Raw genomic sequence first — 72,089 nt, 5'->3', positions numbered from 1 at the left:
CTGTTGTGGGTGCTGTGTTCGGTGGTGTCTGCCTTGTTGCGCCTGAGGGTGGAGGCTGGGGTAGCATTGCATGGGGCCCTTGCCTTGCTGTCGCGGGGGTGCTTGAAGCGGAGCTGTGTGTGGAGCTTGTGCTGTGTGGGTGTGGTTTCGTCGGCTTTTCAGGGATCGAGCTCACCTGTGGGGGTGTGCTCCTGTGTTGTGGGGAGGGGATCCGTGTCTGGGTTCTGGGGCATGTGTTCTATATCTGTGTCAGGATTGGGGGTGGCCCTGAGGGGAAATTCATGTTGAGGTTCATTGGGAATGGGGGGCTCATGGGGGGAAGGGGACCACCTCCTGGGCCCGGGGCTAATTGCCCCTATGGATTATTGGTACCTGGGTCTGGGAGTTTAGAGTATGTATGGGGAGTGTGAGTGTACGACATCCATTGTTGTTTGTCTTCACGTTGGGTGTGTGAGTGTTTTTATGTGTACGCATGAGGGTGGGAAAGTGTGATTGTGACTGTGTGTACCTCTTTTTTGTGTCAGGTTGGGTCTTGGCCTCCCTCTCCTTGATCAGTTTAGGCCCCCCATTAAATGTAGGGGCTATTTCCTCCCTGCCACTCTACCTGCCGGTTGTTGGTGTCTCTGCCTGCTGGTGTACTTGTGGTTTTTGGTGTCCGGGGCTGGGTGTTTTGGTTTGTGCCGGCTCACTCCCGGTGGCAGCTTGCTGGGGACTGGACTCCTGGGCTCTTTTGGGCCTCTGCTTGGGGAGTGATATGTCCTGGGGTCTCGGATCTCTGGGTCCATGGCTGGATCTGCCATACGGGCGTAGACGGCTGCCGGCAGGGTTCATCGCTGCAGTTCCCTGGGGCTTCTGCACTGTGGCTGCTGGGTGTTTCCCCTGGGACACTCCCCTGCTCTTCTCTGGGGGTTTGCGGTTGTCCCGGTGATGGTTCTCCTGGGGTTCCTGTGCTCTTGCGAAGCCTTTGGATGTCTATGGCTTGAATTTCCTCCGTATCTGTCCTAGGTCCAGGGGGGCAGTTCTGTGGCTCCTCACACTCGACATTGCATATTTTTATGGAGAAACCTTATATACACAAGCGCACACAGGGTAGGAAAATTTCAAAGATCTTCTCAGCTCCCCTTGCAATCTTCTGCAGGGCTCTCTTGTCTGTCTAACTGCAGCTGAAGTACCCTAAACAACCACTTTTGCTATGATTCGTAGGTGCTTGGGGTTTCTTTTTTGTCTGTTTTCTTCATTGCCGTTATTTGTGTTCTCTAGATGTTGTCATTTACGTAAATTACTTTCTCTTAGTTTCTTAATTTTTTCTTATGTACCTCAGCTCCCACACCTTCATTTTTCCTCAGCTGCTCCACATCATCCTCTGATTACTCACCAGCTTCCATATCATTTTCTACATGTCCCTGAGTATATAAGCTCTTTGACTCACATTGTCCTCCGCTGGATCCTTCCACATGAATTTTATCAACACAAATCACTGTATTTGTCTCATTATCCATTCAATCTAATAGTGACTTAATATCACAAGCCTAACTTATAAATACCATTTAAGTTATTTTTGAACTCTGATTAGTTTTTATAAGCAGCACACAAACAGGACCTACACTCACTGTTGCAAGCAGGATATTAGCAGAGACTAACAATATTGAACATTAGGAGATTTTATGGAAATTTTGTGCAAGCTTTTCACGCCATTTTGGCTGACTGGAATAAAAATGCCTCCCGTTTGCAGATTTCAGTTCTGCTTTAAAATTGTCAACTCAATTCTTTAAATTAGGTTTATAAAAAAAAGGTTTAAAATCCCCAAAATATAATTTATATTTAATCTCGTACTCGTACTTGTTGTCTTCCGCTTTATCCGGGACCGGGTCGCGGGGGCAGCAGACTCAGCAGCGATGCCCAGACGTCCCTCTCCCCAGACACCTCCTCCAGCTCCTCCGGGGGGAGCCCAAGGCGTTCCCAGGCCAGCCAAGAGACATAGTCCCTCCAGCGTGTCCTGGGCCTCCTCCCGGTGGGACGTGCCTGGAACACCTCCCGAGGAAGGCGTCCAGGAGGCATCCGGTATAGATGCCCGAGCCACCTCAACTGGCTCCTCTCGATGCGGAGGAGCAGCGGCTCTACTCCGAGCCCCTCCCGGATGGCCGAGCTCCTCACCCTATCTCTAAGGGAATGCCTGGCCACCCTATGGAGGAAGCTCATTTCAGCCGCTTGTATCCGGGATCTCGTTCTTTCAGTCATGACCCAAAGTTCATGGCCATAGGTGAGGGTAGGAACGTAGACCGACCGGTAAATCGAGAGCTTCGCTTTTCGGCTCAGCTCTCTCTTCACCACAACGGACCGGCACAGCGCCCTCATTACTGCGGCAGCCGCGATCTCCCGCTCCATTCTTCCCTTACTCGTGAACAAGACCCCGAGATACTTAAAGTCCTCCACTTGAAGCAGGAACTCCCCTCCAACATGAAGAGGACAAGCCACCCTTTTCTGGTCGAGAACCATGGCCTCGGACTTGGAGGAGCTGATCCTCATCCCAGCTGCTTCACACTTGGCTGTGAACCGCCCCAGCACATGCTGTAGGTCTTGGCTAGAGGGGCCAGCAGGACCACGTCATCCGCAAAAAGAAGAGACGAAACCCTCTGGTCCCCAAACCAGACCCCCTCCGGCCCTTGGCTGCGCCTAGAAATCCTGTCCATAAAAGTTATGAACAGTTATGAATATTTAACCTAATGTTTTTTTAAATACGGATCTGTTTGAAGTGGAAAAATGTCATATAATATTTTTACAGCAGTTTTTGAAAAGTGGAGGCTGTTGTCAGAATGTTCTATGATTTTAAAGGACCTCAAGGGTCAAAACGGTATTCACGATTGGGCTTGAAAATAGCATCATTATATTACACTGATTAAACCTATTTGTTTATTATTTATATGCAGGTAAGAAAGTTTTAAATTTGGCATTAGGTCCAAAATTGTTAAGATTTTGAATCATTAAACTATCTGTTTAGGCTTAACATAAAAATACTTGGCAAGGATAAGAAAAACTTTGAAGATATGAAGACATGATTTCTTCTTTTTCTCAAGATGGGTGTTGTGGTCCCTATGCATATTTTGAGTCTAGATTTGCCTCCATTAAACCTCAGTACTGCATTGGACACTTTAAGGTGGCGTTAAGATTGAGTATGACAGTATATTTGGCAATAAATTTCCCATATAAAGTGTGGAGGTGCAAAAGTACACACATACACAGTCACAAACAGACACTGAAGGGAATAAATCACATCATATTTTTATTTGGTGTGATTTTTTGCCCAGTCTTTTTCCATCCAACTCTCACTGAATAACTTAAACAGCCATAGTTTGAGTTTAGGTAATTCATCACTACGCCCGCTAACCACCCACGTGGCATGATTTCACCAGAAAAAAGGCAACGCCTAATTTTGGCTAAGCTGAAATTACATGGTAGATTCTGGTTCAGAGAAACAAACTTGCATGAACTTTTGTGTATTTATAAAAATCTGATAGATGGTTTGGAGTTTAAAATTTGTTGCAGTTCAGCCTCTGCCTTTCTCCCGCTATCTGTAAAATATTACTGATTTAGTTTTGAGTTTTGCTTTATGTTATGTTCTGGAGGTTTTAGAATACCTGTTTTGAAAGTTCTTATTGTACTGTATGTTGTGGCAACAGGAACAACATTTTTACCCACCTACCTTCTTGGCAGCATGGCAGAAACAGACAGCTGCATCCGGTGAAAAATGGGGAAGGAAATGGAGATTAAATATTAAGAGGTTATGCATCAGAAATTTGAGCAAGCTTAAAATGCAGTTTGTAATGTTCCTGGATAGAGTTCAGTTAACTTCAGTTAAAGGGCAAACAAGGTCTTGCTCTCAAGATCCTTAGTACATAAAGCACCGCATGCACAATACAAATTTCCATTATCTTACTAATATCTTTATGCACTCTCTATATTCTGTCGTTTTCTTTAGACTGATAAGTACTGACAAGACCTTCAATGAAAAAGGGAGGGTTTGGGCAGAGTCACAGTTGTTTAGGCTAAGCCATCATTTGGTACACATGTAATGAGAGTCTGAAAAAATCTGTTTATGTCATGACTACTAATTTACCACAGGGTGACACAGGCCGCATATACTCCTCTGCATAGCTGTGTGGTCAGGCTGACAGAGAAGCCCACACCCCAGCTCACACACAGATAGAAGGATACCATAGATACAGTTTAGTGGAATATTGTGTTTAATTGTGCGTGTATTTGGCAGTTGAGAGCTCTGTGGAAATGTCCAGCGGGTGAAATGCTTTTCCAGTCTGACCCAAAGGCAGCCAGTGCCCCACATACAGAGTCCCCTGAGGAAGGAAACAAGCAGACTCACTCACTGACCTTCTGTGGATATTTAATACGCTGCCGACCATGTTGTCCCATTGGTCACGCTTTTAGGTTGTTCGATACATTTCCAGCCCTTTCCGGTGAAAAGCAAAATAAGTTGATGGTCTATCACCTTTGTTGAATAAGCATTTCAGAAAGTACTCCTGTGGAAATGGCACTCAACTAAGTGAATTAAGCAAGAGGATTCAGTCATGAGAACATTAATACAATTGTACATACTTTGTAAGAATGTGTCACTTTCAGTTTTTTGCAAATCCAACAAAAACATCCGTCTAATTAGCTCTATATTGTAAGTTCTGTGAATGTGCATATTTGCATTCCACCAAGGTCAAACATTTAAAAATGATGAGATATTCACGAGGGAAATGCTTTGTCCTTTTCAATTAAAAACTTAAACATTTTCTAGGTCAAAAAGATCCCAATTATTATTATCGGTTATTTTGCTAACCAGGTCTTGGGTCAAACCTACACCTATTCAGCCTTGGGTTGATTTAGCACAACAGGGTTAGCTTGAGGCTAATCCCACTTGCTGAGTTGCGTTTTTCATCCACAAATCAGGTTAAAGTGACCTGTCTAATGATAAGGCTACCAAAGAGTGAGGTGAAAAGAGTAACACATAACCTGGATACTAAAGAAATATTCTAGTTATTTTGTGAATGTTTTTATTTATTATTTTGAGTTTAATTCCCCATTAAAACTCATTTGATTAAATTACATTAAATGAAACATGTTTCTGCATAATCATTCTCTGTTGATGTTGACTTTATGACCAACTGTTTGGTCAAAGTGTGAATGCTTAAGCTTGCTAGCACTAGCTTGAGCTAACCACTTAGCAAGGAAAAGGCTAATGTTATTTTAAGAGAACTCAGTTTTCTTCATTACTGTGAACTAAAGTCATTGCACATTCATTGAACACGAGCATTTGTAAATGGCATAAGTGCATAAAATTAGAATTTATTTGCCATAGAGGACGTTCAGTGAAGTGTGGTCAGCTTGTTGTATAGCTCAAAATGAAAGACTGTGAAGAATAACGAGGATCCTTCATTTCTTCTCTCTAACTCAATAAAATGGGTGTAATTTGTTTTTCAATGTTTGGTTGAAACTGCCCAACTTCTGTCCCAACAACTAATAAAGTAGGGACCTATACTTTATGTAATGTCACAAATATGATGCGGTAAATACCTGAGAGATTTGGACTAAACCAGGCTTTCTGAGGGTTCTGGTTTCATTTTTGTGGTTAATGAGTAAAAAAAAACGCTTTCATTTCCTCTGTCTCATATTTGAATCAATAAAATCCAGGCTTTACTGTCAGTCTCTTTCCTTGGTTTGTTTTGTTTCAAAAGAGGCTGACTTTTTTTTATTGGCCCTCATGGCATTTATGCCCTTCGAAGCAACCATTGTAACCCCATCTGACATTAAATCAATGAACTGTATTATTGTGCACACATGTGACTTGTTGGTGAAACTGTTTTTTTTTATAGATTTATATCAGATTTTAAAGGTTGATAACATAAACAGTTTTAGCTCATACTCGAACCACCTACTTGCTTGATTTGGCTAGAAATTTTACCCTGATTACTTATCAGTCTGCAGTTTTATTGCATATTTTTGTAAGAAAGCTGTCAAATTTTTGTTCATACACTCAACAATGACTCATTTTCCTATGTATCAAATGTGAGAGAAATACCTGCATTCTGTATATCAGCCATGAGAAGTTGCTAAAAGAAAGCCTAAAGAAATTGTCATATGTTAAAGCCTTAATTTAGATCATTTTGAGAAAAAAATCCAATGTATGCATACTACTAATATGCAAGAGAAATCTATCATACTCTTATGATATATGGGTTAGATATTATTTGTTTATTTCTGACCATTTAAAGTATTTTAGATCAATGCTGCCCAGATCGATACTACGGTACTTCTACTTGTGGGATTGAAACTAATTGCAAGAATTTTTTGTGGTTGGTTGTGACTGGTAGAGAGAGCGAATTAACTGATTTCTTGCGCCGCCCAACTTTTTTAGCTGCTCTCGTGTAAACAGTAAAGATTAAGACACACAGATTATTGTGTGACAAACAGCTTTGTCTCAGCTGTGAGACCTCAGAAGTGTGAATGAAGTCACAGCACTTTTTCTGAAAAGACATTAAGCATTACCGGATCATGGTCAGGTTTTGTGGGTTGACCATTGTTTCAGTCTTTTGGATTACTCGGTGACATCTGTCGAGAGTTTGGACGCATGGCCTACACCTGCAAAGGAAGTTCAGTAGATCTGTTGTCATATTTAAACTTAATGCACTGCCATGTTTTAATCAGCACACTTCACAGCTTGAAATATGACTTTATTTTTGTTACACTGAGGTGGTCCAAACTCTTGTCAGATGCCCCTGACTAATCTAAAAGTTTATCAAACCGTGCAGACAGATTGCAGAAACCGATTGAGCAGTTTGCAGAACTGAGCGCACAGTTTAGTAATCAGTGTGCACAGATTGCAAAACTGAACGCAGTTTAGTAATCAGTGTGCACAGATTGCAAAACTGAACGCAGTTTAGTACAGCGTGAGCACGGATTTACCCGCTGATGCTTGACGGGCTGTGTACATTCCAGCACATGGACAAAGTTATTTTTTAAAACTTCCAAGCGGATAATTTTCTTTGACCTTCAATTGTTTGACAAATGTGAAATGTGCTGTTCCAATACCAGGAAGCACTCATGTTCACATCTGTTAGAAAGACCAGCTTCAGCCCTGCCTGGCTTCCTCAAGGAAAGGCGGCATTCGGGCTGGAAACAAAGGGAGTAACGACTGATTGACAGGCTTTGCAGCCACAGAGTGTACTGAAGAAATACTCCACCTTTACTGAAAATCTCTAAATTTAGCCTTTGATTCTTTGATTTTAGGCCTGAGAAATCCAATTGAATCAGTGGCAGACCTTCTGCTGTGCAGATATTTTAATCCAGCACACCTGGGAGTATACGGATCAGAATCCCTGGATTTAATGGGATGGAGCGCATATATATGTGTGTGTGTTTGAAGGCGTTAAAAGGACTTACAAGAACTGAGCCTTGACTCTGACAAATGCATGGTCCTATAAAATATTATTACAAGGTATGAACCCTTATTCCTGTGCCATATCTGTAATGCTTTCAGTGACGACATACTGTCAGACTTTGAGGATTTAACAAGATGATACAGATCTCTGTACTGTGCTGGTTCCAAACATAGGAGTGGTTTCGGGTGGAGTTTCACTCTTCAGGATAATCTTAAGTATGAGATTACATCATCACCTTGTCATGTTGGTACAATCTCTATTTCCATTGTGTGTCAGTAATATTTCCATCAATCCCCGTTAACCTAATTTTGAGTTGAGTAGCACATTTTAGTTCTAATAGGTTAGGCTTCATGGCATCCTTCAACAAGACAGCACTTTTATAAGATAGAAACCTTAATGACCACCAGCCTTAGTCGCCTGTTCCAGAACGTAGGGATCAAAGTATATAACTACTACTTATCAATTACAGATTTTTTAAAAATAATTTCCTGTGCAAAATATGTTCTCTCTTGATTTATCTTTTTAATAAGAGAGCATGAGATAGGAAATTACGTCCTCGTTGACACCTGCTGGTGATGGATGGATATTTATCAGTATGATTACCTAAGTCGACGTCAACAGTATGTGGCATACTGGATGGTACAGCACTGCCCTCTACATGCTTATTGCTCAGATTACAGATTCTCCTCCCTGTCTTTTAACCGTTAACAAAGTATTTTCTAAATGATTTACTTTGCAATAAAATATGTTTTTGATAGTTAATCATTAACTTGTGTCAACCATGAAACACGCCGTCACTGAAGATACACCTAAATTTGTGAAGTTAAAACAAATTAAAGTAGGACTCAAACATCTCTAGAAGTCTGCCGTACATGTGTTGAAATTGATTGGTATTGAATGACACTTATTAAAATGTTTGCAATGTACAGCATTATTTAACTAAAAATAATTGTTGTCCTTGTGGACAGTCGTCATCAAATCACATATTTATTTAAAAAACAGAAATCAAAAATGCCTTTCTGGGTCATTGCAGCATACAGTTAACTAAACTCTAGAGCTCCTAAAATTGCATTTTACCTAAGTGTAACATTGCACTAAATAATTATAATATTATGCAGTTTGTCTGCAACAAAGTCAGAAGGGAAACATCATTTATATAAAAAAATAGAAAAAATGATTTTGCATATGTGTTTCACTTAGGGATCACAATAAGTTGACACACTTACTGATCTATTAAAAAATAAAGTTATTTTTGTTCTGTCTTGTTTATGTGAACTATACCTCTGCTTACAGGCAGACTCACCAGCAGATGTCATGCTCTCTCATGAAGTGAATTAGAGTTCAGATTTTCAGCAAAGGCACAGTTCACAATAGTTCTACAGTATTTAACCCAAAGCTTTAAAATGACATCAAAGTTAAGGAAACAAGAGACGCATTTTGTCGTGGTATCTTCTGTGAGGATGCTTGTGTATTTTTCACCTGACATCAAGTATGGCACATCTAATATTTCATATGTTCATCCATTATAATTTCTAGCCCTGTAACTTCCTTGTTTGATCATGAGGTAAAGGTCTGGTGTTGTAGTAAATCATAACCTATACTAACATTCACTCTGAATGTGCAGGAATACACAAGACAGAGCCTTTTTTGAGCTGAGACTGCAAAACAACTGGGTCAGTTTAAAAATGTCATGTCAGCCAGTCTTTTCTCTGGACTTTTAAACAAAGTGAAGCAATGTAAAACAAACGGCTTAAACATATTTTATGTAGCCTTGTTATTCAAATTCAATTCAATTCAATTCAAATTCAAAGATACTTTATTGATCCCGGAGGGAAAATTAGAATTGCAGTACAACCCATCCAAACATACATCATGACACAAGACAAGTGGGGGACGGGTCACCGAGGCTTTGCTGCCCACTCACAGGCGCTACCCTTGCTAGATGAGAAAAGAGGCCACATTAGGTAAGTAGAGGGAAAAAAAACATATTTCACACTTTATCCTTAGCAGGATACAGTTTGAGATTGTAAAAAACCTCAGCACAAAGAAGCAACGAGTTGACAAAACAACATCATGCCGGGAACGGTGAAGGTGGTGTGAGGGGTGCATATGTTTATCTTGAGCATGTGTGTGTGTGCAAGTGAGTGTGTGCAAGTAAGTCCATGTAGCACTGTCACAGAGGCCATTGTCCTTGATGGTTCGTTGGAATGTTCATCAACCGGCCACAAAGTTCTGAGCAGGTCCACAAGTGTCCTCAGGGAAGGGAGGGAGCAGAGCATCATGTTTACATAACTTCCAGGAGAAGTTGAAGATAACCAGCCATCAAGGCCGTGCAGGGGAGCCAGATTCAGAAAAACAATAGTTATTTGGGTTAGGCTGACTCTTAATTTTCCGTCAGCCTTGAGAGTCTTGCTGGTGCTTCTCAAAGGCGAATCCAAACAGCCAAATTCCTGGTCTTTCTGCCAGATCTGAGCGAACAACTTTCTCCAAGATTTATCCCATTTCACCCCTGAGTCCAGGAACTGCAACCTGCCTGCGATCCTGTGTAAGGATCACATCCAGTCTGCGATTCAGCTCACGTAACATCTCAGTCTGAGTGTTGATCGCTCTGAAGATCCCATCACACATGCCAGGCAGCCTTACAATGGCCAGAACAGCTGCTGACATTCTCCGAATTTCTCGATATGCCAGGTAACCGCTGACTCCAAAAAGCAGAAATCCTGATATCAAACATCCAATTATATACACATCTTCCACATCCTCGACTGACATTATCGACAAACACACAATCCTCCACTTCTGCCAGGAGTCCATCGTGTATCCGGAGAAAAATGTCCCGTCCGGGCAAGTGGGCTCTCCCGACCCCTGTCTTCTCGTCGAGAAAATTTGATCAATTGCATTGAGAAACCAGCTGACCAAATCCATATTTGGTCCTATTTTCAAAGTTATTTCAAAGATAAATACCAATTTTACATACATTTGGCTTGTGGTACAGTGTCACTTTGTGAGCTATTTGTGTCCAAAACTTTGACTTTTTTGGGCTGTTTTGGATCAAAATGAGGTCCAAATGGATGTATTTGGGTTAAACAACCACTGCACATAAACATATCCTGCTGTGCTTTTTAATTTGGACTCATTTGTATTTGCGCCGACCAACTATCCAAAGCTGCCCTGGGCCAGAAGCAGACTACCCTCATGCATTTCAACTAGAATCTATATATATACATATATATAGAATCTAGTATCTCTATATATATATATATATATATATATATATTTCTTTTTTTTTTCTTCTTCTCTTGCTCTTGTTGGAAGACACACGCATTTTCTCTCCCTCCTTCCCCTGCTGATCCCTGCTTTTGCTTTTGTCTGTATTTTTCTCAGAGCCTCGCTTTGCATATCCTCCAAACTTTTAAATTATGGATTTGGTCAGCTGGACTGTGCAGGCCATGGGAGATGTTCAACTTCACTTTCATGTTCATCAAACCAATCTTTCACCAGTCTTGCTGTGTGTATTGGTGCATTGTCATCCTGATACACGGCACCGCCTTCAGGATACAATGTTTGAACCATTGGATGCACATGGTCCTCAAGAATGGTTCGGTAGTCCTTGGCAGTGACGCGCCCATCTAGCACAGTATTGGGCCAAGGGAATGCCATGATATGGCAACCCAAGCCATCACTCTGGGCATGCAACAGTCTGGGTGGTACGCTTCTTTGGGGCTTCTCCACACCGTAACTCTCCCGGATGTGGGGAAAACAGTAAAGGTGGACTCATCAGAGAACAATACATGTTTCACATTGTCCACAGCCCAAGATTTGCGATCCTTGAACCATTGAAACCGACGTTTGGCATTGGCATGAGTGACCAAAGGTTTGGCTATAGCAGCCCGGCCGTGTATATTGACCCTGTGGAGCTCCCGACGAACAGTTCTGGTTTAAACAAGAGAGTTGAGGTCCACATTTAATTCTGCCGTGATTTGGGCAGCCATGGTTTTATGTTTTTTGGATACAATCCGTGTTAGCACCCGAACATCCCTTTCAGACAGCTTCCTCTTGCGTCCACAGTTAATCCTGTTGGATGTGGTTTGTCCTTCTTGGTGGTATGCTGACATTACCCTGGATACCGTGGCTCTTGATACATCACAAAGACATCTTGGTCACAGATGCGCCAGCAAGACATGCACCAACAATTTGTCCTCTTTTGAACTCTGGTATGTCATCCATAATGTTGTGTGCATTTCAATATTTTGAGCAAAACTGTGCTCTTACCCTGCTAATTGAACCTTCACACTCTGCTCTTACTGGTGCAATGTGCAATCAATGAAGACTGGCTACCAGGCTGGTCCAATTTAGCCATGAAACCTCCCACACTAAAATGACAGGTGTTTCAGTTTCATTGTCCAACCCCTGTATATATGTAACAGTTGTGGACCCGTCCCGTCATAAACACTCTCAAAGACCAATAGGTTGGATGATGAGGTTTTAGTTTACTGCAAATGAGTGGTTCAGAGCACAAACATGATGTGGTTAGCTCCTCTACTGGCATGGACATCACAGCAGGAAGTTAAACAGACTGTGTAGAATTTCCAGATCATTCTTACAATGGTTTAAACAGTTTTCCTTTTTTTTATGTGTGATCGTATAGTGATTTTTTACGTTATAGTTTTACAATGAATTTATTACAATCTGTTTTTAACTCTTTTTTAACCTATTACATCCTTTTTATAGTTTTTATATACGAAACAAGGTATTAGAAAATAATAAAATACAGACAGCAGTCGAAATGAATTATTAAACTGCTCTTCAGCACCCTCTGGTGGTACACAGGAAATACAGCAGGTCTCGTCATGAAATGGCGGCCGACTATCAATGTGCAATCCCATGTATGAACTTGGGAACATCCCTGACTTAACTCAGAACATTTAGTATAACATAATTACCTGCAAATGAGTGGTTCAGAGCACAAACATGATGTGGTTAGCTCCTCTACTGGCATGGACATCTATGTAAAAACAACACTGAATTTAGTTTACCCTGGGCAACACATACATAACAAAAATACTATGGTGAAACTTGTCCAATGTTGCTGCACGACTGTGCATATTACAATAAATCTTGAGTTAACTTTTTAGTATACTTTATAGTACTTTTCTTGAAGAGAACCGGACTGCACAACTTACCACAGCAGGAAGTTAAACAGACTGTGGGGAAATTTCCGGTTTCCTGTCACATTTATAGCCTACCAGTAGGGGGTGCTAAAAACCACCCATCACAGGACAACCATAACACCCATTTTAGCAGGAATTTCACTACAATAATTTAAGTATTTCTTATACCCGTTACATACACCCCCTTGAAATCCTGCTAAATGTGAAGAGAATAATTCCTTAGACAAAAAAAACAAAAGGTGCATAGACTAAAGTAAAAAGCATACAAAACTGTGTAATAGCAGGAACAAAACTGTACACATACATCAGTTCAAAATTCTCCCAAAAGGGAGTATGTAGAGGAAGGAGGCGATCAAACTCCTAACTAAACACAGACTCAAAGGTGCCCATTACACCTATGAAATTTTGACACTGTTCCTGCAATCCCAAGAGTACTACTCAAGCACTTCAATGGTCAATGCTCTCATAACCCTGTTACTTACACCTAAAATGTGCTTGAAAAGAACTGAATCAGTGAACTAACTGACACAGTGGATACAGAAGCCTCATCTACTGCGTGGTCATTCATCTCACAAACAAGACGTCTGGGAGGTTTGATGAACCCACGATCCCTAAGGACACGACATTTAGGCTGTATACTAACAACCTGAGGCAAGGAGCCTGGAATGGAAGCGTCTGAACAGTCACTATCCAGAACATCTCTCACAGGGACGTCCACATCTAGGGGATTGTCAACAGGGAGGGCTAAGTCCGTGAGGGTATCGTGAAGAGGGGACATGTCTGGACAGACAAAGCTGGAAGGTGCCACATCCGTGTGTGGAGGCAAAATGTCCTTGCAGTGCTGTGCGTCTCCCCCGGGGTCCACAGTTGAGCGGGCAATGTTGTGGACAGGAACTGGGCAACTGGTTGGACTGCATGTAACGACTGTGAGGGGGTCAGACTGGGCAACACCAGATGCCCGATCAAGTGAGTCGTTATCTTCTGAATGCAGTCCATCATTGCCCGTCTGCATCAGCCAATTAACCGTACGGTCACCACTGTCCTCCACCACATCAGGTACATCAGGGCATAGAACACTCCCATGAATAGCAGCATCACTGTCGGAGCGTACAGATTCAAGGTCCTCACCTCTGTCACAGGGCAAGAAGTTAACAGAAAGTAACAGGTTCCTGTGGACGACTCTCTCTCTAACTGTTAGGATATCTTTTACTCTGTAGCCATTGATGTCAGGCTTTACTGACATGACCTCATAAGGGGTAGACTCCCACTTGTCCGCAACCTTGCGTTTCCCTGGCACACCTCTGTTGGCAATCAGTACTCTGTCTCCAACAACGAGAAGTGAGCCCCTGACCTTGCGGTTGTACAGCTTGGCGTGGCGAGTCTGTTCCCTGAGACTGTTCCTCTGCACAATCCGAGCAGCCTCATGTAGATCTTTCTTCAGGTGGGAAACGAAGTCCGAATAGTCGACAACAGCATCGTTGGTGAGAGCATGCTGGAACATGACGTCGATGGGCAGACGAGGGATCCTTCCAAAGACAAGGTAGAATGGCGCAAACCCTGTTGTCTCATGCTCTGTGCAATTATAGCAGAAGGTGAGCAGCTGCAGCATTTGTGGCCATTTCGCTTTGGGCTGAGGGGGAAGGGACCTGATCATATCTCCCAGAGTCCTGTTGAATCGCTCTGTGACACCATTTCCCATAGGGTGATAAGGGGTTGTATGGGATTTCTGCACCCCAGCCATCTCTAGAAGCTCCTTGATTAGCTTGCTTGCAAAGTTGGCCCCCTGGTCCGAATGGATACGGCGAGGAAACCCATAAATGAGAAAGAAGCTATTCCAGAGACGACGAGCAACCTCCTTGGCAGTCTGATTTTTGCAAGGGAAGGCATGTGCCATCTCGGAGAAATGATCGGTCACAACTAGAACATCCACAGACTTGTTCCCCTGCTCAGCAGTCCAAAGGTCTATGCAGACTAACTCCATAGGCTCAGAGGTTACTATGTTCTTGAGTGGTGCACGGCTGTGGGGCTCAGGTGTCTTTCCTACTATGCAGCGCTGACAGGACCGAACATAGTTCATAACATCACGTCCCATGCCACTCCAGAAGAACCTTTGCCTCACAAGAGACACAGTACGGTGCTGCCCTTGATGACCTGCTGCATCATGGAGACCATGGAGAACTTTCTGTTTCATTGAGTCAGGCACTATGAACTGGAGGATCTTTTTGTTCCTGTGGGGATCTTTCCTTGTCCTATACAGCATGCCATTCTGTATGGTGAGTCTGGTCCAATGCTTCAGCAGCTCAATCACGCTCCGTGACTCAACAGCCCTTTCACGCTTGGTAGGTCTCCTGCGTCTCTGTACAAAGTACATGGCTTTGCTTATTGTGTCGTCAGCCTCCTGCCAACTGACAAGCTGGCTCTGTGGGAGTGCAGAGGACTGGTGTGCATCCATCAGAAGATTGGGCCCAACACCAGTTCCCATCACTTGGCTCACACCGCCACTAGATTGAGCATTGAGGATGGCAGCAACTTCCTCCGCAGCGACTGAACCCCTTGTGCATGGGGGAACTGTGTCTCGAACTGGCTCATTTGTTGTCTCATCACCATCATCCAAGACCACCTGACAGTTGTTGGACACTCTGAAGACATCCTGCACAAGCCTGTCATTTAAGCCATTGACCTGATCCAACAGCAAGGTATACGACTCATTCACAAGGCGATGACTCACACACGACGGGACGAATGGCTCACGGCTCAAAGCATCGGCAACGATGTTCTTTGGGCCGGGGATGTATTTTAAGTCAAAGTTGTATGCAGCGAGCTTCGCTACCCACCGCTGTTCACACGCATCAAGTCTGGGCTTGGTCAGAATGTACGTCAAGGGATTATTATCAGTCCATATGGTGAAGTGTCTGCCCCTTAACCAATGGCTGAACTTGTCACACACCGCCCATTTCAAGGCGAGAAATTCAAGCCGGTGTGCAGGGTAGTTCACCTGGGAACGTGAAAGGGTTCTACTCGCAAAGGCGATGGGCCTGGCTACTTTTCCACCAGGCGGCAGCTGTGACAGGACAGCGCCAATCCCATCAAAGGATGCGTCGACTTCCAGAATGAACGGGGCCTTGAAGTCTGGGTGGGCTAGAGTAACACTTGTCATGAGGTCATGTTTCAGTGTCTCAAAAGCGGTCTGGCAAGCGTCTGTCCAATCGGCAGGTGTCAGCTTTACTTGACCTGTCTTCTTGACAGATTTGCGACCCCTCTTATGCTTTTGTTGAGCACTCAGACCAGCTGTGAGCTTAAACAGCGGTTTTGCCTTTGCAGAGCATGCCTCGATGAAACTTTGGTAGTACATTACCATGCCCAGATATTATCTAATTTTGCTAGGGCATGGCGTTTTCCCATCAGAGTCCATAAGGTAATTGACTTGGACATCGTTCACAGCTCTCACTTTCTCAGGGTCTGTTCGGACACCATCAGCACTGATGACATGGCCAAGAAATTTCACATTTCATCTGAGGAAAAAGCACTTCTTGGGTGCGAGTTTAAGATTGTGTTCTTTGAGGCGAGAGAAAACCATCTGTAGGCGACACAGTGCAATTTCCTCCGTAGGTGCAAAAACCATTAGATCATCGAGGTAGCACAACAAGCTCGTGAAATTCTCGTCACCAAATATGGACATCATCATCCTCATGAATGTAGCCGGGCTATTGCACAGACCCTGAGGGAGGCGATTATATTCATGAAGTCCGAAGGGTGATGAGAACGCCGTATATTTCTTGTCATCAGGGTGCAAGGGGACATTATAAAAGCCCGATGTCAGGTCCATTGTGGAGAAGAACGCGTTACCACCGAGCGCAGCCAGAGCATCAGCCTGATGCAGCAGTGGGTAAGCATCCTTCACAGTTCTCGCGTTAAGCCATCTGAAGTCAGTGCAGACTCTGAGGTCTCCATTTGGTTTCCATACCAGGACGAGCGCAGATGCATACTCACTGTTTGACTTCTGGATAATGCCCCTCTCTTCCATCTCGTTCAGAGTCGTTCTTAGTTTCTCATACTGGCTCGGTGGTATGCGTCTGTAGGGCAAACGGAACGGCTTATTGTCGACAAGGTGGATACGATGAACAAACCCTTTAGCTTCCCCACAGTCCATTTTGTGTCGGGAGAAGATTGACTCATACTGCACAATGATGTCAAGGAGCTTGTCTCTCCACTGCTGCGACACTTCACATGACTTCAGATCAATGTCCTGCAGACCCAGAGCCTCCAGCGTACGAATCATGTCCTCCTCCGACCTCGACTGCACAGCTTCACTCTGTACACTCTGCAGGTTACACTCGACTTTGTCAGCTTTTGGCAGGTCCTCAACTGCAATACAAGGAGACACATCCGCTATCTTGGCATTCCTTCTCAGAACCACAACTCGGTCTGTAAGATTGATGATCCTAACAGGCACCCATCGATCTCCCCAAAGAGGAGTGACAACTCGTCCAACAAGGATCTGTTTCGGCTTTGCTGTAGACCGTGTTGGCTCAACAACCACTGTACTGCCCGCTGACATCACCGCTGACTCAGGTAACATGCCCCAGACAAGGTGCTCACTCTGTGGTTTCAGGGTCACACAACTCTTGACTTTCACTGTCCCCACCCTATCTGGAATATAATCACCCCTCCATGGCTCTGTGTTCGAAAGCAGTGACAGGAATTGGCAGTGGTCTGCTGTTCGACCTCTGTTGGGTGAGGAAACTAGTCTCCAGTAGCTGTCAGTGCTCTTTAATTGGGTCAGAATGTGCTTGATGGCATTGCTGCCAAGGATAATCTGTTCTGTCTGGCCCGGAACAACCATCGTTGGAATGATCATCCTGCATCCATAAACCGTGACATCAAGGTCATACATGTCTTTGGGGAAAACACGTTGTCCACCACAGCCTATAATGACATAATCATCAGCCGTATATCTTGTCATATCAGGGCACTGTTGTAAAAGGGACTCAGCAGAGGACTCACTCATTGTACAAGCCATCGACCCACTGTCTAACAGTGCTTTGAAGGTTGCGCCATTCTGTATAGACACAGGCGTATAGAACAGGCTGTTAGTTTCTGCTATCCTTTGATATCCCTGAAATATCAAGTCTCTTGGATGGGGTTAATGTATTACTGTAGAACTCATAGAGGGACGCATTATCCTGCATGTCTGGTGTCCCATCACTAGTGGGAGGCTTATTGGGTTCGTCTGCACTGTCCTCCCCTGTGTGCAGACCAGTCAGTTTTCCTGATGCCCTGGGGTAGCCCTTTTAGTTGGACAATCGTGGCGTGAATGACCTGGAGCATAGCACTTGAAACAAAGCCTATTTTCTCGGCAATGTGACAAAGCACTATGGTCATCACATTGGCAAATAATGCATGGTTTACCAGTGAAACCGTCGATTTTGTCTGTTCCGTCTACCGGTCGCCTGGGTGGAGCTCGCCTTCTCACTTGCGACTGGGCAGAAGCTCCACTCAGCAGAACCTTCTCTAACATAGACATAACCTCTGCCAGGGAGACATATTGTGGACTATGTGCTTGGGGGGGCTCCCGACCGCTATGAGTAGGGACCGGGGTATAGCCCACTTCTGCTTTGTGCACAGTAATGTCCACCGTCTTCTCAGGTTGCACTGGGGAAGTTTCTTTACAGCTCTCCTCAGCATGGTACTCGTTCAGCACCTCCAGGACTTCACACGCTGACCACCTGTCAATAGTTTTGGATCTGAAGATGAGAGCCAGGTCTTTACAGGGACAATTCCTAATAAACATACGAGTCACCTCCATCTCAGGGTTTTCAAATGATTTGCCCTACTCTCTCAGGCAGTCAGAGGCAAGGTCAGCTGCTCTGTTCAGTCTCAGCCAGTAGTCATAGGGGTCTTCCTGGTCTTTGGGCAAAGTCGAGTAAAAGTCGGCTAAGGGGACAGCAGAGTACTTAGTAGAGCTGAAGTGTTTCCTAAGGAGACTATAAATCATATCAGGGTGAGCATTGATGTCACTGTTGCTATTTCTAATACTAAACCTAACAACATCCTTTGCCTTACCCCTCAAATGCATAAGGATTTCCTCAGCCTGTTCTTCAACCTTCACTTCATTTTTCTTAATGAACGTTCGCATCTGATCTTCCCAGTCATGCACTGTAATTGAGTCTGAACTATTACCTGCAAAACATGGAGGTTCTTTGACCTTTCTCTGCATGACAACATGGACCTGGGATACATCAGACACATAACTGGACTGACTCACAGTGCTCGCCACAGTTTGTGTGGCCGTAGAACTGGGAGCAACCATGTTGTGTGGCTGCATAAGTGACATGATGCTGTCAGCCAACTGATGTCCTATTTCTTGGATAACAGATCTCATCTGAGCAGCTACACACTCAGAACTGTCATTAGTAGGATTTGATGTAGGTGTGACATGAGGCATAGGAGTGCTGGCATGATGGTTAACAGGATTATGGACCCTGGTGCCAGGAATTTCATCTAGTGAGGGCATAACACCACTCAGAATAGGACTATTAACAGAAAAAGGAACGGGAGCGAGTAAGCCCCTGCCTCTACCAATACCAATGGGTGTGCTAAACCAAGAGGGATTACCATGAGTAGACATTGTTCAAATGTTTCGATAAAAGTATAGATATCGAAATCCAAAACACCAAGGAAAATAAAATCAATAACTTGTCTGGTATATCACTGGTATGGCACACAAAAGTTTTCTGGGGCACTGAGACACACTATCTAGCAATATTTTTACATTGCACCGTAATGATACCATGTCAGCTGTGACGAACCCACAAACACTGCAAACAAATTTCCTCAAGAAGCGATGTGGCAGACAGGACGGTCACAGGTTCGACGAGCTTGATTGAAATCCGGGTCACGGCACCAATGTAACAGTTGTGGACCCGTCCCGTCATAAACACTCTCAAAGACCAATAGGTTGGATGATGGTTTAAACAGTATTCCTTTTTTTTATGTGTGATCGTACAGTGATTTTTTACGTTATAGTTTTACAATGAATTTATTACAATCTGTTTTTAACTCTTTTTTAACCTATTACATCCTTTTTATAGTTTTTATATACGAAACAAGGTATTAGAAAATAATAAAATACAGACAGCAGTCGAAATGAATTATTAAACTGCTCTTCAGCACCCTCTGGTGGTACACAGGAAATACAGCAGGTCTCGTCATGAAATGGCGGCCGACTATCAATGTGCAATCCCATGTATGAACTTGGGAACATCCCTGACTTAACTCAGAACATTTAGTATAACATAATTACCTGCAAATGAGTGGTTCAGAGCACAAACATGATGTGGTTAGCTCCTCTACTGGCATGGACATCTATGTAAAAACAACACTGAATTTAGTTTACCCTGGGCAACACATACATAACAAAAATACTATGGTGAAACTTGTCCAATGTTGCTGCACGACTGTGCATATTACAATAAATCTTGAGTTAACTTTTTAGTATACTTTATAGTACTTTTCTTGAAGAGAACCGGACTGCACAACTTACCACAGCAGGAAGTTAAACAGACTGTGGGGAAATTTCCGGTTTCCTGTCACATTTATAGCCTACCAGTAGGGGGTGCTAAAAACCACCCATCACAGGACAACCACAACATCCATTTTAGCAGGAATTTCACTACAATAATTTAAGTATTTCTTATACCCGTTACATATATATATATATATATATATATATATATATATATATATATGTGTGATGTATTTTTCTAAAAAAAAAAAGCAGATCACAGACATGACACAAAACTACAGTCACTGTACACTCACCAGCCACTCTATTAGGTAAACTTGTCCGACTGCTCGTTAACGCAAATTTCTAATCAGCCAATCACAAGGCAGCAACTCAATGCATTTAGGCATGTAGACATGGTCAAGACAATCTGATGCAGTTCAAACCGAGCATCAGAATTGGGAAGAAATGTGATTTAAGTGACTATGAACGTGGCATGGTTGTTGGTGCCAGATGCGCTGGTCTGAGTATTTCAGAAACTGCTGATCTACTGGGATTTTCACGCACTACCATCTCTAGGGGTTACAGAGAATGGTCCAAAAAAGAGAAAATATCCAGTGAGCGGCAGTTCTGTGGGCGCAAGTGTCTTGCTGATGCCAGAGGTCAGAGGAGAATGACCAGACAGGTTCGAGCTGATAGAAAGGCAACAGTAACTGAAATAAACACTCGTTACAACCAAGGTATGCAGAAGAGCATCTCTGACAGCACAACACGTCTAACCTAGAGGCAGATGGGCTACAGCAGCAGAAGACCACACCGGGTTCCACTCCTGTCAGCTAAAAACAGGAAACTGAGATTACAATTCACACAGGCTCTCCAAAATTGGACATTAGAAGATTGGAAAAATGTTGCCTGGTCTGATGAGTCTAGATTTCTGCTGCGACATTCGGATGGTAGGGTCAGAATTTGGCATCAACAACATGAAAGCATGGATCCATCCTGCCTTGTATCAACGGTTCAGGCTGGTGGTGGTGGTGTGATGGTGTGGGGGATATTTTCTTGGCACACTTTGGGCCCCTTAATACCAACTTAGCATCGTGTCAACGCCACAGCCCACCTGAGTAATGTTGCTGACCATGTCCATCCCTTCATGACCACAGTGTACCCATCTTCTGATGGTTACTTCCAGCAGGATAACGCACCGTTATAAAGCCTGAATCATCACAGACTGGTTTCTTGAACATGACAATGAGTTCACTGTACTCAAATGGCCTCCACAGTCAACAGATCTCAATTCAATAGAGCACCTTTGGGATGTAGTGAAACGGGAGATTCGCATCATGGATGTGCAGCCGACAAATCTGCAGCATCTGTGTGATGCTATCATGTCAATATGGACCAAACTCTCTGAGGAATGTTTCCAGTACCTTGTTGAATCTATGCCACGCACGATTAAGGCAGGTCTGAAGGCAAAAAGGGGTCCAACCCGGTACTAGCAAGGTGTACCCAAAAAAGAGGCCGGTGAGTGTAAGTGGCAACTTTCTGGCTTTAAGAAACGCTAAAAGAAATCAAGAACTAACATCATGGTAGTCTGCTAGAGCTAAAAAAGTGACTGTTACTGACCTTTAGTGTTTTTATAAAGCCAGAATGTTGCCACTTAGATTGACTGTAGTTACAAAGTTGTCATGGACAGTACATCCTCGGATACTGGTGATTCCATAATTTTTGCCAGTGTGTGTATGTATGTATTTTGCTGCATGTATTATCCATGATTATTATTTTTCCCATTTTAATACCAATCAGTAATTTCCCTTTGACCTATGTGACATCCAGCTGATCCAATCATAAGATTATTTTGATGTCTACATAACTTTTCGTTGTTTTTCACTTTAGGGTTTTGTTACTCTAAAATGATCTCGTGTTTATGTTCCTGCCATAAATGAAGTAGTTTTGAATAATTACTGGCAAAACACGTTCTTGCTGTTCGCGTTACATTAGATTGTCGTACTACCAAACAACTGCAGGTGGAAATAAATATAACGGCATAGAAGAGCTTCCTGTTCCATCACTTCACAAATCCACCTTCTGACACCTGATTGGCTGTAATCCTCCAATGACAACCCGCTCTGGCTCCGCCCGGCTCATCACTAGCATGGCGGCGTACGAAGCAGGAATTTCTTCTATGTGCGGATGACACCGTCACTGATGACCGTCCCGTAGCAACGCAGAGCTGTTGCCCAGCGACCCACCGGTGATCCCATAGTTCAGCTAGCCAGCTGTGAGCCGCTCGGCAGAAGCATATCTCCCCACAGCTGTTGTCTGCTCCTCCTGGCTTGTGTCAGACCTCACAGACTTTGGATGAAGTGTCAACACCCTGATGCTCACAGTTGGACCTGTGCCTTTTCTCCACCCGAGGGTCGAACAAGCGAACTAGCGTAGCGAAGTGCTATCGACCAGCCTCAGAAACAGGAGAATGGATCTGTTCGGGATGTTGTACTTGGACGAACTGTCCCACGGACTGGCAAACTTGTCCATGTTTCCTTACTTTGATATGGCGCATTATATCGTGTCAGTGATGGCTCTGAGGGAGCAGCCAGGTGAGTGGAAAGTTTGAGTAGCTGCATAATTTACGAGTTTATGGTTGGGAACTTCAGAGCAGGAGTTTGTCCTTGTTTGAAGTTGGAATACATGAAAAGTTAAGGTGTTTCAACACTTTGTACTTGCAACAGTGCTGCAACTAAATCCTAAGCAAACACCATGGGTTTTGTGACAGTTAAAAATGCATTGCATAAGATAAAGACTAACTTATCATTTTAACTTTCTACGAACATAACATTTTATTATGATGTGGCATTTATTGTGATAACAAGAAAGGTGATAACTGTAACTGTTTGGCTGTGACTGCATGTCTAAACAATCATAGCCTCACAAACACATACTGATCTTAAAAAAACCTACCCTTTTTTAAATAGGCTTCTTCAGAATACTAGTTACATAAAGAAATCTGATTTGTATAATTTAACTGCACACAGTTACTGCATTTAATCATATTTTGCAGTTTATTGATGTCTTTTAAAGCTCTCATGTAACAGTGGAGAAAATAATAAAAATAATTCCGACAATACAGTCAGCTTTTGGGATTTTCAAACATCATTAATTTGAAATTTATTGTTATCATGATAAATCCAAATTCTTATCATAAATGTGTCATGATAACGATAACTGATGTGATAAATTCCCATCCCTAGTGCCTAAAGTATTACAGCCTACAAAATATTGTATCCTTGGAGTCCTTTGCAATTGCAACATTGCACACATTTGTTTGGCTGACATCTGCGATTCTATATACTGTGCAGCTTGACTGAAGAACGAGTATATTCTAACTTGAAAACAAAAGGGCATTCATCTTCATCATATAGTTAAATACTGAAATAAAAACTATAAATTATTTACAGCTTTTGATGGAATCTAGATGGTACACAAACTATTTCACCATCTGCTCACATATCCTAGAAGTAGATTTTTATTTTTTTGTTTATTGGTTTAAAACATTACTTAACAACAGACCATTAGGCCGACTTAAAACATTCCCTCATCTTCACCTAAATCATACATAGCTGCTCATGAACAGCAGTAAAAAAGATTATAATGCATGATTTTCTGGGTTTGTTTATGTTATTTCGAGAATTCTCAAAGCTTTTTACACGCAAATAAAAAGTTGCTTCTGAGGAGACGGTATAACGAGTAGCGTAATCACCAGTGAATCGATTGAAGAAAAATTGTACCAGCAGGCTCGATGATAGCAACATACCTAATTTCATCTAACGTCTGTTCATCTAAAACGCCGGACTTGTGCCGACGCAATGCCTAATCGACAAAACACCTTTGCTGATTCACCTAGGCTTGTCTCTGGGTGGAAAATAGAAAAACATAAGAAATTGTAAATGTGCTGCCCTTTTTAATAATCTTTTCTACTCAAAGGTGAGGTTTGACCACGTTTCATTAATAGGGAGTTGTGTCGTTTTTTTTTTGTTTTTTTTTTGCAACTCGTCGGTTGGTTTAATGAGTGTGTTAAACTTCGTAATGCCTGGGATATCTCAGATAAGAACGCCCTGCTCCAAATTTATGAACCCACCCAGCTGGTTTGTCAGCTTTATAGTTTTTTATCTTAAGTCTCTAATACTACTGAGGCATCAGTGCATCTTCTTTGTTCATTTAAAGTTGGAATTCTTACAGCTCTGCTGATACAGTGCTGGTCAAGAAAGGAAATTAAAACATGTTTAGGAGTGCAGCACAGGAAGCATGCACACATTTAGCAGCCTTCACAGAAACCATCTTGCTGCACTTGCAGGTTTATCAGTTACCACTGCATAGTGTGACTGTTGCAGCTTCCTGCTTTTCTAAGATGTGACGACTAAATGTTCATTCAGCGTGAGTTCTGATAAGATCTGTTCAGATGATCTAATTAGTGCTCCTTTTCTGTGAAGTTGTCATCAAATATATATGCTGAACAATGGTTCTGAAGTTGATCTATTTTTCAAACTTAAACTTTATCCACATGACACAGTGCAGGACTGCTCAAGGGATTAGTGGTTTATATTCATGTCTCAGATCAAGGTTTCTGGTTTCAATCTCAGTGTAAGCAGTTCTGTGTGGGGGCAATATACCTGGCATTTACATCCACGCACTATGGTTATGTACACCTGTTCAGGGGTTCTGGTGCCGGATATGTGTAGACTTATCAAAGTATCTGAGATTTAATATTTCACCTTCCCCTTCAGTTTGCTTGTTGGGCTTAGATGATGTCACCATGGAGACAAAGTCAGTTCACATGGTTTTCACTGCCTTTTGTATCGCTAATAAAACCATCCTCATTAAATGTAAAAATAAAAATGTTCTTAGTATTAACCAGTATGGAGACCTTTGCTTGGATTACATATGTCTGGAGACAGCCACTGCCTCCACATCAGATCAACATCTCTGGGCTCCTTTGATCGGCTCCATTACCTAGTGGGGGTGGGAGACCTTTGGCTATGTCCAGTGGGGCGTTGTTGCTGATATGGAGGGTGTCTGGGTTGGGGTCACTGTGGAGTCTGGTGCCAGGGGCTGTGGCCCCCATTGGGGTGGGGTTTGTTGGCTCTATCGTTTTTGCTTGGCTGGCCTGGATGTGGCTGCGATCCTGTGCCGGGCAAGGGGACATCGGGTACTGGGTGATTCTAGCCATAGGTTTGGGCGTGGTTGGGCATGTTGGTCGTGTGCCCATTTGTGTGGCATATTGTTGTGCTGGGTGGCTGGTCTGCTCTTTTTTGGAGTGGGGCCATGCTCTTGATTATTGCTGTGCGCTTCCGGCTTCCCCCTTTGGTTGGGGGACTGGGTGCTCACACGAACACCCACAGGTGTATATATTCAGGTGTTAACAGATACACAGATGTTATATATTGAGTCATAGTTACCACTAATTACATCTTGCATTCATTAGTACTGTGCACTTTTCGGTGACAATGCTGTTATATGTTTCTGCAGGTGTAGAAGCGGTCTTCTCGGGTGTTATATTGTAATCTTCATCCTTCTTTCTCTCCTGAATTCTTTTCTCCTTCTCTCCCTTTTACCTTTTTGCCCAACCTCTCTCTCTTTATTGCTTCTTTATTACAATTCTGAGTGCTACTCTGCTGGACAGGACATGTAAAAAAAAAAAAAAGGAAACCAAAATATTTAAAATGTTGCACATAATTTCTAACCCTAATTGCTTTGGTGAGAAGTCTAAATTTGAATTTACATATGTACAGATGTGCAATGTTTTGGGACTTTAATGCCCTCTGATATTTGTAAACATATTATTATTAATACTGTTTTATTGGCTTGTAAGGTTCCTTTTTTACAGAAAGCAGTGTTTATTAGAAATCCTGCTCCACCACTGCCAGATCTTCTGATGACGATTACATTGTTCTGCTTTGAATCATGTATTGGAATAAATGATACCAAAGCAACGTTACTTCGAATCCTGGTTGTGTTAATAGTAAAGACCCTTTTTGATGTAGACACATTTAAAAAAGAAGGAAAAAGAAAGAACCTGCTCCCATTTAAGTGTTTAAATAAGGCTTGTTCAAGTGTTTTGCCAAGGTCAAACAAAAAGGAAACCCTCTTAGCAAGATGACTTTAAAATAAACCTTGGACCAAAGTCAGGCCCTGTGCCATAGTTTGTTTCTGTTGTGGCTATAGTGACAGGTGGACTTCTAATTGCTCCAGTATTTGACTTTCAACACACAAACATTCAAGAACGCAAACTGAGCCCTTTGTAGTCCTGCTGCTGCAAATCTATTTCTGAACTTGCCTTGCAAAGCATCTGAGCTGCCGTGACATTTTAACCCATTGTCCTTAGCTCCTGGCATCAGGCCGTCTGAAAGTGGTGGGAAGATAGACTGTAGAAATATAAGCAAACAAATTGCATGCAGCGCCTCTGGGACATGCGCTTGTATATGTGTTCAATGATTTCTAGGGGAAAAATGTCTGAAAAACTGACCTGATCTCTGCAATAGTTGGATTTGGTTTTCAGGTTTTATGCTGCTTCTTTTCCTTAAAAGGAATGGAATGCTATAAACCATTCAGCCCTTTCTGTCTGTCCTCTTTCCTGCCTTAAATCACTTCCTTTGTCCTTTTCAGGCTTTCATTTAGGGTCCAATAATTTGTATTTCAGACTTTCAGTAACATGAAGAGGAAGAAAGTCATTTAAAGTTATACAGGACATCCTATTAGACACAAATGCTCACAAGTTTTCTCAAAAAGAACTTGAGTTCATTTGAGTCTTTATGTCAATAAAGAGTTATTTTAAACTCAAACCCTGCACACACTGCAACACATGGATGGTTTAGGAGGCAGCTGGAGGAAACATGAAGGAGCAACAGTAGTTATTTGTCTGTCAGTTGGTTTTGCTTCAAGCTAGAAATAGAAAAAATTTCTCTTTTTTTTAAATCCAGTAACGATTAGAAAGACTGTCCACAGAGAAAAGAGGAGGGAGACCTTAGGTAGGCCATGGAAATCAAGCTCAGGGACGGTCTGATCATGTTAGAGTGAAGGAAGATGGATGAATAAAGATCAATCAGTTTGAACTGATGTTAGGACTGGAGGAGGGAGCTCCTGTTTGCAGGCTTCAGTGCAGATTGGGCATGTGTAGTTTAGACATGCGCTCCTGTTGATAATTCATTATAGTGTCCCTTCTTTGAATTGAGAGGTACAGATCCTGGGTGATAAATATTGGACTTGGCAAGAGTATTTACGCCGCAGGAACCTTTTTATATTTTGTCATAATACAATCACAAACCACAAAGTAGTGCATAATTGTAAGGAGAACAGAAGTAGATACATGGGTTTAAAATTTTTTCCAAATAAAAGTCTGAAAATGTGGTGTGAAACAGTACTAAAATTATGGCAGCATAAATTTGTACTGGTTCTTAATTGGATTCATATCTGGGCTATGACTAGGCCATTGTAGCCCATTATGTACTTTAAACTATTGCACAATAACTCTGGCTGTGGTTTAAGGTCATGGTCTTGCTGGATGGTGAAACTTTCTCCAATTTTCTATTCTAACTAGCTTTCCTGTATCTGCTAAAGACAAACATCTCCATAGCATTATGCTGCCACCACCATGTTTTAGAGTGAGATGGTGTGTTCAAAGTTATGTGCAATGTTGGCGTTTTTACCACACAGTGCTTTGCATGTCAGGCGAAAAGTTTTAATTTTGGTCTGATCTCACCAGAGGTGTGTTTGTTTTTTCCCCTTTTGGCTTTTCGCAGATGGTGGCAATTGTACTGTTTTAATGTTTTAATGACAGCTCTATTATTGAACAGAAAGAAACCATTAGATGATTTAAATTCTCTCAACGATTGAGGTAAAGAAACAAGAGTCAATTTTGTCTCCTCTTTCCAACAAAGGAAAAAGACAAAGCAACTAGGGGAAGAATTTATGGTGCAGGAGCAGTACGGTTGGCCTGGTTACTCTAATTTGCCTTGTAAATGTGTTTCCTATCAAGCAAAAGAGATGATATGCTAAAGGTGTACCAGCTCATCAGAGCTCTTGAGTTTACTCCAGCTGAAAATATGAACAGAGTTGTTATGTATTATGTTCTCTGTCTTGAATTGATCCTGCGGCACCCTGCAGTTTTAGCGCTAAATGTGATTTTTTGTTTATGTCTGCTCAGTCTGGCTCGAACATTGACAGTATAATTTACATTCGCTCCGCATTTAAAGGTGCTGACAGAGCATGGCTGTTTACTATGTAAACGCTATTCTGCACGCTGTGCCAGGACTCCCATCAGGCCGAACACACCACAGTTTAGTATTTAATGTGAGGGTTATCACAGGAGAAGAGGATGTAAACAACAGTTATGGTCTCAGCTTGCAGGGCTTTATATTTCTTACCATTTCTCCCTGTCTGACATGTTTTCCATTTCTTCTTTGCTTCCTCTTATTCTAGTAGTTGTAACTTCATCACCTCAAAACACCGATTTCCTTTAGGTTGAATGGAGAAATGTATATCACACAGCACCAGCTAAATTGTTATATTCAACACATTTATTGTTGAAAAGGATGAAATTTTGTCAGATTGTGTGCTGAAACCAAATTATGTGTTAAGGTAGATTTAAAACCACCATTGTTTTTCATTGTTGTTTTTTTCTCCCATAAATCACTGAAGGTTTTGATAGGAGATTCAGGCAAGGCAGTCTCACACCATGATGCTATGTCCACAGAGTTATTTATGGTTTCCATGAAAAAACAACAACAATGCAAACTCTTTCTAATACCTTTTAGCATTAATTGTTAATACTGTGGTACAAATTTCCCATGTTATGTGCATATACAGCTCTGAAGAAGTCTTTGCCCCCTTACAGAATCCTCTGTTTTTGCTTTTGTGTCTGACATAAATGTTTCAAATCATCAGACAAGTTTGAGGATCAGACAAATTAGACCTGAGTAAATACAGAAATCTTTTTTTTAGTTCACCTGACCCTGTCTGAAAATGTAATCATCCCCTTTATTAAATCATGAATTGACTGTGATTAACCAAATGTTTTCAATTTTAAATAAAATTTTTCCTGCAACATTAAGTTTTAAACACTGGCTGATCTGTAAGGATGAAAAAATAACTTACCAGTTTCACAAAATGAAGTAGGCTTAAAAAACCAACACATCATGCTCTGATCCAAAGAAACTGATGAGAAACAAAGTTATGAACATCTATCAGTCATGAAAGGACAACAATGGCAGTTATCTCCCATGAATCATTTATGACGTACAGAGAAAACATGGAACAGTAATACGCTGGTGTAGACCATCAGTCATCCAGGACTTGACAGTCCTAAGTGCTTAAGTAAATGGCACCTGGACTTCTGAACCAAAGAAGCCTTTTGAATGCGAGGTGAAGCGTCTTTACAAAATAGGAAAAAAAGTCAAATTGCCTTCCACTAAGGATGGAGCAGTAATGAATCTTCCTGGAGTGGCCTGCCCACCAAAATTACTGCAAGAGAGCAAAAACAACTCGTCCAGAAGATCACAAAAGAACCTGGAACAACATCAAAGAAGTGCAGGCCACATTTGCTTCAGTGAAGGTCAGCGTTAATGATCAAACAGTAAGAAGGAGACTATAAATAACATCTGTGGGAGAGTTCAGAAATCAAAACAACTGCTAACCAAAAAGAATACGAACGCCCCTTTCCTATTATCTAACTAACGTCCTGATGAGCCCCAAGACTTCAAAAGAAATATTTTGCAGACTAATGAGACAACAGTGGACCTTTGTGGAAGGTATGCATTTCATTACATCTAGTACCTAATAGATACAGTCAAACATAGTGGTAGTAGTGTGATTGTCTTGGGCTGTTTGGCTACTTTTGGACCTGGGCAACTTGCTGCCATCCATGGAACCATTTTCCCTAACAGAAAACCTAGAAGAAGAATGTCCGGCCATCAATTTGTGATCTTAAACCCAAGCAACGTTATCCTGTTGCACCTCCAAGTCCACTCCTGATTGGCTTAAAAAAATATTACAGTTTTGGAGTAGCCTAGTCAAAGTCTGATTGAGCATAAAGTTATCCAGACTTTTCATGCTTTAAAATCCTTCATTGTGGTTGAATTCAGACAAATTTGCACGAAGAGTGGGCCTGAATTCCCCACTACGTTTGTATGATCTGAAACCTTTCAAGGGTGACAGAAAAGCAAAAACAGAATCTGTAATTGGGTAAATATATTTTTTTACGTTGCTATATCAGTGATTTACAATTAGGAACAGCTGTATAACACTGTGAGATAAAAGTTGAAAGCGATTGGTGCAGAGTCCAAAGTAGTCTGGAAGACAAACAGAGCATTAAATTCTCTAGATCCCTCTCCAGGAGTCAATAATAGGTTTTTAATCCTCAGATTACCCTTCTAGTCCAAAGTATACCCGTATGACTGTAGTTACTCGGGACAGGGCCACCTAAAGAGCTACCTGTCTGAGGAGAAATACAAATGTGTTGATTTCTAGGCTTCATTTTGTTTTTGTTGAACTAAATAGGTCAGTCTTGGGTTAAATGTATGATATACTGTATGTGACATGAAAATATGAAATGATACCTGTATATGTATCAATAACAATGTGTTAATAGTTTAGGCATACTGCATAATATCTTCATTGTATTGAACATTATGATTATGTAAATCAGAACATGTTAGGGCAAGCGGTTGAGCAGTTCCCAGGCTTTTTGGCCTGCCTGAGTTAATCTTGAATTCATGGCTGTTCTTGTCAAGCCTTTGTCGTGTGAATGATTGCAGGGGGGAAAAAACCAGCAACGTTCTGTCTGATCAGGCTGGAAAAACTCAGAAAGCTGCTGATTTTCATTATTGGGGAACAGGTCTGATCTGTGTCATTATCTTTAAAGGTCATTCCTCTCTGAACTTTGGTCTGTAAACTGCACAGCAAACTATGTGGGTGTGTTTGACAAACCATTCCCTGTTCACTGCCTGTTGACTGTAAACTGTTTAATATTTACACAGCTCAAAGACGCTTGAGGCACATATCTGAGAGGGAAGAGATCAAAGTATTACATTGTACTAAATGGGATTTGTTGCAACTGTTTTTTGCAACAAATAACGCTTTTTATGTGATGTTCACAGACTTTTACATTCATGCCAATGTTCGGAAACTGATCAACTATTTAGCACATAGATGCAATACATCAATCACATTTATACCCATGTTTCTTGCACAGGAGTTCTAGATGTGTCCAGAGTCAGCCCCTTGGCCTGTTGGTTCAGCTCCATGCTCTACTGCTTCGGGGGAGCAGTGCTGTCAGGGATCATGCTGGCCGAGCCGCCGGTAGCACCTTTGTCCAACGGCACCAGTGTTCTGCTCGCATCAACCATCTGGTAAATAGCAGAGGCTGGGACTGTGCACACAGTGCATCTGGAAAGTATGCACAGCACTTTTTCCACATTTAGGTATGTAACAGCCTTCTTTCAAATTGTATCAAATTAATCTCTTTCCTTAAAATACTTCACACAATACCTCATTATGAATGAAGTTTGTTGTAAATTTATTACAAATAAAAAACTAAGACATTTACGTAAGTATATAAAGCCTTTGCCCTAGACCTCCGTGATAGGATTGTCTTGAGGCACAAATCTGAGGAAGGACACAGAAATATTTCTGCTGCTTTGAAGGTCCCAATGAGCACAGGGATCTCCATCATTTCAAAATGGAAGAAGTTTGGAACCACCAGGACTCTTTCTAGAGCTGGTCAGCCATCTATACTGAGCGATCAGGGGAGAAGGGTCCAGGTCAGGGAGGTGACCAAGAAACCCATAGTCACTCTGTCAGAGCTCCAGCATTCCTCCGTGGAGAGAGGAGAACCTTCCAGAAGGACAACCATCTATGCAGCAGTCCACCAATCAGGCCTTTATGGTAGAGTGGCCAGATGAAAGCCACTCCATAATAAAAGGCACATGGGAGCCCGTCTGGAGTTTACCAAAAGGCACCTGAAGGACTCTCAGACCATGAGAAACATAATTCTCTGGTCTAACGAGACAAAGATTGACCTTCTTGTCATGTCATGTACGGAGGAAACCAGGCACCGCTCATTACAAAGCCAATAGCAACCCTACTGTGAAGCATGGTGGTGACAGCATCGTGCTATGGGGAGGTTTTTTTTAGCAGCAGGAACTGGCAGACTAGTCAGAATAGAGGGAAAGATGAATGCAGCAATGTACAGAGACATCCTGGGTGAAAACCTGATCCAGGGTGCTCTTGACATCAGACTAGGGCGATGGTTTATTTTTCAGCAGGACGACCGAAAACACACAGCCAAGATCTCAAAGGAGTGGCTACGAAACCACTCTTTGAATGTCCAGGAGTGGCCAAGCCAGAGTTCAGACTCTAATCTGATTGCACATCTCTGGAGAGATCTGAAAATGGCTGTGCACACATGTTTCCTATCCAACCTGACAGAGCTTGAGATGTGGTGCAAAGAAAAATGGGCGAAACTTTCTGAAGATAGGTGTGCTAGGCTTGTGGCATCATATTCAAAAGACCTGAGGGTGTAATTGCTGCCAAAGGTGGATCAACTAAGTATTAAGCAAAGCCTGTGAATACATTTGCAACAATCTAAACAAACTTCTTCCACATTGTCATAATGGGGTATTGTGTGTAGAATTTTTGAGAAAAAGATTAATTTGATACCATTTGGAAGAAGCTTTAACATGACAAAATGTGGAAAAAGTGCAGCGCTGTGAATACTTTCTGGATGCAGTGTAAAACTGTCCTTTTAATTTGTCCAGATGTGCACAGCATGTTCAGGGACAAGAACAAAGAAGGAGAAAATAACAGCTTGTTGTTATCAGTTAGAGGTGACACACAAATATGACGTTATTCCTTATCTTGCTTTTTTTCATTCAGGGAAAGCCTAAAAAGTGGAAAATACAAGATACAGGTTTGTTGACTTTAAAAATGAAGCCTTTGGTGCCCTCTACAGGTTCCCTATAAAATTACACCGTCTTACACAAATGCACATCCTACTCTGTGTTAGTGAAAGAAGGGTAAAAACATTGTGCTTTATGCAGACAAACACCCATCATTGCCGTGGATGTTGTATTAATTTGGGGCTTTTGTTGATGCATTTGAAAGTCCTTTTTACAACTTTATATGATTACACAATGATATTTTTTTTTTAACCGGAAATTGTTGCATAAGTTTAAATTTATTGTGGGTTTTCACTAACCCATACAGGGTCTAAAATATACATACTACCTTAAATAAATATATACATACACTTAAACTAATAAAATAAAAATCTCTTTACATGTTGCCAGAAAACCAAATGCTTCTTGAAACCATACACCCAGTCACGGTATAGTTCTAGTTAGATATTTGTCTAATTGTCTTATTAAGAATTTGAAACTGGTTTGTTTTTCAGGAAAAGCACCTAGCTTTTAGGCACAACCTATTTGTCATTTGGACTGAAGTTGGGACAAATCCAGAAAGTTAACATTAGCCTTTTTTTTTTTTTTTTTTATCCTTTCCAAAACCAACTTTGATGTCTGTTTAGAATCATTGTCCCATTGGAACCCCATTGTGTACAAGGTTTTACCATGTAGCTGTTGTTTGGTAGCGATGTTGAAGAATTTGAAGAAGGTCCTCCATCTTCATTATTCCATCTAGTTTGTATAATGATTGTGTACCACTGGAGGCATAACGGACCCTTGGCATGATGGTATAAGCATCATGTGTGACAGATGTTTTGACAGATGCTTCTCCAAGTTATCGAACCCTTATTTGTCTCTGCAGGTACCTCGTCTTTTATTGCCCCATGGACGTGGTCTACAGCTGCGCGGCTCTGCTGCCCCTCAGGTTGGTGCTGTCAGGAATGAAGGAGGTGACCAGGACATGGAAGGTCCTTGGAGGTGTCACTCAAGCACGCAGCAAATATAAGGACAGCCTGTTGGTTATGATTGCCATTGGGTGGGCGAGAGGTCAGTAAGTGATTGGAGTTTTTGTTTTAATGCGATTGGTGACGTTTTTTAGCTTTGAAGTCACCCAAAATTGTTTTGGTAATAAATGTCCCACCTGTTTTTCTGTGTTAAAGGCATGTCTCTGCTTTTCAGGTGCTGGAGGTGGCCTCATAAGTAACTTTGAGCAGCTTGTCCGGGGTGTTTGGAAGCCAGAAACCAATGAGCTCCTTAAAATGTCCTAGTAAGTTGTCTACAGCAGTTTTAAATGACATCGAGTGCGTCTTGATTGGAGTTATTTTTCTAACATACACTCATCCCCTGGAGTTCTGCTGGTTGCTTGACAAGGACATAGTCCACACTTCACTCCAAAAGTCCCCTATATTAACTTATACTCTGATCAAGCATAACATTATGACTGGTGAATAACACTAATTATCTGTACACCATAGCACCAGTTAGTGGGTGGGGATATATTCGACTTCAAGGGAACTTTTGTCCTCAAAGCTGACATTTTAGAAATAGGAACATCCTCAAAACTGCAGCCTTTGTGGGCTGTCGTCAGTCAACATCAAGATCCATCAAGATTGACCCAATGAAGGAACGCTGGTTAATCTGTGGCAGGGGTCGCGGGCAGCCAAGGCTAACTAACACACGTGAGAATCAGAGGCCAATCCGTGTTGCCCAGTCCACCAGATTAGCTACTATAGCTCAATTGCTGAAGAAGTTTATGCTGGATCTGAGAAAAAGCTAAAATTTATTAACCTTAAATTCATTTCTGCAGTTAGGCCCATTCATTTAATGAAGCAAAAAGTAGGTAAGTAAATAAAATATACTTAAAGAACGACAAATCATCATAAGCAACAATATGCTCAAAGCACATTGTGCAAATCTGTGAAAGTTTCTACACATAACTAACCTAAAAAACAAGAACAACAAACCGATCCACTGTGGTACTGTACTACAGGACCTGCTGCTAACATCTTGGTGACACCACAGCACAGCTTCAGGTTCTTAAAAAGGTTCTGGATGATTGACTGATTTCTTTTCTGGAACAACCCAACATACCCATCTAGTTTTACAGCACTTTGTGATTTTCTTCTCTGAAAGGCGTATTTAAATAAAATGCCATGCCTCAAGGGGTTGGGGCTGTTTTGGCAGCAAAAAAGGGACTGACATTCTGTTAGACAGGTGGCCATAATCTTATGTCTGATTGGTGTCACTCAAAGACCTAAAACCTGGATCAACCGTCTCACTTGACGAATGAATAGAAATGAAATTGTGTTTTTTTCCAAATGGTGCTGTAATTTATTTGAAAGCATTTTAAAGTAATTGGCTAAGCAAGGTAATGCACATTGGTGCTATGGGTGCCCTAATGAGCTAATTATGCGTACAGTTTTATCATTTTGTGAGAGGGTTCTTGTTATAATGTTTAATACAGGTCCTTCTCAAAATATTAGCATATTGTGATAAAGTTCATTATTTTCCATAATGTCATTTTAGATTCATTGCACACTAACTGAAATATTTCAGGTCTTTTATTGTCTTAATACGGATGATTTTGGCATACAGCTCATGAAAACCCAAAATTCCTATCTCACAACATTAGCATATTTCATCCGACCAATAAAAGAAAATTGTTTTTAATACAAAAAACGTCAACCTTCAAATAATCATGTACAGTTATGCACTCAATACTTGGTCGGGAATCCTTTTGCAGAAATGACTGCTTCAATGCGGCGTGACATGGAGGCAATCAGCCTGTGGCACTGCTGAGGTCTTATGGAGGCCCAGGATGCTTCGATAGCGGCCTTTAGCTCATCCAGAGTGTTGGGTCTTGAGTCTCTCAACGTTCTCTTCACAATATCCCACAGATTCTCTATGGGGTTCAGGTCAGGAGAGTCGGCAGGCCAATTGAGCACAGTGATACCATGGTCAGTAAACCATTTACCAGTGGTTTTGGCACTGTGAGCAGGTGCCAGGTCGTGCTGAAAAATGAAATCTTCATCTCCATAAAGCTTTTCAGCAGATGGAAGCATGAAGTGCTCCAAAATCTCCTGATAGCTAGCTGCATTGACCCTGCCCTTGATAAAACACAGTGGACCAACACCAGCAGCTGACACGGCACCCCAGACCATCACTGACTGTGGGTACTTGACACTGGACTTCTGGCATTTTGGCATTTCCTTCTCCCCAGTCTTCCTCCAGACTCTGGCACCTTGATTTCCGAATGACATGCAGAATTTGCTTTCATTCGAAAAAAGTACTTTGGACCACTGAGCAACAGTCAGTGCTGCTTCTCTGTAGCCCAGGTCAGGCGCTTCTGCCGCTGTTTCTGGTTCAAAAGTGGCTTGACCTGGGGAATGCGGCACCTGTAGCCCATTTCCTGCACACGCCTGTGCACGGTGGCTCTGGATGTTTCTACTCCAGACTCAGTCCACTGCTTCCGCAGGTCCCCCAAGGTCGTTGTGCAGCGTTTTCTGCCACACTTTTTCATTCCCACAGACTTCCCACTGAGGTGCCTTGATACAGCACTCTGGGAACAGCCTATTCGTTCAGAAATGTCTTTCTGTGTCTTACCCTCTTGCTTGAGGGTGTCAATAGTGGCCTTCTGGACAGCAGTCAGGTCGGCAGTCTTACCCATGATTGGGGTTTTGAGTGATGAACCAGGCTGGGAGTTTTAAAGGCCTCAGGAATCTTTTGCAGGTGTTTAGAGTTAACTCGTTGATTCAGATGATTAGGTTCATATCTCGTTTAGAGAGCCTTTTAATGATATGCTAATTTTGTGAGATAGGAATTTTGGGTTTTCATGAGCTGTATGCCAAAATCATCCGTATTAAGACAATAAAAGACCTGAAATATTTCAGTTGGTGTGCAATGAATCTAAAATATATGAATGTTAAATTTTCATCATGACATTATGGAAAATAATGAACTTTATCACAATATGCTAATATTTTGAGAAGGACCTGTATGTTCTTCCTCATCATTTATGTTGCAGCAACAGCTTTTACCACTCACTAGATATATTGGATATACAGTACAGACCAAATGTTTGTACACACCTTCTCATTCAAAGAGTTTTCTTTATTTTCATGACTATGAATATTGTAGCTTCACACTGAAGGCATCAAAACTATGAATTAACAAATGTGGAATTATATACTGAACAAAAAAGTGTGAAACAACTGAAAATATGTCTTATATTCTAGGTTCTTCAAAGTAGCCACCTTTTGCTTTGATTACTGCTCCGCACACTCTTGGTATTCTGTTGATGAGCTTCAAGAGGTAGTCACCTGAAATGGTTTTCCAACAGTCTTGAAGGAGTACCCATAGATGCTTAGCACTTGTTGGCCCTTTTGCCTTCACTCTGTGGTCCAGCTCACCCCAAACCATCTCGATTGGGTTCAGGTCCAGTGACTGTGGAGGCCAGGTCATCTGGTGCAGCACCCCATCATTCTCCTTCTTGGTCAAATAGTCCTTACACAGCCTGGAGGTGTGTTTGGGGTCATTGTCCTGTTGAAAAATAAATGATAGTCCAACTAAACACAAACCGGATGGAATAGCATGCCGCTGCAAGATGCTATGGTAGCCATGCTGGTTCAACATGCCTTCAATTTTGAATAAATCCCCAACAGTGTCACCAGCAAAGCACCCCCACACCATCACACCTCCTCCTCCATGCTTCACGGTGGGAACCAGGCATGTAGAGTCCATCCGTTCACCTCTTCTGCGCCGCAGAACCAAAGATCTCAAACTTGGACTCATCAGACCAAAGCACAGATTTCCTCTGGTCTAATGTCCATTCCTTGTGTTCTTTATCCAAACAAGTCTCTTCTGCTTGTTGGCTGTCCTCAGCAGTGGTTTCCTAGCAGCTATTTTACCATGAAGGCCTGATTCACTCAGTCTCCTCTTAACAGTTGTTCTAGAGATGTGTCTGCTGCTAGAACTCTGTGTGGCATTGACCTGTTCTCTAGTCTGAGCTGCTGTTAACCTGCGATTTCTGAGGCTGGTGACTCGGATGAACTTATCGTCCGCAGCAGAGGTGACTCTTGGTCTTCCTTTCCTGGGGCGGTCCTCATGTGAGCCAGTTTCTTTGTAGCGCTTGATGGTTTTTGCGACTGCACTGTGGGACACTTTCAAAGTTTTCCCAATTGTTCGGACTGACTGACCTTCATTTCTTAAAGTAATGATGGCCACTCGTTTTTCTTTACTTAGCTGCTTTTTTCTTGCCATAATACAAATTCTAACAGTCTATTCAGTAGGACTATCAGCTGTGTACTGTATCCACTTCCTGCACAACACAACTGATGGTCCCAACCCCATTTATAAGGCTTGAAATCCCACTTATTAAACTTGACAGGGCACACCTGTGAAGTGAAAACCGTTTCAGGTGACTACCTCTTGAAGCTCATCAACAGAATGCCAAGAGTGTGCGGAGCAGTAATCAAAGCAAAAGGTGGCTACTTTGAAGAACCTAGAATATAAGACATATTTTCAGCGGTTTCACACTTTTTTGTTCAGTATATAATTCCACATGTGTTAATTCATAGTTTTGATGCCTTCAGTGTGAAGCTACAATATTCATAGTCATGAAAATAAAGAAAACTCTTTGAATGAGAAGGTGTGTCCAAACCTTTGGTGTGTACTGTATTTAAAGTGTTTCAATGCTTTACTTCTAAGATAATAAACATTTTGGCGTGTTGTGTGTTTTTCTTGTACATTAGAATATTCTATCTCATATTTTGTTGGTTTCAGCCCCACAAAGGTCACCCTGATGGGGGCGGTGCTGTTTGCTCTCCAGCAGACTCACTACCTGCCTCTGCAGAAACACCACCTGATGCTCTTCTACACCATCTTTATCGTTGTCAGCAAGGTCAGTGTCGTGCACCCGAATCACACGTGGACTCCAACCCAGCCAGTAATATGCACAATAGGAAGATATGTCTAATAACAGCTGTTTGACAGTGTTCTTATTTTATTAATTGGAGCAAACCTTTGATATATCAAATGTCTTGTTGCCACAGCTGCAACCAGATCTTTGATGTTTTGTCTTTTAAAGGACCTTTCGGCCTTTGCTGTTTTTTGAAGTTTTATCTGCGGTGACTCACATCAGCTGCGTATTACCCGCAGGGCTGGAGCTTTTGCATCATTTTCATCAGCTTGCATCACCCACTTTTTTCTTCTCTGGGAAACTTGTGCTCATGACTCAGACATTGATAAATCTATCACATCTTCTTTCAACTTTTGCTCCAGTTAGCTTCCACTGACTGATCTGTCAAATTACTGGCAGCTGGTTTCATCAGATTCAAGAGCTGTGTCCAGGCCTGCTGTTTATTATTTTGGTTCTGATCATGTAGATGTTAGTCATTCACTAATGGAAATTACCCACCGTGACGTTTGTACTTTTATATGCATATTAAGCAGCCACCAGAAGCTTGCTGAGTAAGCACCCATTGATCATTCATAACTTAATAGCTAATGGAGACTTTAATTTAAATGCGTCCACGTTTATGCAGGTCCCACTGATGTGTTACAGACAGGTTGGCAGCTTCTTCTGATCTGCAGTGTTTGGTTGAAATACTGAAATATATGCTAAATCCATTGATCTGAGTCAGCTTCTTGCAGTTTAGACCCTTCATACCCCACTTTATCGGGTGCAAAAAGTAACTAAAGCCAACTGGATGCATCAATTTGTACCTGCTAGTGGTACAGATGTTTTGTACCCAATTTTAACTAATTGACTCACTTAAGCTAATTTTCTATAATCTAGGTAGTTAATTGTAAGAAAATGTGGTTATGTCTACAATTAATAATTGCCTATCTATCTACAAGAGGTCCTTTGTAGTTATTTTGGTGAAATCAGGGCTCCGAGTTTCTCATTTTCTCATATATGAGTCGCCTGACCCAAATAGGGGTCAGAACCACAGTCAACGGAAACAAGGTTAAAAGTTAAATTCATTTATACATGAGACTTGATAGATTTTTATTTTTATTAGTTCTCATAATACATCAAATATTCTTAACTTAACAAATAACGTGAAACACAAAGGATTGAATACTTGACTACAAAATATAAAAAAGCACAAGACATGGAAAACGTTTTTTTTTTTTAAAAGGCCAAATGGCTCAGGTCAGCTGTCCTACACCAGTTTGTAGCCCTAATTAATGCTCACCCACTTCCAGTTCTGCCCCTTAAACAAACACTGTGTGTCAGTTTGTTTCTATTGGCTGCAAAGTATTTTTGATGAGATAAATAATCATAAAATGCTCTTATTTCACATATCATTAAATATTTATTGCATATTATATTACACCCTGTTTACAATCATTGAGGTTCTAATTCCCGTTTGGGCTGGTCACCTTTTATGAATAAGAAGAAATAATAAAAACTATTACTTTAATCCTTTGGGCATCAAAGCAGGTAGGAAACGTTCCTAAGCTGGGTCCAAACCAACAAAATGGACCAAATAATTTTTTCTTTTGATCGTCTTGGATATTCTATTGTTGTTGTTGGATTTTAGTTTTGTAGTTTTTCTCCATATAATAATTTTTTTAGGTCCACTATAATAGTAAAGAACTGTTCGGACAAATTTTCTCATCTAATTTCTCTTTTTGCTTTGCTCCAGTCACGGATGATGCTGACAGGCTCTTCCTCCTCACCCTTCTCCCCCATCGAGTCGGCCCTCTACAAGACGCTCTTCACAGGCCATTCCCCGTACGCTGCTCTGACCGGAGAGGTACAGAAAGCAGGCAAGGAAAACGGCATATCAAACAGAACCGCCTGTCATGCCACAACCAAAGAGTCTAAGGAGAACGGATCATCGGGACAGAAGAACGCTTCACCTGTTGAAGGTGTAGAAAGCTCGCTCAAAGCCAAAGAGGAGTCAGAGGCTGAAGCCTCCAAAAAGACCAACTAGGCAGCCTTTGCTCTGTAGCACCTTTTTATCTGAATCCTTAATGATTCAGATTTATCATATTAAATGATGACCTGAACTTTCTGTTCTGTTTTTCTCCTTTTGAGAAGAAATATGTTTTGTTGTAGTGCCTGAAAAAATTTTTTTTCCAAAAAGTTTCTTCTGTATTTCTCAGGATTTAAAGTTTGTAAGAACAAAAGTTCAACAAGAGATTAATAATTACCCCCTTCTTAAAGCACCAGGAAATGCATGCTGTCGGATGTGAATGCTGTCCTTTGGCTGATTGCACACTTACAGTATAAATGCAACTACTGTTATTTTAAAATAATTATTTTTTAAATGAACTGTTTATATTCCAGAGCTTTGGGACCAATGCTGTACACCTGCTGAATATTTCTGTATATTGTGCTCCATGTAAAGGCTGCATTTTTAACAATTTCTCAGAAAAATTATATTTGATCACACTCAAATGTTTTATTATATTTATACTAAACGGCACCGTTGAATGTAATATATTGAGAAATGCATTGCAGTCATATTTCTCTGGCTAAAATGTAATCTAAGCGCATGAGAATAAACAGGTTTAAATAAGCTGAACTGTCTTGATGGTACTTCTTGTTTCTATCACACATTTAAAATACTACCTCCTTTTTTTAAAAAAACCCAAAAGACATTTCTCTTTAATTCTTTACAAGACATCTCATTAATACAGCATCAAACATTTTCCTGCAATCCTAATTGCTGCGTCTGTGTGTCAGCAAACAACATATAGCGACTTTTAACCACCTTTAAGTTGATACAAATCCTCATGCTTCCCAGAAGTAACTTTTCTCAGCAAGCTGAAACCTTGCATCATCGTAACATCAGCACCTGATTGATACCTCACCCTCTCTGAAAAGCTGCTGGAGAGAAATCCCCCAAATCCCCCCCAATTCTCGTCTGGGTAACCTCAAACGGTGGAGCGCACCCCCTCCACCTTCTCCCCTCTTGTGAATGCAAATTAAAAACCGAGGGTGGTTGTTGAGGAGAAAAGAGAAGATCAAAAGTGATACCGGTGGAGGTGATATACATGCTTTTTAAAATGTCCACAGATGTCAGGCGTGCGTTGGTCAGAGGCTTGTATCTCAGTGTTTGCTTCCAAACTTATGTGTTGATCTCTTTAAGAGGCCACATCAATTAGTTAATGAATGAAGCAGCACACCCATCACTGTTGGAGGCCCCTGTTTTTTATCCTCATGTGTTCTATGCTCCTGTTATTCCTCTGACATTGTCTCACGATCTTTCCATCCATTCACTGCGTGCTGTTTTTTTTTTTAGATTACTTAGGCCAGAAAATGAACTGAAACCTTTAACCCTTTAACATTTACCCCGCAATGTCTAAAAACCACATGCAAAAGCATGGTTTCCCTCTAAAGGTAACAGTCAGTATTTTAGAAAGATAATGTGACATTCTGATGTCAAAATATTGCATTTCAAAATGTTCTGGCCCTTGATGGCCCGTCCACGCGCCACTGAGGCTTAAGAGTTTAACAAGATTGCTTTGTTTGTAGGAGTTTCTGCACCTCTCTATATAATATAGATGTGGTCAAGTGTGGGCATTCTGTTATTCATAAATATGTACATACCCTTCCATTAGCACTATTATGTCATTTTTAAAGGTTGATGAAATCACAAAATATGTTTGTATGTGAAGGTTCCTTTAGTGCTTTAGTGCAATAGCTGTTTTTGTAATGGTTCTTTACCCAGGAGGCCACGATCGCTGTGAGAAAACAAAAAAGAGTTAGTTTATTTCAACAATGTGCACAACGCTGTGAAAATGCACTATTACTGTGACAGGTACAAGCACCGTTGGCATCAAAGTCCCACACCTTGCATTTGTTCTACATACAGTGCTTTGTGAAAGTACTCGGCCCCCTTGAACTGGTCAACCTCTTGCCACATTTCAGGCTTCAAACATAAAGATATAAAATTCTAATTTTTTGTGAAGAATCAACAACAAGTGGGACACAATCATGAAGTGGAATGAAATTTATTGAATGTGTCAAACTTTTTTAACAAATAAAAACTGAAAAGTGGGGCTTACAACATCATTCAGCTCCTTTACTTTCAGTGCAGCAAACTCACTCCAGAAGTTCAGTGAGGATCTCTGAATGATCCAATGTTGTCCCAAATGACTGATGATGATAAATAGAATCCACCTGTGTGTAATCAAGTCTCCATATAAATGCACCTGCTCTGTGATAGTCTCAGGGTTCTGTTCAAAGCACAGAGAGCATCATGAAGACCAAGGAACACACCAGGCAGCTCCGAGATACTGTTGTGGAGAAGTTTAAAGCTGGATTTGGAGACAAAAAGATTTCCCAAGCTTTAAACATCCCAAGGAGCACTGTGCAAGCAATCATATTGAAATGGAAGGAGTATCAGACCACTGCAAATCTACCAAGACCCGGCCGTCCCTCTAAACCTTCATCTCGAACAAGGAGAAGACAGATCAGAGATGCAGCCAAGAGGCCCATGATCACTCTGGATGAACTACAGAGATCTACAGTTGAGGTGGGAGAGTCTATCCATGGGACAACAATCAGTCGTGCACTGCAGAAATCTGGCCTTTATGGAAGAGTGGCAAGAAATAAGGCCTTTACTCAAAGATATCCATAAAACGTCTCGTTTAAAGTTTGCCACAAGCCACCTGGGAGACACACCAAACATGTGGAAGAAGGTGCTCTGGTCAGATGAAACTAAAATCTAACAGTTTGGCCACAATGCAAAACAATATGTTTGGCGTAAAAGTAACACAGCTCCTCACCCTGAACACACCATCCCCACTGTCAAACATGGTGGTGGCAGCGTCATGGTTTGGGCCTGCTTTTCATCAACAGGGACAGGGAAGATGGTCAAAATAGATGGGAAGATGGATGGGGCCAAATACAGGACCATTCTAGAAGAAAACCTGTTGGAGTCTGCAAGAGACCTGAGACTGGGACGGAGATTTATCTTCCAATAAGAGAATGATTCAAAACATAAAGCCAAATCTACAATGGAATGGTTCACAAATAAACGTATCCAGGTGTTGGAATGGCCAAGTCAAAGTCCAGACCTGAATCCAATCGAGAATCTGTGGAAAGTCCTGAAGACTGCTGTTCACGAACGCTCTCCATCCAACCTCACTGAGCTCGAGCTGTTTTGCAAGGAAGAATGGGCAAGAATTTCAGTCTCTCGATGTGCAAAACTGATAGAGACATACCCCAAGCAACTTGCAGCTGTAATTGCAGTGAAGGCTGGCGATACAAAGTATTAACGCAAGGGGGCCGAATAATATTGCACGCCCCACTTTTCAGTTTTTTATTTGTTAAACAAGTTTGACACATCCAATAAATTTCATTCTACTTCACGATTGTGTCCCACATATTGTTGATTCTTCACAAAAAAAAAAATTTTTTATATCTTTATGTTTGAAGCCTAAAATGTGGCAAGAGGTTGACCAGTTCAAGGGGGCTGAATACTTTCGCAGGGCACTGTATAACAGGTTGTGAGGACATTTCTCAGCTGACCGCAGAGACTTTCAATCAAATGTAAATCTGGATTCTGGCCCATTCCAGAACCTTATTTTCATCAGGGGAGACATGCTTTTGTTGGCTTGAATGTATGCTTGGACTCACTGTGATGATGAAAAGTCTTCAACTTTCTTGTAGACATCAGGAGGTTTTGGGTCAGAACTGACTGGTATTAAGAACGGTTAGAGATTTCATCTACACTGATTACAAACCCCAGAGCATGATGCAACTACTGCCATGTTTTACTGTAGGTATGGTGCTTCTTTGTTGATCCACAGTGTCTTGTGGGCCAAACAAATCTTTTAGAACTGTGAATTTTAAAGCTGGTTTCATTAGACCAAGACATATTGTTCAATAAGGTTTTGGAGGATTTTATCCAGGTCGAGATTATGTAACAGAACAGTTACCCAATGACACTGAAGTTGGTTTCTGATTATAATTAAAGGTCTATTTCATGGTCTCACTGGACTCTGCACTGCATTTAGTCAACCCTTGTTCATCTAAAATACCAATATATGTATAAGTATACCAATATCAAACCTTTTACTTAATCACTGTACACTGTCTACAGATTCTTTAAAACCAAGTTTGTATTTGTGAAACCTGTTTGTGAATTCAAAGCGAAGGTCCATTGATATACCAGGCCCATGGAATACCAACTACAACCCAATCACAAACAAACAGACCCATGAACAGTGAAAGCTGGTGTTTGGAAGCCATCAGGAGAAATGTGACACTGAGAGCCTGACCGTTTGTCCCTCCTATCTTTTTTTTTGTTTTTCTTTTGTCATCGCATGACCTGGTGTCATCTGAGGACATCAAATCCCTTCAAAAACGTCAACATTTCATCATTTTTAAGTAAACATCTTACAAGGTTTTTTATTTACCTACAGGATCCAGTGTCTCTATTTGCACTACATCGACAAGCTTTTCTAAGAAGTAAAGGTGTGTATGTTCATTGTAATCAACTTAGAATTATCTATTTACGAAAAAAAAAAAAAGGCCTGCCTTGTGTTTTATATAATACCAGCCTCTGACACAAGTCACTGAAAATTTTCCATTTTATTACAGGTACTGCCCACTTCAAAATCCCTTTGCAACATTTTAACTGGATTTAGATCTGGACTTTTTTTGGGATGTCCATTGCTCTACAAGTTAATGTGAGTATATTCTACGATTCTTTGAGGCTTGCATCTGTTTTTATCCTAATTTATCATGATTGGAGGTAGATATGGGTAAAAAAAAAAAAACATATACTAAACAGGTATTGGTTTTGGACTGGTTATGCAATGTAAATTTCTTCTAACAATCTGAAGCTGCTGGTTTCAACGAAGTCGCTGAATTTGTTTATGTGCTTTTCAGTTATTACAAAATCTCCTAAGTCAAAGTTCAGGTTTTAACAACTGTAATATTAAGAGTATGGAAATAAATTTATAAAACTGAAGCTACATCAGTAAAGCATCTAATGTAGCTGTGTTTACAAGGCAGCATCCTGGTTTTCAACAATTATTATATTTATCAAAGTGAAAATTTAATTTGTATCATCATTCTGAGGTAATGCCCCAAACCTATAGATGATGCCAGTCAAGTAAGAGCTACCTTTTGCTAGTAAATCCAGGCACCATAGTTTAACACAATGACAAATACATATATGTGCAAAGGGGTTGATGCAGGTGACAAGTTGAACTCTGTGACCTTGGATTAAGGTCACCTGAACAGCCAAAGTCTAGGACATAATGAGCAAGACAGGTGTTTGGTCAGCATATTAAATTCTGAGGTTGAGATCTGAGGCTATGCAAACCATATCCAGTAGACAGTACTGTGTTTCCTGAGTTTCACTTGTATTTTATCTAATAACAGAAGCGGTATTAACTGAAATTTTTATTTTCATATCCACATGGCACATTGTTAAACCTTTTTAAAAATAAAGACATTTGCACATACTTGTCCATGGGGCATGCTTGTCTATTTAGTTTATATAAATTACCTTGCGAAAATATTCATATGCCTTAAGGTTTTTCACATTTTGACATGTTACAACCAAAAACGTCATTAAATTTCACTAAGATGATACGTGCTAGATCATTACAAAATACATAATAGTGAAGTGGACTAAACTGAATTCAGAGTTTCCAGGTTTTTACAAATGAAAAGTGAAAATTTGGCATGGAAAGTGTGGGGCTAAATACATATTTAGTCCCTTTTACTCAGATACCTCTTGATAAAATCCAGTGCAATCAGTAGCCTTCAGAAGTCACCTAATTACCGCCCGTGTGTCATTTAGTCTCAGTATGAATACAACTAAACCTTTTGGAGTACAAGCAAAAAGCTGTGTCTGTAGGAAAACTAACAATGTAGTTTGTGGCTGTACTTCTGCAAGACATCGTATCTGTTTCTACATATCAAATTAGTTTTAAAATATGAAGACCAATATGCCTGTGAAAATACCCCATTGATAACAGTGATCCCCTGTTTGTTCAGCATCAATATGAGCACTGTCATTCATATTGAAGCAAGTGCATTTCTGGACCTGCAGCTGGGAGCAAACACATAACAGTTTTTTATTCAGTCCAGTTGAATTTGTTTTATTCATGGTTTATTTATTTTATGTTTCCTTTTTTAGAGACAATTTTCCAAAATCCCAAAACAAACTGTTGGGAACCAAGACTTATATGCAGGAAACCTTTTTAATGTCACAGTTTTTGTCTTGAAATCTGAATGGTGAGAATATTAAAAAAAAACCCCAGAGAAACAGATTTTTAAATACCTTTACTGTCTAAGTGCACGACAGTGTTTTAGAGGCTGAAATGTGCAGGACAGGTGATTACCACTTGGTGGCATGAGAAGGCGTCATCTCCGATGGCTTGATGCCTGGGAACTGACAGGCTGGCCAGCAGCTGCAGGCAAGAAAAGGATGGCGACAGTAGGGGACCCTGTCTGCAGAGCCAGTGAAGGCTGTCAGTGTGTGTGTGTGATATCTGTTTTAGCTCTTCTTGTGAGGACAAAGCTGCTGCCTTGTGAGGTCATGTAATAGCATTCTGGATGGTCAAAAAGAGTAGATTACCTGGTGAACACTTAAAGATGGGCATTAGTTGTCACAGTTACTTTCTGGATGTTTTAGAAGTGACAATATATCCATAGTAATTTGGCTTGTGGGGCACAGTTTTGCTTCAAAAGAAATTAATTGGTCATCTTTAGTCACTTTCATCTTTTAATGGAAGAAACGTCTTCTTATGTATAAGAAAATGAGCCAAATTGCATTTAAAAATGTGTGGGTTTGTGCTAAAAAATGTTGAACAGCAACAAAGGACTGAGTATATCATAATTTCTCAGATGTCCTTTTAATGCTGAGTATACACAGCAGATTTTATTGAACTCCAAAGGTACTAAATAGGATTCAAATCTAAAGCCATTTAAGGTAATCTCTGGCACTCCAAGACTTTTATTAAGTTTAACGGTTTGCTGTCAAGCTTGGTGGAAAATGTAAACCAATGGCTCTTAAAACACAACTTACTGGTATTCAACAAAATACACCCATAAGATTTCATTACCACCTTATACAGTACCTGCCTGGACGGGACACGGTATTGTGCATGGACAGCAGAATCAAAGGCCAAAGTTTAACTTTGACCTTACATCTTAAGCAATTAGGCTTCCGCTCTCCAAACATGTCATCATAACCTCTCTTAACCTGTGTTTTTTTTTTTACATAACCTTGCAACTATATTCATACTCTTTCAAGTTTTTTACCATTTTGTAGTGTTACAAGCACCAGCTTTAATATACTTTGTTAGGAGTTTATGCAAGAGACCCACAGAAGTGGTGTATAATTGTAAAGTGGAGGGGAAATCATATATCTGACTGATGTTGATCTTTTTTTTAAAGAATTGGCAAACATTTCAGTTTCTATATGTAAAGCCTTTAGAGACATATCCCAAATGACTAATTTACTAGCAAAATGGGATTCTACAAAGCAGGGGAGTTTTCCTGTCCATTGTCGCTACATGCATGCTTAGCATGGGGAAATACAGGTCCTTCTCAAAATATTAGCATATTGTGATAAAGTTCATTATTTTCCATAATGTCATGATGAAAATTTAACATTCATATATTTTAGATTCATTGCACACTAACTGAAATATTTCAGGTCTTTTATTGTCTTAATATGGATGATTTTGGCATACAGCTCATGAAAACCCAAAATTCCTATCTCACAAAATTAGCATATCATTAAAAGGGTCTCTAAACGAGCTATGAACCTAATCATCTGAATCAACGAGTTAACTCTAAACACCTGCAAAAGATTCCTGAGGCCTTTAAAACTCCCAGCCTGGTTCATCACTCAAAACCCCAATCATGGGTAAGACTGCCGACCTGACTGCTGTCCAGAAGGCCACTATTGACACCCTCAAGCAAGAGGGTAAGACACAGAAAGACATTTCTGAACGAATAGGCTGTTCCCAGAGTGCTGTATCAAGGCACCTCAATGGGAAGTCTGTGGGAAGGAAAAAGTGTGGCAGAAAACGTTACACAACGAGAAGAGGTGACCGGACCCTGAGGAAGATTGTGGAGAAGGGCCGATTCCAGACCTTGGGGGACCTGCGGAAGCAGTGGACTGAGTCTGGAGTAGAAACATCCAGAGTCACCGTGCACAGGCGTGTGCAGGAAATGGGCTACAGGTGCCGCATTCCCCAGGTCGAGCCACTTTTGAACCAGAAACAGCGGCAGAAGCGCCTGACCTGGGCTACAGAGAAGCAGCACTGGACTGTTGCTCAGTGGTCCAAAGTACTTTTTTTGGATGAAAGCAAATTCTGCATGTCATTCGGAAATCAAGGTGCCAGAGTCTGGAGGAAGACTGGGGAGAAGGAAATGCCAAAATGCCAGAAGTCCAGTGTCAAGTACCCACAGTCAGTGATGGTCTGGGGTGCCGTGTCAGCTGCTGGTGTTGGTCCACTGTGTTTTATCAAGGGCAGGGTCAATGCAGCTAGCTATCAGGAGATTTTGGAGCACTTCATGCTTCCGTCTGCTGAAAAGCTTTATGGAGATGAAGATTTCATTTTTCAGCACGACCTGGCACCTGCTCACAGTGCCAAAACCACTGGTAAATGGTTTACTGACCATGGTATCACTGTGCTCAATTGGCCTGCCAACTCTCCTGACCTGAACCCCATAGAGAATCTGTGGGATATTGTGAAGAGAACGTTGAGAAACTCAAGACCCAACACTCTAGATGAGCTAAAGGCCGCTATCGAAGCATCCTGGGCCTCCATAAGACCTCAGCAGTGCCACAGGTTGATTGCCTCCATGCCACGCCGCACTGAAGCAGTCATTTCTGCAAAAGGATTCCTGACCAAGTATTGAGTGCATAACTGTACATGATTATTTGAAGGTTGACGTTTTTTGTATTAAAAACACTTTTCTTTTATTGGTCGGATGAAATATGCTAATTTTGTGAGATAGGAATTTTGGGTTTTCATGAGTTGTATGCCAAAATCATCCGTATTAAGACAATAAAAGACCTGAAATATTTCAGTTAGTGTGCAATGAATCTAAAATATATGAATGTTAAATTTTCATCATGACATTATGGAAAATAATGAACTTCATCACAATATGCTAATATTTTGAGAAGGACCTGTACTGCAAAGTAAATGACTCAATGCAATCGACAGTCCACTGTCACTACATGCTCATCCAGGAGGACTGATGCTGCAAGTTAATGACTCAACTCAATCGGCTGGGTTTCCTTAGATAAAAAACCTTTTTAACCAGTTTGAAAAATAAACAATTCAATTCAATTCAGTTTTATTTATATAGCGCCAATTCACAACACATGTTGTCTCAAGGCACTTCACAACAGTCAGGTACATACATTCCAATTAATCCTAACCATTGAACTCTGCAGTCAAAGTTAGTTATGTATTCAAATTGGATAAAAAGTTTTCTGTCTAAGGAAACACAGCAGATTGCATCCAGTCAGTGACTTGCAGCATTCACTCCTCCTGGATGAGCATGTAGAGACAGTGGACAGTCAAAAGTAACACCAAGGTTTTTTACTTTATTACCGGAGGTCAATTTAATGCCATCCAGGTTAAGTGATTGACTAAGCAGTTTCTTTTTTAAATACTCCGGTCCAGACACGACAAATTCTGTCTTGTCTGAATTTAGAAGCAAAACATTTAAAGTCATCCAAGTTTTTATATCTTCAAGACATGCTTGTAGTCTATCTAACTGGTTGGGTTCATCAGGATTTATGGATAAGTAAAGCTGAGTATCATCAGCGTAACAGTGAAAATGTATCCTATGCTGCCTAATAATTTGACCTATTGGAAGCATATATATAGTAAAGAGAATTGGCCCACGTACTGAACCCTGTGGTACTCCACAATTAACCCTGGAGTTTAAAGATGATTTATCATTTACATGAACAAACTGGAATCTGTCAGACAGATAAGATTTAAACCAGCCTAGCGCTGTTCCCCTGATCCCTACAGCATATTCCAGCCTTTTTAAGAGAATATTATGGTCGACTGTATCAAATGCAGCACTGAGATCTAACAGAACCAGTACAGACACAAGTCCATTATCTGAAGCCATAAGAATATCATTAGAGCTGTTTCAGTGCTATGATGAGCTCTGAAGCCTGACTGAAACTCTTCAAACAGGTCATTGCTGTGTAAATGCTCACACATTTGATTAGCAACTATTTTCTCAAGAATTTTAGATAAGAATGGAAGATTGGATATAGGTCTGTAATTTTTCAAGTCATCTTGATCAAGCGAAGGTTTCTTAAGTAAAGATTTAATTATAGCTACCTTAAAAGCCTGTGGTACATATCCATTTACTAAAGATAGATTAATCATATCTAAAATGGGGCTGGTAATCAGAGGGAACACTTCCTTAAATAATTTGGTTGGGATTGGGTCTAACATACAAGTTGAAGGTTTAGATGAAGCTAATATTTCTGATAACTTAGGAAGCTTCACAGGATCAAAACAGTCCAAACACAAATCAGGTTCTGCAGTTATTTCCAATGTTGTCTCACTTGCTGAGGATGAAGTAATCATCTTCAGGAGTATGTCAAAGATTTTCTTTTTAATAAAATCAATTTTATTTAAGAAGAATCCCATAAAGTCATGACTGCTGAGAGCAAAGGGAATGGATGGCTCAATAGAGCTATGACTCTGTGTAAGTTAAGCAACTGTACTAAAGAGAAACCTAGGATTATTCTTGTTCTCTTCTATTAATGATGAGAAATAAGCTGTTCTGGCTTGGCGAAGTGTCTTTTTATACAACAGTAGGCTATTTTTTCAGATTAAGTAGGAATCTTCTAGGTGTGTAGAGCACCATTTTCTCTCCAATTTTCTAACATTGTGCTTTAAAGTATGCAGCTCTGAATTAAACCAAGGAGCCTGCCTCCTATGAATGATTACCTTCTTTTTCAAGGGGGCTGCATTGTCTAATGCACCACGCAATGATGAAGAAACACTATGAACAAAAGAATCAATTTGTGAAGGGGCAGAAACAAAATTATTGCCCTCCACTGTGCTTTTCAATGGTAATGAAGAAATTAAAAGTGGAACAGATTATTTAAAGGTTGTTAGAGCGTCGCCTGATAATGATCTACTGTAATGACATTTTCTTTCAGGTGTGGAGTACTCAGTTAAATTAAACTCAAAGGTTATTAAGAAATGGTCAGACAGGACAGGGTTATGAGAAAATATTGTTATGTCTTTACACTCAATGCCATATGTCAGCACAAGGTCCAGAGAATGAAGACAAAGGTGGGTAGGTTTGTTAATGTTTTGAGTAAAGCCAATTGAGTCTAAGATAGCATTAAACGCTATATTTAGGCAATTACTTTCACTGTCAACATGAATGTTAAAATCCCCCACTATAATAACTTTCTCTGTATTTAACACTAAATCAGATAAATGGTCTGAAAACTGATCTAAAAATTGAGAGTAAGGGCCTGGTGGACGGTACAAAACAACAAACAGAAATGGTTTTAGTGCTTTGCAATTTGGATGAGGAAAACTAAGGATTAAATATTCAAAAGAGTTGTAGCTATTGATTGGTCTGGGACTAGTCAATAAATCAGACTGAAAGATGGTTGCTACTCCTCCTCGCCCAGTATTTTGAGGAATGTGAAAATTTAAATAATTAGTAGGAGTTGACTCATTTATAGTAACATAATCCTCTTGCTGCATGAGTTCCTCCTTTTAGATTATTTTTTTAACTATTCAATTTTGGCCATGGGCGAGACACTGTCTTAATAGGGTAATGGGTGGGTAGCAGTACAGAAGCTGCAGAGAGGAGTATTAAACTACGACCCTGCTTCCTGGTCTGAACCCTGGGTTGTCAGAGTTTTGGAGACCTAATAAATTTGGCCAGATTCCTAGAAAGAAGAGCTGCTCCATCCAAAGTGGGATGGATGCCGTCTCTCCGGATCAGACCAGGTTTTCCCCAAAATGTTCGCCAGTTATCAATGTAGCCCACGTTGTTTTCTGGACACCACCTAGACAGCCAGCGGTTGAATGACAGCATGCGGCTAAACATGTCGTCACTGGTCCGATCAGGGAGGGGACCAGAGAGAATTACGGAGTCCGACATTGTTTTGGCAAACTTACACACCTAAGCAATACTAACTTTGGTGACCTCCGACTGACATAACCGGGTGTCATTACCGCCAGCGTGAATAACAATCTTACTGTATTTACGCTTATCCTTAGCCAGCAGTTTCAGGCATGATTTGATGTCGCCCGTTCTGGCCCCTGGCAGACATTTGACTATGGTCGCTGGTGTCTCTGGTGCCACGTTTCTGACTATGGAGCTGCCAATTACCAGAGCTGGTTTCTCAGCGGGTGTGTCGCTGAGCGGGGAAAATCTGTTAGAAACGCAGACGGGTTGGTGGTGACCTGTGGACGGCAGGCGGAAGTGACGTCCGCTCCCATGGGAGGACTTCCTCCCAGTATAAAAGTCGACGTCACGTAGGTGATCTTCAGTTTAATAAGCACACCTCTTCCTCGCTCCCTGCAAGCAGGGTGATCTGGTGAGATACCTCACTCATGTTTCAGAGAACCGGGGTTAAATCCTTAACCTAAAGTTCTCTTTCAACATTCGTTTCGGTATCTCACTATGGGATATTTCTGCTCCCGTATTGCCAGATAAGCTCACTCAAAGACCAACAGATTGCATCTTGCATTCATGGCAATGTGGAACCCACACCCAGAACCGTGTGAGCCAGTGTGGGCCGGGTGACATCCAGTTTATAGAACCTAGTGAAGGTGTGAGGGGTCGCCCAGTTGGCAGCCTCACATATTTCCTCCACAGGTATACCCTGGAACAATGCCCAGGATGATGCCACACCACGAGTGGAATGAGCCCGCAGACCTGCAGGGGGTGCAAGGCCTCTGCTCTCATAAGCCATAATAATAGCCCCCACTACCCAATGCGAAAGACGTTGCTTTGTGAGAGGCTTTCCTTTATGTGATGAAGCCCACGACACAAACAGCTGCTCTGATTTACAAAAATCTGCTGTTCTTTTCACATATAACCGCAGAGCTCGTACTGGGCAGAGCGTATGCAGTCGTTCATGCTCCTGAGAGGAGAATGGTGGTGGGTAGAAATCCATTAATTCAAGGGCACGGCATGGCAGAGCCGTAGCAACCTTAGGTATAAAGGCAGTATTAGGTTTCAGTAAAACCCTTGACTCACCCAGAAACTGCATGCAGGACGGGTTAACTGAGAGCGCTTGAATGTCACTCACACGCTTAGCAGAAACCAGAGAAATCAATAAGGCCGTTTTAAAGGAAAGCACTTTGAGCTCAACCTGCTGCAACGGTTCGAACGATGCACGTGACAACGCATCGAGTACCATAGGTAAATCCCATGAAGGAGTGAGGCTCCTCGACACTGGACGGAGCCGTCGTGCACCTTTCATGAATTGACACACCAGGGGGTGCTGCCCCACTGTTTTGTCACCAAAGCCAACGTGACAGGCTGAAATAGCAGCCAGGTACACCTTCACAGTGGAAAAAGCCAAGCCTTTATCCAACAGTGCCTGCAGAAAGTTAAAACGTCCGACACAGGGCTTTGCATTACGCTCACCATAGGTTTTGCGCACCAACCCACGAATGCCTGCCATTTACCCTCATACACGTTACGCGTGGAAACAGCCCTTGCATTTTGAATTGTGTCAATAATGCTCTGGGGAAGCCCACTGGCAGCCAGATTTAACCCCTCACAGGCCAGGCCCATAGGGCCATGCGCTCTGGATGCGGATGAAATATTTCTCCGCGTGCCTGTGTCAGGAGATCTCTGCGGAGGGGAAGCTGCCATGGCTCGCCGTGTAGCATCTGAAAAATCTCCGCTAGCCAATGTTTCCCTGGCCAGCGGGGAGCTATCAGAATGAGTGAGTGTTTTCCCTCTCGCACCCTGGCGAGAGTAGGAATGATCAGTTCCAGCGGGGGAAAGGCGTACAGTAGGGCCGGCGGCCATTTGTGCGCTAGAGCATCCAGCCCAAGCGGAGCTTGTTGCTCTGTCAGTGAGAAAAACATCGGACACTGAGCATTTTCCCCTGATGCGAAGAGGTCGACCTCCACTCGGCCGTACATCTTCCATATCTGGGACATCACCTCGCTGTGGAGTTTCCCCTCTTTGTAGCGGGGATTGCCCCTTGACAGCAGATCCGCGCCTCTGTTCATTACCCCTGGCACGTGAGTCACTCTTAGCGACAGCAAGTGTGAGCTGGTCCAGATTATCAGTCTGTATGCCAGCTCGTGTAAATGACGTGAGCGCAGACCCCCCTGTCTGTTGATGTAAGCAACCACTGTTGTGTTGTCCGTTCTGACCAAAACATGGTGCCCTTTGATAAAGGGCAGAAAGTGTCTCAGTGCCAGCATCACGGCCAGGAGTTCCAGACAATTTATGTGAGCTGTCTGTGTTTGTGGACTCCAAACACCGTTTACCATCATCCCCTCGTGAGTGGCTCCCCAGCCTGTCAGCGAGGCATCTGTGGTAATTACCTTCCTCGTCAGGATGGTTCCCATGGTAACGCCGGTGTTGAGAAAACCGAGACGCTTCCACAGGCTCAGCGCACGTGCACATATGAGAGAAACCAGGACGCTGCGGTGAGCATGGCGTGTGGGGCTCAAGCTGAGTGACGCCACTCACCTTTGAAACGGGCGCATGTGTAGACGGCCGAGTGTGATGACCCCCAGCGCAGACGCCATCAGACCGAGCAGTCTGAGGCATAACCTGAATTTCACCTGTGTGCCTCTGCGAAAGAGTTCCAGACAAGCCTGAAAGGCTTTTACTCGTTCCGCTGATAGGCGTGCCCTGAACTCGACTGAATTCAGGGACAGGCCAATGAAGGTGATTGTTTGTACTGGGGTTAAGATGCTCTTTTCCCAGTTTATTGTGAATCCCAGAGCTGTCAGATGTAAAGTAAGCATCTCGGCATGCGTCCTGAGCTCCTCTAAAGACTGAGCTGCAATCAGCCAATCGTCTATATTCGTCGCCAGACGCATCCCCCTTTCCCTCAGAGGCGCGATGGCTGCCTCGGTGCATTTCACGAACACACGTGGGCTCAGTGAGAGGCCAAAAGGAAGTACCAGGTACTCGTATATCTCTCCCTGAAACGCAAATCTGAGGTATTTTCTGTGAGGGGGGTATATAGGGATATGGAAATATGCGTCTTTCAAGTCTATGGAGACAAACCAGTCTCATTGACGCGTAAACTTTATCAGAGCTGCGTGTGTTAGCATCCTGAATGAATACCGTCTCAGATATGTGTTCATAGCCCGCAGATCCAGTATCGGTCGCAGACCCCCGCCCCTTTTCGGCACGAGAAAGTATCTGGAGTAAAACCTGTCTCTGCTTTGCTCCTGCGGTACCAGCCGGACAGCTCTTTTGTGCTGCAGGGAAATTATTTCCTCTTGCAGGACGTGAGCGGACTCTCCCCGGGCGTATGACTGCACTATGCCCTTGAAACGGGGTGGGGCTGTCACAAATTGGAGCCTGTATCCCTTGGATACAGTCTTTATCACCCAATCTGACGCTCCACACGCTCGCCACAGCTGAGTGTTGTTTGCCAGTGGACCTAAAGGTGCTTCCGTGTAAACACTGCGCAACACCGGCTGAGGGATCTGCTGTTCCGCTACAACTGCCAGATGCGCTCGTCCCAGGTCTGCTTCTTCCACAGAAAAAACAGCCTGCTGTGTTAGAGGTAGGGTGAGAGCTCCCCTTTGAGGCCTCATGTGCAGCTGTGGCAAGGGTGGAGCGGGAGCTCCAGCCTGCCGCTGTGCCGAAGCTGGAGCGAGAGCTCCCTCTTGTGGCCTCATGTGCAGCTGCACAGCCATGTCCTGTCCTTGTGTTATTTTTAACATATTTTTCATGTTTTTTTGTTGTGGCTGCGCCCTCGGCTCCAGGCCTGGATGCGTGCCAAAAAACAACTTTATTGAACATGTTGTGAAGGGGGAAGGTCGTGTTTTTAGACACTGGCATGTGTTTGTGCACTGGTGTGTGCTTTCTGGCCACAGCTGCGGCTCCACTGAGCTCTCGGTGACTTTGATCCTCCTCCGCTTCGATCGACTCTGAACAATGAGCTCCAACGTCGGCTCTGCAGGCCGTTCGAGTTGCCTTGAACGTTGCGTTCTGAACTCGAACTGGGACAGGACGTGTCCTGGTAGGGGGGGTGCAGGTGTCTGGCAGATCCTGCTCTCCCACCCCGAAGACGGCTCCCTAGGTAGCGCGCCTCTTTTTCTTTGCGCTCACAGTAGCGGAAGGGGTCGCTTGGTTTCCCGGCGTCATCGGGGGAGCAAATGGCTTCCTTCCCCAAGCACCTTTGAGCTCGGTTTGTTTCCCACGGTCCGCTGACTGCGGCTGAGGCTGGCGTTTGGGGATGCGGTAGGCCGGTTGAGCCGCCGCTTGAGCGAACGGCACACGGGGTGCTGGAGGGGGAGGAGGCTGCGCTTTCCTGGGCAGACACAGCTTTAGCGCTTCACCGTCCCTCTTCTTTTCCTCACAGCGTTTTTGCATGGCTGCCACAGTGGGTCCGAATAAGCTCTTCGGGTCCACGGGGGTGTCGAGGAGCTGGTTCTTTTCCCTCTGAGACAGGCTAGACAGGTTCAGCCATCTAGCTCTCTCCTGAGTGACCATCAGGGCCATGGCTCTCCCGGATGCTTGGACAGCACTTCTGTGGAGACGCAGGTATAGGTCTGTCACCACGCACAACTTGTCCCACAAATCGGCCATCGGTGGGCTAGTCATCTGCTCCTGTAATTCCGCTTGGTAAGCGAGGAGAAGAGACGAAGCGTTTAAGGCTTTAACAGATGCAGCCACCGCCTTGTAGCTTTTCTCATTCAGAGTGGACTGAAAAGAGTCAGCCTTGAAGGGAAGGGTGGGTCCTGCCGCTGTCATGGCTGACTTTTGCGATGGGTGCAGGTGAGATGCCAGCCGAGGTTCTACGGGAGGCAGATGTGAAAAACCGCCGGCCTCCATGCCCGTCCAGTCCAGCGCCGACCCTCCCAGGGCGGGGTTCTTGGCGGTGAGAGGATTGCTCCAGGACCGGGTCGCTTCCTCGAGGCACTCGGGAAAGACCGGCAACAGCTGTCTGCCGGAAGATTTTGCTCTCGGAAGCCGCTTCCCCTCATATCGAGATGTGGTAGTTTCGGTGAGGACCGATGCCCAGCTTCTTTGCTGCCCTTCTGCAGACATCATGCAGGTCTGTTGCAGTCGGGTTTGGGGAACCGCAGCGGCTGGTGTCATCCGTCACCGAGGGCTTTGCAACCGACTGGATGGCATAAGGCCCACAGTCCAGCTCGTCGTCGTCAGACCCGAGACTGATGGACTCCATTTCAGATTCGGACTCGGCATTAGCAAGAGTACTGAAACCTGGAAGTGCGGCCTCGTCTTCCTCTGGCTCCGGCCAAAGTGGCCTCTCTCTCATCAGTACCAGGAAGCTCCGGTGGCGGGGGATTGGCTACCCCCATCATAGGATCAACCTCCGATAGGCTAGCTTGGCGTGCTAGCCTCCGCCGACGAGACTTAAGGGAGAGCCGTGCACAGTGCTCGCAGCTCGCCGGTGACGCCAACGAATCGCAGACAGAGTGGGTATCTGCCCCAGCTATGAGATTGCCACATGTGCCACATGTGCAGGTTCTAGATGGTGGCTTGACTCTGTTCATGGTGAGAACGAGTGCAAGTTACACAACTTCGTAAGCTCTGTTAAGGTTGCAGCTAGTTTGGTGACCAGTTGCAGCGCTGCTGTTTGGCGACAGACCAGCGTTGAAAGGGACTCAGAACAGTCGAGCACAGTTATTGAGAAGCGCTCGGCGACCGAGTTGTTAGCTCGCTCTGTGAACAGTTAAGCTAGCTCAAGTTACTGTAATGACCGTCTGAGAGGTGCTTCTGGGAGCGAGAAGAGGTGTTAGACTGAAGATCACCTACGTGACATCGACTTTTATACTGGGAGGAAGTCCTCCAGTCAAGACTGGCGTAATGTAATAGAGCTTCTGGGGGACAGGCGCTGGAGGCGTGTCCCATAGTGAGATATCGAAACGAATGTTGAAAGAGAACAGCAGAACGGGTAGCCATGGTGGAGCTAAAGCTAACGCTAAGCTAGCGACCCCTTACCACTACTAGAAAAACCGTGTAAGACACGGAGAGTCCCCAAACGTTAAAAGTAGCAACAGAAAATATGTGTTTTAATGTGCTTATGTATTAGAACAAGTAAGAGATATAACAGTAGAGAGAAATCAGATCAAACGAGAGAGCCTTCATACACCAAACAATTCACCAAGCGCAACAGCGAAAACAGGAAGTGACATTACCCAGAGCTCCAGCCGATCTACAGTCATTCATACAGAGAAACAGCATTGTTTCATCACTAAGATCAAATTGGAATGTATGCAACTGGATTTGAATCTGTTTTTATCATTGGATTGAATTGACGTTTTCTCTGTAAAGTGCCTTCAGATGATATATTTCTTGTGAATTGGCACTATAATATATATATATATATATATATATATATATATAGCTCAAAAAAATAAAGGGAGCACTCAAATAACATCCTAGATCTGAATTAATGAAATATTCTCGTTGGGTACTTTGTTCTGTACAAAGTTAAATGTGCTGACAACAAAATCACACAAAAATCATCAATGGAAATCCAATTTATTAACCAATGGAGGCCTGGATTTGGAGTCACACACAAAATTAAAGTGGAAAAACACACTACAAGCTGATCCAATTTTGATGTAATGTCCTAAAAACAAGTTAAAATGAGGCTCAGTATTGTGTGTGGCCTCCACGCCTGGGCATGCTCCTGATGAGACGGCAGATGGTCTCCTGAGGGTCTCCTCCCAGACCTGGACTAAAGCATCCGCCAACTCCTGTACAGTCTGTGGTGCAACATGACGTTGGTGGATGGAGCGAGACATGATGTCCCAGATGTGCTCAATCGGATTCAGGTCTGGGGAACGGGCAGGCCAGTCCATAGCTTCAATGTCTTCATCTTACAGGAACTGCTGACACACTCCAGCCACATGAGGTCTACCATTGTCCTGCAATAGGAGGAACCCAGGGCCAACCGCACCAACATATGGTCTCACAAGGGGTCTGAGGATCTTATTTCAGTACCTAATGGCAGTCAGGCTACCTCTGGCGAGCACATGGAGGGCCATGCGGCCCTCAAAAGAAATGCCACCCCACACCATTACTGAACCACTGCCAAACCGGTCATGCTGAAGGATGTTGCAGGCAGCAGATCACTCTCCACGGTTTCTCCAGACTGTGTCACGTCTGTCACATGTGCTCAGTGTGAACCTGCTTTCATCTGTGAAGGGCACAGGGCACCAGTGGCGAATTTGCCAGATCTGGTGTTCTCTGGCAAATGCCAAGCGTCCTGCACGGTGTTGGGCTCTGAGCACACCCCCCATTTATGGACGTCGGGCCCTCATACCATCCTCATGGAGTCAGTTTCTAACCGTTTGTGCAGACACATGCACATTTGTGGCCTGCTGGAGGTCATTTTGCGGGGCTCTGGCAGTGCTCCTCCTGTTCCTCCTTGCACAAAGGCGGAGGTAGCGGTCCTGCTGCTGGGTTGTTGCCCTCCTACAACCTCCTCCACGTCTCCTGGTGTACTGGCCTGTCTCCTGGTAGTGCCTCCAGGCTCTGGACACTACGCTGACAGACACAACAAACCTTCTTGCCACAGCTCGCATTGATGTGCCATCCTGGATGAGCTGCACTACCTGAGCCACTTGTGTGGGTTGTAGAGTCAGTCTCATTCTACCACGAGTGTGAAAGCACCACCAACATTCAAAAGTGATCAAAACATCAGCCAGAAAGCATAGGTACTGAGAAGTGGTCTGTGGTCCCCACCTGCAGAACCACTCCTTTATTAAGTGTGTCTTGCTAATCACCAAAGATTTCCCCCTGTTGTCTATTCCATTTGCACAACATGATGTGAAATTGATTGTCAATCAGTGTTTCTTCCTAAGTGGACAGTTTCATTTCACAGAAGGTTGATTTACTTGGAGTTATATTGTGTTGTTTAAGTGTTCCCTTTATTTTTTTGAGCAGTGTATGTAAACTGAATTGAATTGAAAACTGAATCGATGCAGGGGTGGTGAATTGTTTGTGGAAAACCATTTTCCTTCCAGTATGACATAATCTTGGGCTATGACATAAAATCCCATGGAAATACATTGAAGTCTGTGGTTATGATGTAAAACAAAATTGGAAAAATGTAGGTGATATGAACACATTTATTAAGCACTGTGTATAGTTTTCAATTTATGATTGACATACACTCCTTTACTGGACTTAATGTGACCACATGAAAACTGACTATGAAACTGCTGAACCAGCTGCTATCTCTAGCTTGCAGCTATGCACCTGCTCTGCAGCATTACAAGCTGAGCATTGTTTTGCCTCATACCATGCAATGATCTTATCTTTGGTTGTATAGTGTGCATCTGCCTTGTCCTGAGCTCATGCTTCTCATGGATGCCATTTCATCTGATGCACTAAAGGATTTTATACAGTAAGTCATCTGTGGCAGGGAACCCACCAATTATTTTCACTATGACAACTTTTCCTTTTGGGATCTGGGAATCAAAGCAAATGTTTTAAAAGTCAAAGTTATGACAAAATACTCTGTGGGTGATGCAATCAAACTCATTATCTCTAAAAGTGAAATGAAAGTGATGAGGGAGGCTGACTGGGACCTCACAGGATAAGGCTCGGGGAAGTCAGGGAGAAGGGGGAAAGAGGGCAAGAAAAAAGCAGAAAGTAACACGAACTGGAGAAAGGATAAAAGTGAAGACAGAATGAGGAGCATCCTGACATCTCTCTTTTACAAATGTTTTGCTCAGTCGCTCAGGCACACACATGCAAACAGAGAAGTCTCTTCAAGCTGCTCCAACTGAATGGCAGATGAAATAGCTTACCACTATTCATGATGTGACTTGTAAAGAGCAGCTGCAAGGACAACACCAAAAAAATGAAGCTACTGTAATGGGAATTGCGTGCTGGCTCACTGGGTCTTTCTGTGAGAGAAAGGGGAAAAAGAAACATTAAAAATATGGAGAAAAGTTCAGTTTTGGTCTCCGACAAAGCACTTGTGGAAAACTTTAGCCAGAATGTATTGTTGTCTGTCTTTTCTCACTTTTCCGCAAAGGCTGGATATATGGAGTGCATTATAAATAACTTTGGTTTTAGGGGATTTTCCCACCTGAGCTGTGGATCTCTGCAGCTCCTGTTGAATACCACCAGGCTCTCAGTGGCTTCTCTGATTAATGCTGTCCTTGCCCGTTACAGTAGGTTTGCAGTTGTGCCAAACTGGTTCCATTTCTGGATGATGGATTGAACAAGAGTCTGTGAGATGCCTTGGTTTTAAAACCCAACTCTGCTCTAAACTTCTCAACTGTATCCTTGATCTGTCTTGCGTTTCCCTTAGTCTTAATGTCTTTCATTATTCATTGATGTGCTCTCACAAACTTTTGAGGCGTTCACAGAACAGCTTGATATAGTTAAAATTGGGCTGGACAATGGCAAATTTGTTAGCACTGTTGCTTTGCAGCAAGAGAGCACTGGGTTCAAATTCCAACGAGGGCCTTTCTGCTCAGAGTTTACATGTTTTCCCTGTGCTTGCAAAGAAAATTGTGTGTAGAAAACGGATAGATGGAGGGAATATGTTAAACTGAAGTCAGGTGTTTTATGCCAGTGTTTTCATAGTGATGTGTGAGCAGAGGCCCCATTGCTTTTAAAGAAAGGGGAAGTCTCAGCTTTACAATGAAGTGCAAGTAAATCTTGATGCAAACAGACAGTGTTGTGCAAGTTCAACCTTCAGAAGAAGCTCAAAGTTGTCTGAGAGAACGATAAAAATAGAAGAAAGCCTAAAAAGTTGTCTTCAAGCTTCATTTCCTGCCTCATATAGATGTGATTGGCTTCCAACTTATAGGTTAGGAGTGCTGTGAAGGTGCTGGAAAGCATCTCCCTCTCTATGGTGAAGCACACACTTACACTGGCTGACAGTAAGTTTATTTTAATTTTGTTATGCTTTTATCTTGAAGACTACTAAACTCACACTGTCTTTTTGAGGTCATCTTCATGAAGGAAAGATTCATGTAATGCACATGAGGACATTCTGGAGGGAGTTTTCCACATCACTGGGCTAAAGATAAAGGTGGAAGTGGACTGAAGCTGAAGTTAGTTAAATCTGACTAGTGGCCAGTATCTTTGCCACCATATTATAGAGCAATACTGCTATAAGTCTACAACATAAGGACGTCTGAAATGGTTATCTGGAGAATACCATTCATGCAGCAGGTCAACACTGTTAATTTTACAACTTAAGTTTCAATTGTCAGTTGCTTAATTCAGGTAAGTTCCTACAAAAAACGCAGCAACATTTCAGAGAAATTTATCTGGGCAATACAACTGGACACGTTTAGTAGCAGTTGTTACTATTCGTCTCAAAGATTCTACTTTGACTTTATTAGTTTCTTTCTTTTTTAGCATCTTTTCCATGCCAGCCATCCATAGTGTATGCTGGTATTAACTTTCATTATCTGGAACTGTTTCTTGGAGCTGTTCTATTTGTAGGAACGTATTAAGTAAGGCTTGTGTTTAAAGGTTTTTGAATTTTTGAATTTAATGAAAACATAAATCTGCACCGAAAGACATGCAAGGTACTTGGGTAGGACTTTTAGATGTAAATATAGTTCTAGGAATTGTGAGAATGAAATAGATTTTGAATCTGTAATCTGCAATAAATGAAAATACATAGTGACAGTAGAAATGGTCCTGCTTTAATAACTGCTCAAAAGTATACATGGAACTTAACATTTTGTAATGTGGTATCACACAGTTCAATATATTTTATTGGGATGGTTGCAGCAGAATAAAAGCAAATTAGTTCATTAAGTGAGAAGAAACGGTTTTGATTTTATTTCTTACACAAAATGACCCAGTCAACTCTCACCAGTTTCTCTGTGTTCTTGAAGAAAAACATGCCCACAGCATGATTTTACCACCATCATGTTTCACCTCTGAGAAAGTGTATTCAGTAGGCCTGTATTTTGCCAGACAGGCTTACAGCATTGGCTCAACTGACCAGAACATCTGACCCAAACACTTTGTTCCACATGCTTGCCATGTCCGCTTCATAGCTTGTGGCAAACTGCAAATGGGACTTTTATTGGTTTTCCTTCTTTCCACAGTGGCTTTCTTCTTGCCACCCTTCCATAGAGTTCAGGTTTGTGGCGTTTACAACTAGAGTTGTCCTTTCACAGAGATTCTCCCACCTGAGTTGTGGGTCTCTACAGCTCATCCAGAGTTACCATGGGCCATTTGGCTGCTTCTGATTGCTGCTCCCTTTGCCCAGCCTGTCAGTTTGGGTGGGCATCCATGTCTGCTGCATTTATAGTGTGAAATGACATACAATTTCACTCCATTTATTCCTGTGCAATCGGTTGCACTGGATTTTACTCATGGGTATCAGAGTAAATTAAAAAGCATGTATTGTTCCTTCTACTTCACAATAATACACTACTTTGTGTAGGTCTGGCTCATGAAGGTCTCAAATAAATACTACAAGGAAGCTCGGTTGTACCATGAAAAAATTAAAAAAAGTTCAAGAGGTACAAGCTACGAGGCTGTAACTACAATTGTGCATAAAGAAAACAATACATTTGTCTGGTTAGGTTTACTTTGGAGAACATCATCAAGAACCTTATGATGTCACCTTGGATTCTTTACTGGGTCCAGTGTTTTCTCTGTGCTGTGATTGTCCTTGTACTGGTTCTGTTCTCTAACTGGTTCCTATCCACCCAGGAAAATGAATTGAGACTCATGGTGTGCAGCCTTCTTTTGTTCTCTTCTGTATTTCTCCTCTCATAGGCATGACCAGTAGTTGGTACATGGTGTGCTTCAGTCGCTCACCACCCCTCCTCCTCTTTTTTCTTTCCTCCTCCTCTTTCTTTTCTTCTTTCACTGAGGAAGCAGATGGCATTTACTGTTGGTTATTTTCCTTTTCATAAAAGGGCCTGTTAGATATTCTTAGTGCAGGAACTGCATGGTGTAAATGTGACCTTGCTCAGGGAATGGAATTAGTTGGGGATAACACCAACATTTCCTTTTTCCTTTTTCCCCCCAACCAAACAGTGAAGGTCCAAATATGTGTCAGCTCACATGGAACTGGCAACATTGTGTGGTCCAGATGCTGGGATGTCTCATGTTTTTTAAGTTTTTTTTTTTTCTTCCTTCTCATCCTGTTCTCTTTCTCCTCAGCCCCATGTGTATCACTCATCGTTCTGTCACGTCCTGGGGGACCCTCATTTCAACACCGTGCCCCCTCCCCTGGCCCCTCCCGTATGCAAAGCAGGTGTCAGCCAAGACAAGGAGGACAGCGGCAACCTCACAAAGAAGCCGGCAGGGTCTTGCGGGGGGTGAGAGCGCTCACCCTTCTAACACTGCATGTAGTCCCTTTCTCTGTCTCTCTTCTCCATCTACATGCATATGCACTTCACACATATGTTCTCCCCTTTTTTTTCCACTTACAATGTCACAAACACACACACACCCGTGGGCTGGGTTGGACCTGGGGACAGGGAGAGCTGGAACTGCCTGTCTGTCATTAGTATTCCAGCAGGAGGCTCCTGGCCCCGGCCAGACATCTGAGAGGAGCAGCCGCAGCAGATAAAGAAGAAGCCATTAATCCACAGAAGATTACCAGGACTGATACTTTATCCCACCGTAATACAGCAATGCAACCAGACTCATTCCGTTTACAATGCCGTCAGAGGAAGAAAGAGGAGAAAAAGGGGTGGGTGAGCTCACCTTTTGGATGGCAAGACACACAGAGAGCCAGCTTACCTTCTTAGCTGGCGCCATTTGAATTTCTCCTTTGATGGAGCAGGGGATGGGCAGAGGCGCGAGCGTGAACGTGTGGGCTCGCATTTGATTTGGAGATGTTTTGAATTCAGAATGGGTCACCCCCCCCTTCTTCAATCACTGTGCCACAGATGGCCACTGTTTCCAGATCTAAGTTGCTCCAAAGAACAGCTGGCTGTCTTTTACTCCTCGCTGAGTCTGTTTAAATCCAATATCCTTAATAAGAACATTTGTATGAGTCTGTTTGGTGTGTAGCTGACTTCTTCCCCGAGCAACAATAGCTGCACTGCAAGAACCTTAAACCACCAGTGATGTTTCTTTATATGGGCGACAAAACTCTCTACCTAGGGTGACTAGTGAGGGGAAAGGTAATGCAAAAAAATTATTTTGTCAGACATTTACATAAAAGAAAAAAATAAAGCATTAAGATACCCCCACCCCCCCCACCCCCCCAAAAAAATTAAACTATGGCAAAAGAGGGTAAAATGGACCAAAATGACTTTTGCGAGATCTTATACTCTTGTCAGCATATTCAGTCAATAGAAATGGAACCCCCCCCCCCCCCCCCCCCCCCCTTCACCAGTGGCCTCACTCACAGATTATAGTTATGAGCACAGTTTAAGGTCTGTGTAGTGCTAAATTAAAGCCATGTGTTTTTAAGTATTGTGCAAAGAACTGACTGCATTTGTCTATCTATAGTTCAAAATCAATTATTCATTTAGTTTTTAGATAGGTCAGCCTTCAAATAAGTAATTTTGAATGCTTTCCTGGCATTAGGACCTACTCAGTTGAAACAAGCGTGAAAAGCCCACCTATTGACTTGTCAAACCGTAACTGAATTATTCAACAGGGATCCTGGATTCTTTAAAATACAGTTTGTGAAACCTCTATATAGAAAAAAGTTTTGTTTTTCTGATAAGTTAACTGACAGACAAGTTTTTTTGTGTTTTTGCAAAATGTTCTTCTTCTTTATTGTGGAGTGAGTGTATGTTTGGTTGTGTGTGGGGCTACAGAGCTTGCAGGCAACCAAACATGCAAGAACCACCACTGTGAACCACCATGCTTGATAATTGTATTTTGATTTTTAAAGGTAAAAGCTCAGATCTACAGTTGAAACAATCCATCATGTGGTAAGACTATCAGCAGAGTGAAACTAAAAGAAAAGAACAATAGCATAGTAGATAGAGGAGATTAGATCCAAGCAGGATTTATACATGCGAACTGATAAAGCTCTGTCATAGTTAGGATATCTGGATGATGAAACAAATTGCGACGGAGGAGATGGAACTGTTGATTCAACTTGCGGTGTCGAGGTGAGGAGGTGAGGACAGGAGGGGCCATATAAAGGAGACAAAGAGGGCAGCAAGAAGGAGGAAATAATACATTCAGCTCAAACAGAGAGAAGAATGAAGGTGTAGGAGAGAAGAGTGTCCACCAATGGTGCAGCTCGGAGCTCATGTGTCCTGCAGAAAATCCAATCCTTTAGACCTGGCAGATAGTGTTACCATGAGAACAGCAGTAGGGTTATTGTGAGCAAAGGGAGATGGGGAAAAGCCTGACTTGCTCCAGCAACCATCTGTTACTTCTGCTCAGCGTGGCAGTGAGACTCACCTTTCTCTGGAAAGGAATGTAGGGGATGCAATCGTGATAAAGAAGACAAACAATGACTTCTCACTTTGTCCGTTGTCTTTGGTCTGCATGAAGCAAGAAAAATATAATTTTAACAAATTTCAAAACAGAGGGGCTTCTTTTTTAGGAAATACAAAGATGAATGGACGTAAGACAATTGTTTTTATATAAAACTGAGAGCAAAGTTTGCTTTTCTGAGGATTTGTCAGTAGCAAGAATCCAACTGATGGTTGCTGTGGAGGAAACAATTCTTCTTCTTTTTTCTTTGATTACCCTCTTCTTTTGTTTACGGTTGAATAGTATAGTAATATGATAGCTTGTTTCATCACTTTTCAAGATCTATTTAAATTTGACACAATTATTTGAGCAAATTAAACAAAATTTCACCATGCTACAAGGAACACCTACTTGTGTACTTTTTCACATTTCCCTGGTAAATGTATTCATAACCCTTGAACCTTTTAACACTTTTTCAAACTTTTAGTTAAAATGTGTTTTATTGGGATTTTAAGTGATAGACCAACACAAATTACTGCTTCATTGTGAAGTGGAAAACAATATTTCTTTTTAAAAGTTGTACTAACAAAAATCATATAGTACATGAGCAGCTCCTTTGCCACAATTACAACTTCATGTGATTTGGGACCTTTCAGCTTCGCACATCTGGAGACTGATGTCTTTGCCCAATAGCTGAGGCCCAGTCTGATTTTATAGATAGCGTCTGTAAACATTAATTGTTAAATTCTTGCACAGACTCTCTCAGATTGTCCTGGTGGGGAACCAAGCCTTTAACAGATTGCTCCCAGGGCCGGTTTATATCTAGCTCCATCCATCTTCTCATCAACTCTGACCAGGTTCCTTCCTTCTGCTGGAGGAAAGCATCCCCACAGCGCAATGGTGCCATCATCATGTTTCATGGTAAGGATGGTGTGTTTACTGGGATGTGCAGTGTTCGTTCTCTACCAAACAAATAATTTTGCATGTAGGCCAAAAAGTTGCTTTTGCCCTTGTTTGACCAGATCATATGTTACTCATATTTTGCAATCTGCATGTGCTTTGTTCCTCTAACCCCTGTTTCATATAGGCTAGGTATGCAGAGCATGAGTAATAGTTGTCCTAGCAACACATTCTTGTACTTGAGCTGTGTATCTCTGCAGCTCCTTCAGGGTTACCATGGGCCTGTTGACTTTCTGGTGGCCTGTCAGTTTTGGTGGGCAGCAGTGTGTTGGTAGATTTGCAATTTTGCCATACTGTCTCCATTAGATTATATAAAATATAACAGGAAGTAAAGTAAGCTAGAACAAATAGAAACAACACAAAGCTGCCTGAACTCCAAACAGGTGTACTAAGATCCTAAGAGTAAATCTTAATAAACTATCAGATATAATTACATAACGTCAACCTCTAAACAACAAAACCCTACACCTCATGACAAAACTGCTTGGGAAATACAACCACCCCAGTCATTTATTTGCTCTGATTAAACTGACATTAACAGAGATAAACAATTTACCTCAATATTTTGAATCCTTCCCCTATTTTCCTTAGAGGACAATAGAAATGGTCTCAATTGGTCCTTATATCATCACAACAGTTCACTTTTAACAATGCTGTCTCTGGGTCAGTGATCTAGTTTTTGTGGCCTCCAAGGAAACATTTCAATTCCCCAACCATCTGTGACCTCCACAATTAACTCAGCGGCCAATCATATTAGAGTGTGATTCTAAAGGATATGAGCCATTCAGAACTCTGGAGACAGAGGGTCCTCAATACTTCATCTTGCTGTCAGATGTAGACCATAAGGTCTATGTTGTGATGAGGAATAGCTGACAGTAAAGTGGAAGAACGAAACCTGAAAAAAGTCACAAAGATACAGTGAAAAAGTATTCATACCTTGAACTACCACCTCAAACTTTAATATACTTTTATGTCAACATATTGAGATTTTATGTGATAAACCAACCCAAACTATAAGTTGATTGTGAAACAGAAGGAACATGATGCACCCTCTTCAACATTTTTTTACAAATAAAAATCTGAAAGGTGTGGTTTGCATTTGTTTTCAGACCGCTCTTTTCTGATCATATAAATAAATTATAGTGCAACCAATTGTCATTAGAAGTCACCTAATTGCTATATAGAGTCCACCTGAGTAAATACGGCTGAGATGTAAATGCCTCAGAGTTTGTTAGAGAACAAACAGTAAACAAGTTGGAGATAAAGTTGTGGAGAACATTAAAGCACGTTTAGCTTATAAAACAATAAGTCAAGCTTTGGATCTCGCAGATCACTGTTCCATCCAACATTCAAAAATGGTGCATGGAGAGCATTAATCCCAGAAGTACCAAGAGGTGAAATGCCATGGTAGCTCTGCAGGAGCTACAGAGATTTACAGCTCAGGTGGGAGAATGCGTTGAAAGGACAGCCATAAGTTAGAATAGAAATATATTTTATTGTCCGTCAGTGTGGAAATTTAGGCATATCAGCAGCAAAGTGAAAAGCAAATGGAAGCATGATACACAGAAAAATGAAAATATGAAAAACAAAAAAGAAGAATGAGATACTGTACAGTAAGTAAAACATAAGAACAAATGCTGTACAGTTATAGCATATTCAGATTAAAAGAAATGTGCAACTGAGTAAGGTCATTTTGAAAATTTGCAAAATGTGCATGCATAATTGTGCATCAAAAAACAATAACATACTTTTTACAACAAATGAAACTGTGCAAAAACAGCAGGGATTTAAACACCTATTGAGTTTGTTGGGAGCAGTGCTGGTTCTAAAGTCTAACAGCTGCTGGGAGGAAGGATCTGCGATAAAGCTCCTTTGTCCACCTAGGATGCAGCAGTCTGTCACTGAAGGAGCTCTCTAGATCTGGAACAGCTTCATGCATGGGGTGGGAGACATTGTCCAACAGTAATGTTATTTTTGTTAGAGTCCTGTTTCCTACCACCTGCACTGGGTCGAGGGAGCATCCTAGGACAGAGCTGGCCTTCCTAATAAGCTTATCTAACAGCTTTCTCTCAGCTGTACATAAACTACTGCTCCAACATACTACACCACAGAAGATGGCTGACACAGCCGCAGAGTTAAAAAAGGTCTTCAGAAGCGCCCCTGCACTCCAAAAGATCTCAGTTTCCTTAGCAGGTAGACTCTGCTCTGGCCCTTCTTTTAAAGAGCATTAGTGTTGTGACTCCAGTCCAGTTTATTGTTCAGGTAAACATCCAGGTACTTATAAGAGTCCACTATCTCAATGTCCGTTCCCTGGATGTTTACCGGTGTCATTGTGGTGGGTCTGCACTTGAGGAAATCCAACATCATATACATGGTTTTCCCCATGTTGATCAGAAGATGGTCACGCGGTCACCAGTCTATAAAGTCCTGTGGCAACTATCTGTACTCTGAGTCGTCCTCGCCTGTGATAAGGCCAACTATAGCAAAATCATCAAAGACACAAAGGGAAGATTGGTTGTCTTTTATGTGCAATGTGTCGCCGCTGATGGTGTATCATCGCCAGGCCCTTTTAAATATTCATGACAAAGGAGAAAAACTCCCAAACTACGACTTTAATGGAAAATCTGAGATGCCCCCACCACCACAGCTTATAGCTGTATAGCTAATATACCTCCTTATCTACGGCATCCTTGTCTCGTGTTGCTTTGCAATGGAAATCACCGCAGACAAAGCCGCAAGAGAGACCACTTGTAAAACTTCGGACTAACCTTGCCTCATGCACCAAATATGGCTCTTGCTGTTTGGATTTCCCAGGAATACGGGCAATACAATGTCTATCATTGAGCCACATGTGTGCTCAGACAGCTGAATGTCAGTGGAAGACGGACAAACTTCATATATCTCTGGAAATTTTAAGAGCCTTGAGTCTTGCTTTGTACCAGAAATATCAGTTTTTATCCAATATTATTCATAACAGTTGCCATTGTTCCAGGTTCTTATTTAACACAGTTAACCCTGTTCTAAATTCCTTCCACCCCTGTTCTGCTCAGTGCCTCAGACAGTATGTGTGAGAAGTTTCTCTCCTTCTTTATTGAAAAAGTGTCATCTGTCAGACAGGTTACTGGTTCTTCCACCAATGCAGACCATGCTGTCGCCCCCACTGTTCCAGCTGTGTTTGACAAGGTTGAACCTGTGTGTTGAAACAGGTCTTGTTATTGAAGAAACGCCGTACCTTCATGAATGGCACAGTATTGTCCACAAAGAAGTTATTGTTGTCTGTGATGCAGTCTGTGATGCTGTCAATGTCCTCCCCATGAGGAGAACAAAGTTCTTCCCACATAGTGGAGCTGAAAAAGTCCCTTAGAGTTTCTTCAGATGATCTGTTCACTGTGCGTGTCACAGCTGGTTCTCTGTGTACAAGGGGTTTATACAAAGGCCGGAGATGAACCAGGTTGTGATCTGAGCCCCCCAGGGGAGGGAGAGGTAATAAGCTGTATGCCTCCATGGTGTTGGCATACAATAAGTCCAGTAATTTATTGCTTC

General features: G+C 42.3%; 1 protein-coding gene and 1 pseudogene across 1 annotated transcript; one reads left to right on the top strand and one right to left on the bottom strand.

The window, feature by feature from the left end:
• The first annotated feature begins 22,248 nt into the window (after nt 1-22,248).
• On the top strand, nt 22,249-41,598 carry tmem38b (transmembrane protein 38B). The gene is made up of 6 exons (XM_047371778.1): nt 22,249-22,708; nt 31,354-31,510; nt 33,924-34,108; nt 34,241-34,328; nt 38,843-38,960; nt 40,714-41,598. The coding sequence occupies exons 1-6, from the start codon at nt 22,585-22,587 to the stop codon at nt 41,002-41,004; spliced, it is 963 nt and encodes a 320-aa protein (XP_047227734.1). The 5' UTR covers nt 22,249-22,584; the 3' UTR covers nt 41,005-41,598.
• A 13,192-nt stretch (nt 41,599-54,790) lies between these two features.
• Nucleotides 54,791-56,917, bottom strand: LOC124873032 (annotated as a pseudogene).
• Between the last annotated feature and the right edge of the window lie 15,172 nt (nt 56,918-72,089).

Source organism: Girardinichthys multiradiatus, chromosome 8 (genome assembly GCF_021462225.1).
Source record: "Girardinichthys multiradiatus isolate DD_20200921_A chromosome 8, DD_fGirMul_XY1, whole genome shotgun sequence".
In the NCBI taxonomy this organism is placed as follows: Eukaryota; Metazoa; Chordata; class Actinopteri; order Cyprinodontiformes; family Goodeidae; genus Girardinichthys; species Girardinichthys multiradiatus.
Note: the sequence above shows the minus strand (reverse complement) of the source record. Positions and strands in the feature narration are given on the sequence as shown.

Bases quoted from the DNA above. Each gene is read 5' to 3' on its own strand.
- tmem38b (XM_047371778.1), top strand. From the start codon at position 22,585: ATGGATCTGTTCGGGATGTTGTACTTGGACGAACTGTCCCACGGACTG. The intron at 31,511-33,923 runs GTAAATAGCAGA...TTGTCTCTGCAG, and splicing joins CTGCTCGCATCAACCATCTG to GTACCTCGTCTTTTATTGCC. The intron at 34,109-34,240 runs GTCAGTAAGTGA...TCTGCTTTTCAG, and splicing joins TGCCATTGGGTGGGCGAGAG to GTGCTGGAGGTGGCCTCATA.